The sequence below is a fragment of the Megascapheus bottae genome, chromosome 10 (genome assembly GCF_031878675.1).
Source record: "Megascapheus bottae isolate mThoBot1 chromosome 10, mThoBot2.hap1, whole genome shotgun sequence".
NCBI classification, from domain to species: Eukaryota; Metazoa; Chordata; class Mammalia; order Rodentia; family Geomyidae; genus Megascapheus; species Megascapheus bottae.
In genome coordinates, this window is record NC_143518.1 from 49186833 (window position 1) to 49258921 (window position 72089).

Sequence of the window (72089 nt, forward strand, 5' to 3'; positions counted from 1 at the left end):
TACTTTAATCAAAAAAAGAAGTAGCATGACTAAATTTTAGACTTAGAAGACATTTTAGAGATTATTTAATCCAGTGTTCTAATGAAGGATAAAACTAGAAGCAAAGCACAGAGAAGATACACTTGCTGAGCTCCCATAATGTTTTGAGATTGAAGACCACGACTTGGGCAACTCTAAGCCACCCTGCTAGAGAAAGAAGGAAGTCTGGAATCCAGCCTTTCAAATTATGAGCCAACATACTCCTCATGTACATGTATCTACTCCCTAGGCACCGCTCCAGTATGTGCATGCTCACTTATGCTCCTCTTCACAGACATTCATGGGAGCCTTTTATGCAGTCTGCTGAAATGGAAGGAAGACATGATTAATGCATACTATTTTCCAAATGTAAGGCACTCACAGGTCTAGGCTAGGACATTTGTAATAGCATTATTTTTCTGTGGTGTGCATGCTGCTTCAAAAATAGCCTTAAAATGTTTGGCATGGTGGTCAACAAGTTCCAAGAGGAATATTCTTTTCACTGCTCTGGAAAAGAGCAAGTTGCAGTGATTGACTGCAGAATAACCCATTGTTCCTAGCCTAACAGGTGCAGATTTTGGCAGTAGGGGTCAGATCTCATCACTACTCAAGTTGCATGGCTCACTGACCTCGAAAGGGGTCTGCACACACATCAGTGTGGGATCTGTCCTTAGGAACCACGGTCACTAATCGAATGGCTATTTAGAGTGTGAATGGCATTTAACTGGCGTCCCCCCTTTCTTCCATGCCCATTGAAGAATCTCAGTCCTTCTTCTTCTGCTCATTGGAACTGACACTTCCCAGGCCAGTGGAATGACCAGAATGAATCAGAAAGATAAAATCTTCATCCTGAAGGAAAGGATACAGTTTGGGACTGTCTGGGGATGGGCAAGGTACATTGGTAAGTGAGACTTAGAGCTTACCATTGTGTCTCTGTTTCAGTGAGTACATAGCAATGAGAAATATTGCAAAGATACGATGGCTTAGAAGTTGAATGAGTCAATAGTTATTTTGTAGTTAAAACGAATGAATCTTCTAGCTCCTGTGTGTATCCTGTTTTCACTCCTCTTTAGATTTCCCAAATAAAGCACTTCTTGCCTGAACCTAGTTGAATGTCCTCTTTTTATTTTTATCTGTTTTGCAGATAGTTTACTTTTACATGTAAGAGGCCTATTAATAATTTTGCCTAAGTTTTTGACATTAGAATATGAGAAATAGCACTCACATTAAATGTCTCAGGGAGCTAACAGAAATTTGGGAGCACATGGCCATTCCTATATGGCTATTTTATGAAGCAAAGATATTTATTATTTGGGTATACATTAGGGATTTGCAACTATGGAATTCTATGGCTGGAGTAAGTTGCCTAATTGATTTTCTACTGATTGACTGATTACAATAGCATCACATAGAGGCATAGAAATGCCTTCTTGTGAAGAAGCTTGATGGACATGATATTTTTGTGTTTTGGTTTTCTAGTTATTCCATCATTAAAGTAGATGTTATCTATAAAGTGGGTCTGATTATAAGGAAGAGTGCCAGAGGGAAGTATGATCTCTTGTATAATAATTTTATGGAGTTAAGGAGTGATTTTTTTCTAGTTGGCACTGGAGATTTTTCCTTTCCTTTTTTTTTTTTGTCAATCATGGGACTTGAACTCTGGGCTTGGGTACTGTCCCTGAGCTCTTCAGCTCAAGGCTACCACCCTGCCCCTGGAGCCACAGCGCCACTTCTGATTTTCTAGTGGTTAATTGGAGATAAGAGATAAGGTCTTTAGTGCCCAGGCTGGCTTTGAACCTTGATCCTCAGATCTCAGCCTCCTGAGTAGCTAGGATTACAGGCATGAGCCACCGTTCCTGGCTAGCTATGTGGGAGATGAGTGTAAATGATTTTGGCCTTCATAGAGCTCACAGTTTAGTAGAAGAGATAGATAAGGTCCTATCCACTGTAAGATATGCTATGGGATGGCCAGCATACAAATTTACATTTATGTGCACACTTCTTCATACACTCCTGCACCTCTTCCCAGCCATTCACACCAGTTTCATTGGCAGTCCCTCAAAGAACATGGCGTGTCCTGGCAGGGAACTGAGCGAGTGAGAGGAGGAATAATAATTATTCCCCTGGGAAAGTCAGGCCAGGTATCAAGGAGAAAACTTTGGGGGACTTTCTAAGTAGAAGAAACTTATATGCAGGGAGGAGCAGAGGAGTATTAAGGAAGGGTAGATCATAAAGTGCAAGTGAACCTGGCGAGTGATTCTGGGATTCATAACTGTACAAAGGTAATGCTGAGGGTGCAAATCTCTGTCCATGGTTTTGAAGGGAATGGAGCATGCGACTTCATTCATTCATAATGAACCTATACGCCATGTGAAAAACCCTGAATCTCCCTCCATGAAGAATCTCCTTGAACTTCCTGAAATTGTCCCTAAGACTTAGAGCCTGACACAGGCATGGATGTGAGGGAAGATGGATGTGGCGGGCCTTCAGTGGTTGAGTACTGTTGCATAGCCTGAGCTTAAGTATCTCTTCTCTACTGTGACTCCTAGGGCATTCTAGTTTCTTACTCGACTAGTTTTGCCCAAATCTTTACACTACTTGATGTCATCTCTCCATTTTCTCCCTCTAGTTTCTGGTAACTACCATCTTCCTCTCTATTTCTGGGAGCTCCACTGTTTTACTTTCCACATAAATGAGGACAAATAGCATTTGTCTCTTGTGCTTGGCTTATTTCACTTAACATAATGTTCTCCAATTCCATCCACATTATTGGCAAGCAACAGAACTTCTTTTTAAAGGCTGAATAGGATTCCATTGTGTATAAATACCACATTTTTCTTATTGGCTCATTGATCAGCTACTAGGATTGATCCCATAAATTGGCTGATGTGATTAGTGTTACAAGAAGCATGGGAGTGAAAAGTCTCTTTGACATGCTGATTTCAAGCTATTGTCAGATTAAGTGGTAATTTTTTGAACAGCTTTATTAATTCATTTATTTTTTCATGCTTTTTTATTGCTATTAAAAGATGATGTACAGAGGGCTTACAGTTATATAATTCAGAAAAAGAGTTCATTCTTTTTGAACAATGTCACCTCATTCTCTTTCTCTCCCAGTTTTTCCCTCCCATCACCACACACAAGTTGTGTAGTTCATTTGCAACATAGCATCTAGTGAGCATCAGTGCTGCATTTGTTCACTCTTTGTCTCTCCATTTCAGCGCCCCTCCCTTACCTTCCCAAGACAGATAAATAAACAAACAAGACAAAAAGAAAAGAAAACAAAAATAGCAACAAAGAAGGAACCTCTTGTTTCTGTTTCCTGGAGTTCATTTTGATAAAGACTATTTTATATGATCGATGTATGTAGGCATTTTGCCTTTTTAAATTACATATTTAATTCTTTTATGAATTTCTATACAGTTTCCACAATGTTAATTTATATTAGCATCAACAATGTACAATGTTCTCTTTTCTTTCATCTTTTAGATCATAGCTGTAGTAATAGTTTTAAGGTGACACCTCATCTCAGTTTTCTTTGCATTTCCCTAATGGTTAATGATATGAAACATTGTTTACAGACCCGTGGGCCCATTTGTATGTCTTCTAAGAAATGTCTACTTGTGTCTTTCACCCACTGGTATGATTTATGTTTTAGGTACCTAGTCTGTGATGTATCATGAACAGTAGATCTAATTATTGTCAGTTTTTTTTTTAGGGAGCGGATTGGAATAAAGTTTTCCTAATCTCAAATCATTGGACAACAAAATGACAGAGGTTTGAATAAAATCAGTTTAGTTGCTTCAAAACTCAGACTAGTCTGAAATATACTCATTGAATAGATTAGTGAATCATTCTGGTAATAAAAATATTGAAGATTAAAACATCAGCCCCAAGGAATAAACAACTTGACTGTGGTTGCTTCCTTTCTTGAGCAGTGTCATCAACCATTTGAATGACTGCTGTTGCTTACATCTTAATCTTTCTCTCAGAAGAGATAATTAAGGGAATAAGAATTTAACATAATCTAATATACTTACTTCTATTTATTTTACAAAAATGTAACCTTGACTAGGTAGTCAGGTTTTTTTTTTTTTTGCCAGTCCTGGGCTTGAGCTCAGGGCCTGAGCACTGTCCTTGGACTTTCTCAAGGCTAGAGCTCTACCACTTGAGCCTCAGCACCACTTCTGGCTTTTTTCTATGTATGTGGTACCGAGGAATCGAACCTGGGTCTTCATGCATGCTAGGCAAGCACTTTAACCACTAGGCCAAACTCCCGGCCCCGGTAGTCACATTTAAAAAAAAAAATAATTAATACCAGAATTTTTTTTCAGTTACATAGCAAGACAGAAAATCAAACTTCTAAGTATATGATACCCTTGCAAATAGCAAATTTTAACCTTTCTTTTCTTTATATTCTTTGGAGGAATCACCTCCTTCTCTTCTTCCTCCTTCTCTTCCATTTCCTCCCCCTTCTTTCCCTTCTTCCTCCTCTCCTCCTCCTCCTCTCCTCCTCCTCCTCCTCCTCCTTCTCCTCTGCCTGTGCTCTTCTCCTTTCTTCTCAAACTCAAGACCTCATGTCCTCACTTAGCTTTTTTCTGTTTTAAGTAGTTGAGCCATACCTCTGCTTCCAGATTTTTGCTGGCTAATTGGTTAAGCCAGAAACTGGATGATGTGGCTCATACCTATAAATCCTAGCTACTGAGGAGATTGAGATCTGAGGATTGAGGTTCAAAGCCAGCCCTGGGAACTAAAGATTGTGAGACTCTTATCTCCAATTATTCACTAGAAAAGGGGAAGTGGGCTGGGTATGGTGGCTCACGCCTGTAATCCTAGCTACTCAGAAGGCTGAGATCTGAGGATCAAGGTTCAAAGCCAACCCAGGCACAAAAGGACCTGAGACTCTTGTCTCCAATTAACCTCTAGAAAATAGGAAGTGGAGGATGGCTCAGGATAGGGCAGTAGCCTTGTGCTGAAGAGCTCAGGGATAGCGCCCAGGCCCAGAATTCAAGCCTAGGACCCTCCCTCCCCCCAAAAATATCTTAAGCTGGGTGGCTCAGGCCTGTAATCCTAGCTACTCAGGAGGCTGAGATCTGAGGATTGTGGTTCAAATCCAGTCTGGGCATGGAAGTCTATGAGACTATTATCTCCAATTAACCACCAGAAAACTGGAAGTGGAGCTGTGGCTCAAGGGATGAAGAGCTGAGGGACAGAGAAGAAGAGATGAAGAGCTTAGGGACAGTGTACAGGCTCAGAGTACAAATCCCACCATCCTCAAAAAAAAAAAGAAAAAAGAAAAAGAAAGAAAGAAAAAAGAATATCTCAGATTTCTCTGCCTGGGCTGGCTTCAAACAGGGGACCTCAGATTTCAGCCTCCCAAGTAGCTAGAATTATAGGCATGAGCCACCATCAGGGGGAAAAATGTTTTTGGGTTTGCTTGTTTATGTCAGTTTTGGGTGCTAAAGATCAAACCCAGGGTCTCCTGTTTTCATGTCAAGCAAGTACCACTGAGTTATACTCAGATGTGGGAAAAGATCTCTATCTGATCTAGATCTATAGGTCACTTCAATCCATTTTCATAAAAGTTATTAGCATTCTCAATAAAAGTTGAGTAACAGTGACAACTAGTTTTTCTAGTTTTTGCTTATCATTATGGGGGTACATGAATAGCTAGTTTTTATTTTTTCTTCTAAGATAAAGATGGGCAAAGCCTCTTTTTAAAAAATGGAGCTGAATGATTTCTTATTCAGGTATTGTCTTTGGTTTGGTTAAGTGGTTTCCTAAAAGATATACCAGAGAAACAGAATGCATTATAAACATGGTTTTGACTCTACTGAGTATCTAACTTTTCCCAGTGATGTAGGCCCTAGAAGAACACCTGACACAGATTGATACAGGTTAGCTATCATGTGATATTCAAGCATTAAAACAGTAAATGAGTCAGGTACATTTAGTCATCTATTCTGGCAACAGCAATGCCCGTAGGATGCATCAGGTATGCAGGGGTGTAAGATTCTGGTCTGAGAGGAATGCATAACGAATCCCCTTTCTTCTGATGTTGAAGTCGTCAGTGCACAACTCTTCTACCCTGGACATGATAGGGAGCTTTCCTTTGATGTCCCACAATCTCCATATTTGTTTCATTTCCTCTTCTAGACTTACACTCTTATTTATTTTCCCTGTGTATGTTTCAGGGATGTATCTACTTAGTGAAAGAACATTTTCAATAACCTCTCCAGCTTTTATTATGTTTCTACTAGACTGATTCTTTTATTACACAAGATCACCTGGGCCCCATCAAAGCAGGAAGGGGCCTTTCACTTACAGGACCCAGGTAAGACTGAGCTCTGGCAGAGCAGGGAAGGAAAAATTTAGTACTGAAAGTCAGAGAAGTTGGAAAAGTGGAGGAGAAATCCCAATCACAACTAGGTGAAGAAATAATGAGGGCAGAGGTGGGGGAAGGAGAGTACAGAGGTGTGTATACAAAGGGATATGTGGTTCTAAATTCAAAGGAGAGACAAAACAATTGTCCAATTTAAGGAATCAAAGATGCAAGTAATGCAAACCTTCTTTTCATGTGTCAGTTGAGTTCATCTACTTTATTTATATTTGGCTTTTGTTAAAAAAATCCTGTTCATATTTTCTTATTGTGTTATAAATCTATTAAGAAGACTTCTCTTATCCTATATTAGAGTAGGCTTGGAGAGCAGGGGAGATAGTTTAAAAAATATATAACCCCACGGGAGATTGTTTTGAAAGTTTCACTGCTAGGGAGAGGCGAGGGGAAGCTTGGTAATGCTCTCACGTTAGGAAAGAACATTTGGAAGACACAAATTTTCAGAGACTACTCAAATAAAGGGATGTTTTAACCAGTCAAAGGGGCAGAATGGGAGGAGCCTGGGTAGGGGGTGGAGGCATGGAGAGAAGCAGCTAGACAATGATGTCAACTAGTTATAAACTTGATGCTTGCCTTGTGCAAATTTCTGCCCTGAATTTATCTGAATCTGACATCCTTGGAGTTCTCCAAGCTGATGCAGCATCAGTTTGGGATGAATGTTCTTTCTCTTCTTTTCCTGACTACTTTTTCTATTTTTCTGAGTGAGGTCTTGGTCACTTATAGTAAGCATTAGAATTGGTATATAGAGGGACCAAAAAAAAGAAAAGAAAAGAAAAATGAGGGCTGGGAGTTTTGCCTAGTGGTAGAGTGCTTGCCTAGCACGCACAAAGACCTGGGTTTGATTCCTTGGTACCACATACATAGAAAAAAGCCAGAAGTGATGCTGAGGCTCAAATGGTAGAGATCTAACCTTGAGAAAGTCCAAGGACAGTGCTCAGGCCCTGAGCTCAAGCCCAGGACTGGCAAAAAAGAAAAAAAAGAAAAAAGAAAAAAAAGAGAAAATTATGACATGAAAACAGCTTCCTTCAGAGTGTACGTAAATTACAGAGATTATGAATAATGCTACCCTACTGTCTTTGGCCTCCTCTGTGGAATTCTATTCCAGTTCAACTAATGCTCCTCCTGTGAACATTTTCCATGTCTGCAGGCATGTGTGATAATCTTCCCTTCATCACACAGACGTTTGCAGCTCTGTTACTTTCCTTGCAGAGAAAGTCTGTGTTTTAACTCTTTAACTTGCCTCTAACAAAGGTCTAGTAAGTATTTTTGAGTCAAATGTATGTCACAGCACAAGGATATAGTAAAGTAAATGATTTGCTGTCATTTGGAGAGCTACATGAGGTTTCCAAAGCTGCCCTTATTCACAGAGATGCGGGATAACTTGATAGGTGCACATCCTTGAAGGGAGGCAATGGGTAGTTAGTTTGGCATTCAGACTCTGGAGCTTTTCATCTTGGCTTTGGATTGTGGCTATATCACTACTTACCTAGGCAAATTTGGTATATTCTCTTGTTGGAGGGGAAGCTCTTAAGACCAATGTCTTTTACTAGTGAATCGTGTGATAAATATTAGCTAATATTTGACTTTCTTCTTATTCTTCCTGTGCTCTTGCTCACAAATTCTTCTATCTGTGCAAGTCTTATGAGCAGGTTCAACTTATAAACTTACTTTGGGATAGGGCTGTTGCTCTTTTTTTCTAATTTCTTTGCTCAATCACAAACATAGAATAAAATCTTTTAATGATTGTGTATACCTTAATTGTTGGGATTAGAAGGATTTGTGGGAGCCAAGAGAACTCATGGTCCTCACAACTTTCCCTTGAAGCATTCCAGGCAGTAAAAGTGTAAAGGTAAATGATGGGTCTGAACCCAGAAGAATCCCATATTTGGTCAGAAAGGCCAGTGGCCCCTGGAACTTTCTGAACTAGTCATAAGAAATATTTATAGCCACAGGCAATCTTTTTTCAACAAATAGCATTGAAAAGAAAGCATATATATATATATATATACATAATATGGTAATGAATTTGAAATTTTTTAAATCTTGCAGTCTTCTTGTTGTACCTTAGCTACATGATTGGAACTTAAGCTTTGTTTCATTTCCAGTTGGAACAAAATTAGCCTGAGACTGTGTAATACAACTCTTTAGACTCTATTTAAGGAGGAAGACAGAGACCAGAGGGCACAGCAAAGCTATGGCATTGGAAGAATATATCCTCCTCCTTGTAGACATTTTGGGAATGAGTGAGACCCCACATTCATATTATTAATACAAGCCTCTGTCACCACAAAACCATCAAATATTTCAAGAGAAACTAAATCCTTTGGACTCTGATTCTTTTACACTTGACTCATCAGAATTGTCTTTTGTAAGAGCAACTTGATAGCTAAGAAGCCCTCAGAGTCTTTATTCTCAAACTAAGAGATCACATTTTTGCCAGTACTCATTGCAACTCGAACCGAGAGAAACTCAACTTCAAAGTTTGAGCCCACAACCTTGAAGTTTTTAGTTTGCTATATTCAATGTTCAAGTAAACCTTTTAAGACACTTCGTGGAAAGATTATTCATGAAATACTTCAGATGTTCCTAACAGGACTGGCAAAGAGGCAAATGTCCTTTTCCATGATGAAATAGCTGACTAGAGAAAATTATGGAACAATGACCTCTGGATTGAGATGTAGTTATAAATAGTTTCACCCGGTTTGGACATATTTGCCTTACTATGATCCAAGTATCAGTCGGCTAAGCGGCCTGAATAGTGTACCTCCCACTTGGCACGCCAGATGAGTTATGATGACTGTGTGTAAGATGTGTATCATATCCAGAATGTCTGAACTACTTCAAATCAAGGATTCACAGACGTTTGCTCAGTATACAAACATATCTTTCGCTCCCTACTTCAATTTTGGCAAGGTGATTTGACCATTTTCACAACCAATCACAGCCCCAAATTTGGAAACACTGTCTTAACTCAATCCATCTTTCAGTATTACCTTCCATTCCTTTCATCGCTGTGCATAATAAAATGTGTGTAGAACATCTGATTTCATCCACTCACACTTTTTTGTCTACCATTTTCTGCTCTCAACTCAGCAGGAGGCAATGAGCTGTGCCCAGATGGGAGAATACTGTGAGGGTCAAAACATGCTATACAATATTAGTTTCTATTAAAAATGTGTGTGGGGGGGGCTTGAACTCAGGGTGTGGTCTCTGTCCCTGAACTCTTTTGCTCAAAGCTACTGCTCTACCACTTGGAGCTACAGCTCTACTTCTGGTTTCCTGCTGGTTAACTGGAGATCTGACTCTCCTGGACTTTTCTGTCCAGGTTGGCTTTGAGCCTCCTGAGATGCTAGGATTACAGGCATGAGCCACCAACACCCAGCCCAGTTTCTATTAGTTTTGGAAAACATACATTGTGGGTTGGGCACATGGCTTTGGATTTAGATACTGTGGAATTGTCCTTTCCTCCTACTGTTTTTAGGTGAAGTAGCAGCTGAGAAATGGAGCCTGCAGTGAGGGCAAAGCCAGGGAGCACAGGTGCTTCCCTGCATTCCTTTCCTCTATGAAAACCACTGGACATCTCTCTGGAAGATGTATTTGTAGTTAAGGAAGGGCATCAAAAAATTCTCACAGAAGCAAAAAAAAAAAAAAAAAAAAGCCAGAAATTCCAGATTGGGGTTTCCTTTGGCTTAAAATACATGAAGTTGTAGAGGCAAGTGACCTTCCATTAGCGATGAAATACCTTGAAAATTTCTTTCACAGTAGGTTGCCCACATGCTTGAGTGAGCAAATACTGCTTACTTCCTCTCTCCCCTTGAGGAACACTTCAGGGCTACATTGGGTGGGTGGGGGAAACTATGATTGATTAATGATGAAACTGGCCAACTTGCCAGTAAAAATAGTGATTAGTGGCTTTGTTCAACTCACAGCAAGGAAGTCATGTTAGTGTACGTAGTGGACGTAGAGACAAAGGATGGGAATCTTGGTAAAAAATTAGCATAGCTGTGTTTGCCAGGCTATAATGAATGCAGTGACAACAGTACATGTGATTTACCTGTTTCTCTTGTTTTTGACCAGTGTAAAAGGATTTACAGTGTTAGAATCAGGTATTTCCATTTGCAGAAGGAATGTAAGGGCTAATGGTACTGTTTTTGAATTTGCTTCTCTCCTTTATTTGGATGGGGGGTGTCCTAGATGGATATGCAGATTTTTCTGTGAATAAAATTCTCCGAAGCCAACAAAACAACTATATGACCCAGTAGGAATCCACAATCCCCTTGAGGAAATACAATCTGCACATGAAACAGCATGAAAATAAACACAAAAAAAACATGTCAACAAGGACAAATTGATCTACACAGTTTTTTTTTTTTTTTTTTCCTGCTGGGCCTGAGGCTTGAACTCAGGGCCTAGGTACTGTCCTTTAATGCTTTTGCACAAGTCTGATAGTGGATCATTTGACCCATACCTCCACTTGCTTCAGTCACTATTTTTTAAATGTTTTAAAAACCAGAGAATGATTTAAAAAATTTAAAAATTACTTAAGAGTAATTATCTTACACACAAAATTTACATAAAATAATAAAGGTGAGAATAAACCTGCAGTCTACCACTTAGGAGGAAAAAAAACCACTATTGGTTGTCTTTTTTAATGTAGTTATTTTATGTATCAAGAAAGTCTTATATACTTCATTCATAGATGGGTACTGTTGTCCATCCCATATTTATTCTCTTAAAAATAGTTTGTGGCAAGATATATACAATAAAATTTTTTTTGTCTGTACCAGATTTTGGCTAGTGCTCTGCCACTCAAGCTACACCCTCAGCCCAGCTTCTGTTTGTTATTCTGGAGATAGAGTGTCTTGGACATTTCTGCCTGGGCTAACTTCAACTATAATCAGAGCACAGCCTCTTGAGCAGCTAGAATTACTGATATGAGTCACCAATACCTGGCCCACATTAAACACTTTTAAGCATTCATTTCAGTACTGTTGAATATAATACATGCATTTAATCAATTCTGGTCTTTAAAAAAAGACAGATGCACATAAATACAGTAGATATTTTATGATATATATCATAAAATCAATAAATATATTATATTATATATAATTATATAGCTATATATTACATATAGTTATATATTCAGTCATGGGGCTTAAACTCAGGGCCCTAAGCACTGTTCCTGAGCTCTTTTGCTCAAGTCTAGCACTCTACCACTTTGATCTGCAGTACTATTCCAGATGTTGAGTAGTTAATTGAAGATAGGAGTCTGAAAGGGACTTTTTGGCTGACTTTGAACCATGATCCTCAGATTTCAGTTTCTTGAGTGGCTAGGATTACAGGAATGAGCTACCAGAACCCAGTTGTACACCATATTTTCTTAAATTGTGCCTCAGAATTTTAATATAGAAAACATTAATCTAATGGTTATGAAATAAATAGTGGTAAATGTTACAGGTTATTTCTCCAGTATCTTCCCACATTATATGTATATATATGTATATGTAGTTTTGTCTATATGCATCATCAATCAATATTTATATTTATTGAGACAATATATCATAGAATCCAGTGTCATTTTGTAAATTTTCTTGAATATTATATGTCTGCATATTTAATTTTGTTGCTTGCTTTTTTCCCTTCCTTTTTACATTGCATTTTGTAATTACTGTCCAGTAAAAGATTGGACTGATTTAAAGAAGTAAAGGAGGAAATATAATTTATCAGGGGAAAGCTTATCTAGAGCAGGTCCTCTGAGTATTATTCTTCACAGCTCAGGTCCCTGAGGCACTTTGAGACCACAGTTTGGGTCCACTTTTTACCAAAGACACGACAAGAACAGGTTTTGTGGACTGTAGTGCACAAAATCAGGCTCCCTACCTCTTGCCTGCCAGCTAGGAACAAGCCCTTGTCAGGCTATAACAGTGCTTTTGCACAATACCATTTGAGCACTGAAAGTGAGAGGGGATACTGAATGGCAATATGTCTCTGGTTGCTGCTTCACAGTGCACGAGAGAACTTAAAGGAATTCAAAAGAATTCTTTAAGGACTGATAATATGGCTTAAGTAGTAGAATGGGTGCCTCCCAAATGTGAGACCCTGAGTTCAAGCCCCAGTACTGCCTCTTCCCCCAAAATAACATACCTTAAAATTTGAAAAGATTTCAGAGCCCTTGTAACAAGCAGCAAATTGGTCAGATTAGAGTCTGGATTGTATCCTGGACTTGACAAAATGATAGTCTGTGTTTCTAGCGGTCCTTTGAAATCAGTGATTTGTACACAATCACTTTTTTTTTTCCACTTTGTAAATTTGTAATCCGAGGCTGAGGTTAGTGAGAAGAATGAAGACTCCAAGAATAGCAAATGCCAGAACAAGAATATTCAGCATTGAGCTTTGCTCCTAATATTGGTCCCTGTATTCTACAATATATTTAAATGAAAGTGTTATTTTAAAAAAAAAGGATAGCGACTGCAGGAGCAGTCACAGAGAGGCAGAATGGCCGTAAGGATTTTCTATACGGATTCTGTGGTAGCCACCAGGCACAGAGTGGGTGTGTGGGCAAAGGAAACCACCAGCTGGTGGGGCCAGCTCAGAGCTGGTGGCGAAGCGCTCCCCTGTCTGCATCTCGGTGACTCGGGTGACACGATGAAGAAACGGAGAGACCTGGTGACAGCGTCTGAGATGGAAAACCGTAAGCCTCAAACTGCAAAGGAACTTTTCTGCTTGATCCTACACAAATCACATTACACTTGCGTCCAGAACTCGCCTGTCTCACTGCACAAATGACACACAAATATCTAAATGTGGCTACCTGTGTGTGCAGACCCTCGTGGGAGTAGAATTTAATGTCTCTTGTATGTGAAACGTTTCTTCACCGATTGCCTTTTGGGGGCTTAATTGTCCTTCAAACGGTTTGCAAGCATCCGGTATTTTAGCTGCATTCGATCTGTTTCTAATTGCATTTCTCGCGAAAGGATTTGGGTGTGTTTCTAAAGCAAGGGCGAAGGAGATGTTTGTGCTTGGTGGTGGGGTGGGGGCGGAGGGTGCTGGCCCCGAGCTCCTGGACGGCCCTGGGCCGAGTTCTCTCTGGCCTCTGCGGGTCCTGCTTCTCCATCTCGGCTCCACCTCTCCTGCAGCAAAGCACACGGTACAGCACGCTGCCTTGCATGTGGCCCAGAGCAGAGCAAAGCAGCTTCCCCCTGGTGTTTATGACCCGCCAGAGAGCGGGCAAGGGGTTCCTTCGTTCCTGGTAAGCCATTAGTTGACTGCAGAGAGCTAGCCATGGGGAGAGCGCAGCGCGAGCCTTCTCGCTGTCTGCCCACCTCCCCAGCAAACGCAGCCGCGTTCTCCGACGTTGATAGCTCCCTGGATTCCTGTGAAAAACAACCACCGCTTTTCCAGAGCGTGTTTCTCAAATACCAGCATCAGGGGATCGCAGAATTACAGCCACACATGTTACGAGGTAATATTTTCAAAATAGACATGCTGAAAAAAATCCAAATAGGACCATTAAATAATAATCTTCATTAAGCCCAAACCAAACCAATCCTTCTTAAAAGTATATCAAAGGAGGGGCACACACACACACACACACACACGCACGCACTTTTTAAGAGAAGATTAATAATTTTCTTATTAATCTGATTGGATAATTACACATCACTGGTCTTTCTTAGCAGAGTGCATTAAAATTATTATTAAAAATGCCTTTTAGGTTTCTACCATGTAACGTGCTCATCAGGTGTGCACAGAGAGCTTTTTAGCTTGGAGAAAATGAATCACAACATTCGACAATGTGGTAGGCTTTTTTTTTTGTAACCCCCTCTCTATAAGGAGGGAGCCTTTCCTGAAACATTAATCTGCCATAGAAAGATGCTCCTAATTTAGATGAAATTAGACCAGGAGTCTACTCAGCAAACACCTCTGTGAATGCTTCATTAGTATGTATTTTCACATAATTCAATTAGCCAAAACACATATGAATGCGAGCTGTGTGGTTTGCTGCTCTGGGAGCACTGGCTACGCATTAAGCAGATCTGAAACAAAATTGCATAAATGGCATGTAAAGCTCTGTGCATACAAAGATACCTTCAGGGTTCTAATAAATTCATGAAACTTTTTAAAGTATGATTTCCTAGCAGGCAATCACTTTTAATTAACAGGATCACCTACAGCAACACATGTCCTTCAAAAACTTACATTATTTTTTCTTTTTGAATTTCAAAGTTTCTGTAGTAAAAGTTGAATAGCTGAGTAGCTTAACCTCAAAAGGATTCCAGGCTTTTATGACAGTTATAAATCACTGTGGTGCCTTCTTTATAAGAAGAAAAGATTCTTAACACAACAGAGAAAGAAGGAAATCTCTTTTTAGTCATAGCTAGAAGCAAGCATTTTCTCCAAAGGTCAAAAAACTTTTCCTCAGTTAAAGAATAATTTTAAGGACATTGTAGCTACTTGTACTAGTAATCTCTTGTAATTTACTCTATGAATTAAACATTCAATTTCCAGGATTGTGATTTGACACCAGATGGACTCCCCTCTTTTTGGAGTTTGCTTTGTAGAGTTTTTCCTCTTTTCACTTGTCGTAAACACCGGCCATGGCTGAATCTAGGGGTTTAGACTTAATGAGTCCTTCTCCTTGACGAAAGTCAGAATCTGTACATCTGCCCAAAGATACATGAGTGGTTTTTGCTATTTCTATTTCTAGCTTTTGTTTGAAAGCTATGGATGTGCTCAAAGGCTGTCTAGGGCTAATGATTAGGTAGCAGAAGCCTGAAGAAGAGATCCCGAGAAATTCTATAATGAGGGATGAGTGAGGACCACCAAAACAGAAACCCTGTGGCCTTCCCTGCCGTGGGACACAAGCAGCCTGGATGGTCATCTTGGGATAAATGCAGCTCAAACTGCACACTTGGTATAGATTTTTTTCTAAGCACACTTCCTGCCTCCTGCCCTCTCCCCCCACGCCGAGTCTTTTTCTTTGTAGGCTCCTTTTGCTTTGTGATTTTTCTTTTCTTTCCAAATATTAGAAAGTAAAAATCATCAGTAGGAGACTTGAGGATGGTGACTTCTGCATGTTTGAAAGACTGAAGGTATGTGTGGAAGGAGACTGTTCTATGCTGACCACAAGGGAGAAGAATGCAAATGGAAATGACAATACATCCAAGGACTTCTCTCTGGGAAAGGGCATTTCTGGAAGCCCACAAGTATCACCTGTCAGGTGACAAGTATTCCTTTCAGACTCCTCCACCACATAAATTCTGTTCATTAAAGTTTGGGGAAATTAAGTCTGGTTATAGAGGATGGTGATGGCCAGAGCTTTTTCACAACTCCAACCTGACCATTTCTCTCTGTTTAATTTTTTTAATGATTTCCCACTGTCCTTAAGATAAACATCAAAATGTGTGAATTTGTTATAACTTTTCCTGATCCTACTCTCTACTTATATTTCCTTCATTCATTTTTGCTCTACCTTTATATCCCAATTTATGGTCCTGACTTATTGGCAGATTGGGCCTTCTGCCTTCTGGAGAGTTGTTTTCTTTCTTACATTGAAAAAAAGCCAACAACTCCTCCCCACCAAAGTATGGATGGGGGAGAATGTTGAAAGGGGCAACATTGGTCAAGATATATTGTATTCATAAGCTGCTTTGTTAAATGGCAACTCTTTTTGTACAAATACTTAAAGATAATAAAAACGTGAGAAAAATATATGTGCATGACATTTTAGTCACACTTCTCTGAAAGATCCTTTTCTTTGACATCCACTTAATCCTTCTTCAATGCCTACTTACTCAGTTTTTGAGTTCTCATTACTCTCACTTTGGGGAAGCTTATTCTGACACCCCTGGCCCTAGACTCTTTCCTGTTCTGGGGCTTGAATTCTGTACCTGGGTGCTGTGTGTGAGCTAGCTCTTTTTATTTATTTATTTATATTTTTTTTATTGTGATTAATAGAAGGGTTACATTATATTCACCAGCTAGAAGGTGCATTACTTCACAAACATTTATACCCTTTCTCATGACATGGTCCCCATTTCCCTCCCACCCTTCCCCTACTCATTTGATTCCCCCCCCCCTTCCCTATCCAATTTCAAATAACCAATTAAGCACATATAAAATATATCAAATAACAAGGTGAAATATTGTAACAATATGAGATAACCAAGGGATGGCAAAAGAGATGAGAGATAACATAGTACAATAAGGACAACAATCTAATTATAGGGCTTTTGTTTCCTTCTCCTGGAGGTCCTTTCATTTAGTGTCATACTATTTGGCCTTATGTCTCTAGATTTTGTTCTATTGTAAATCTCTGCTAGGAGAGCCCAAGGTTTCTACTGATTATGACAAATGAGGGAGACTATTGGGCCTATGTTCCTTTGACTCTGGCTTACTTCACTTACTATGATTTTTTCTAATTTTTTCCATTTCCTTACAAATGGGGTGATGTGGTTTCTTCTGACAGCAGCATAGAATTCCATTGTGTATAAATACCACATCTTGTTGAGCCTTTCATCAACTGAGGGACATCTGGGTTGGTTCCATATCTTTGCTATGGTAAATAGTGAGCTAGCTCCTTTTGCTCAAGGCTAGAACTATATTATTTGAGCCATAGCACCACTTACAGATTTTTCTATGATTAATTCATGATAAGTGATCCATGGACTTTTCCTGCCTGACTTGGCTTTGAATCATGATCCTCACATCTCAGCCTCTTGAGTAGCTAGGATTACAGATGTGAGTCACCAGTGCACAGAAGAATTTTTCTTTAATTTGAAATAGAAAATATATCCTTGAAGAAAGAGCTTTATCTTGTGTGATTGTTGTTTTTTCATTTTATTTTTTATTATCAAGGTAATGTATAGAGGGGTTACAGTTACATTCGCCAGATAGTAGGTGAATTACTTCTCACACAATGATATCCTTTCTTATGTTTTTGTCCCCATTTCCCCCCCCACCCCTCCCAATCATCTTGTTTTCCCCCCTTCTCTTTCCTATTTCAACTATATGCAATATACCAAGTAACAAAGTCAGACACAGTAACAATATGAGGGCAACAATCAAAGGGCAACAAAGGAGAAGAGAAATAACATAGTATATAAAGAACAACAACCACACAAAATAAAGCTCTTGTTTCCATATCTTGGAGATCCTATATGGCCTTATGTATCTAGGTTTTGCACTATTATAATCTTCTGCTAGAAGAGTCCTAGATGTGTACTAATTATTACAAATGAGGGATACCATTGAGTCTCTGTTCCTTTGGGTCTGGCTTACTTCACTTAATATGATTTTTTTCTAAGTCTTTCCATTTCCTTCCAAATGAGGCGATGTCATTCTTTCTGATGGCAGCATAGAATTCCATTGTGTATAAGTACCACATCTTGATATAATCATCTACTGAGGGGCATCTGGGTTGGTGTGATTTTTATTCTTAATGTATCTTTCCTCACACCACAGCCAAGAAAATATTTGTAGGCAGAAATCCAGAATTTGAAATAATCCAAGATCATGCATTTGGTTTGTGGTAGAACCACAAACCACAAATCCAATCCAAGGCTGTGAGTCTCAAAAACACGCATCCTCTTTCTCAACGAAATCTGAGTTGCATGCCACATGAGCAAAATGCCTTTAAATCTGAGTTAAAAAAAAAAAACTGGGCAAATTATCAAGGAATCGCTGACCATAGCAGATGGAAGAACTGAGCTTATGAACAACCACTAAGGGAAAAGGTAATAGAAAGGAATAGGAACATATGTAGTAAGTGAGTTATCAGATTGCCTCTCACTTTGGTCTTTTTAGGGCTTTATTCCTTGACTGATAGGCAACAAGAGTACGTTCAGGTGGCAACGTGACAAAAGTAATGCTGTGGATGTTGGCTCACAGATAAAACATTTGCATCCTGAACTCTATCTTCATAGAGCACTTAACACAATGATACCTTTTTATAGTTCCTGACAATATGTGCATAGCAGGAATCATTAATATTATTTCAATAAAGTTCCCTTTGCCGTTTAGATAGCCATAATAATAAAAACTGCATTAAGTCAGGCAACTTAGTTGAAAAATTCTCACAATAGTAAAAAATACAACAAAAAACAAACCCGTCTGCATTTAGGGTTGCTTTTGTTCTGCTTCTGAAGCATTTGTCAAGTAGGTAGAGCTGTCAGGTATCTTAATTCCATGTGGCAATTTCAAATGATATTAATATACTTATTAAAGCCATTTCTGAGATGACTTCTAATTGAAAATTTCCTTTAGAAAAATAACAAAGAGATGTAATTTCTAAAGGTTACTGTAGACTCAGTGTTTGATGTGTTATTTCTGCAAATGTGGTGTGTAGATTCTGGGAGGTTCCTACTGCCAGACTAGATAGAGGAGCATCCAGTTCAGAAGATTTCCTTACCCTCCAGGGGCATGTCTTCTGCCCTCATTTCTGCCGTGTCCAGTCTTTTATTCAATGTCATCATCATCTTGCAGGGCTTACCTGCTGTTGTTATGAAATAGCAAACTTGCCATTAGGAATTTTAAAGAACTTTGGAGTGACATAAATGTATCTGACTTTTCAAAGTACTTAATAAAAAGTATTAAGAATGTGGACTGGGAATGTGGCCTAGTGGTAGAGTGTTTGTCTAGCATGTGCAAAGCCCTGGGTTCAATTCTTTGGTACCACATACACAGAAAAAGCTGGAAATGATGCTGTGGCTCAGGTGGTAGAATGCTAGCCTTGAGAAAGCCCTAGACAGTGCCCAGGCCCTGAGTTCAAGCCCCAGGACAGGTAAAAAATAATAATACGTGAAAGAAGGTGCAATAGATTCTTTAAGTTCTAAGGTTAGTCTAGTCACTGGAAACATTTTGTTAAAAGATTGCAAAAGAAATAAAAAAGAAATAGAAATAGAAGTTAGTTTAAATATTAACTTGTGGGTTTCTTCTTTAAAAGAAAACTCAAGAAATTCCTCAAAGAACACTTTCTAAATACAGGTACTTAGATTCAAGATTGTGTCTAATGTATCAAGCAGTTGCAATTGTTTAAAAAAAAGAATCACTGATTCTTTTTTTCCTTTTTAAGGACTGCTAAATTGTGATAAAATTGAATACAGCACCTTTCTGGGAAAGTAGTAGCATAAGCAATATTGTATATGGTAAACTATCAGGAGGGTGAGCCATTATTTTTTGTTGTAACAAACTTTTCAAAAGGTGACATTGGAAGACAGCAGTTTACTAATTGTCTGGATTCCCTCATTCAGCTGGGAAGTTCTGTTCACATATCTTACTTAGAGATTTTTTTTCTTGTCCTTGCATTCTTCAGAGGTTAGATTTCTCCATAGCAAAGAAGACAGCAAAAAGAATAGCATCTACAAAGCTTACGCTAGGTCTGCAAAGGCTAAGCAACTACTTCCTCTACCTTCTATTGGCTGGAACATCACATAGCCAGGTTCGGATTCAAGGGGAGGGAAAGTAGAGTCTATCTTTTGGAACCCATATGTCTTTTGTTTTTTTTTTTAACGAACTATTTATTTATTTTTTATTGTAATGTATAGAGGGGTTACAGTTATATTCGCCAGGTAGTAGGGGCATTACTTCTCACACATTGACACCCCTTCTCATGTTTTTGTGCCCATTTCCCCACTCCACTCCCTCCCAATCAACTTGTTTTCTCCCTTCCCTTTCCTATTTCAAATAAAAGTATATAGGATATCCCAGGTAACAAAGTCAGATACTGTAACAATATGAGATTAACCAAAGGGCAACAAAAGAGAAGAGAAATAACATAGTACATTAAGAACACCAATCACACAATATAAAGCTCTTGGTTTGGAAAGCAAATCTCTTAAGAATCATCCTAGTTTCTTCTCCTCTGTCCCTGGAATAATGTACCTTTACTCTCAAAATTTTCCCGATTTGGATGATAAACTGTATGGTTATTTAATCTGTAACACTTTCTAAAATGCTACCCATAAATACCTTCCAAAATGCAAAATACCTTCTAAACGGTAAATTCTCACTAGTAAGACCATTTGACTGCAGAGGGACTTGTGAGAGCCAGACTCGTTCTTGGCTCAATATTGAGCAAAGGAGTTTTCTTAAATAAGGCCGATGAAAGTCAGCTTTTGTGTTTCAGCTGCTTGATCTATGGCATTTCTGAAGAGAACTTCCTTTGTGTCTGTGTAGGCTAGCCAGAATACAGTGAGCACCGTTTCTCTAGCTCATGAAGCACAGTTAAGTTATTTATCTAAAATATCCAAGCAGAGTAAGCCAAAATGTCTTCTAGGCCATTTGACCATCCCATTGCCATGGTGCTCACACATCATCTCTCACTCAACGTGAACTCCAGTGCAGCGCACATCCAGTGCAACCCTCCTCCCATGTATGCTAGCTCCTCATCCTCTCACAGTAAGTGGCAACATCACTCATCAGGTCCACATTCCTTCCTTCCCTCTCTCCCCCTTCCTCTCTCTCCCCTTTTCTTTCTTTCTTTCTTTTCTTTCTTTCTTTCTTTCTTTCCTTCCTTCTTTCTTTCTTTTTCTTTCTCTCTCCTTCCTTCCTTCCCTCCTTCCTTCCTTCCCTCCCTCCCCTCTCCGCCTCTTTCTTTCTTTCTTTCTTTCTTTCTTTCTTTCTTTCTTTCTTTCTTTCTTTCTTTCTCTCCTTCTTTCTCTCTTTCTTTCTTTCTCTCTTTCTTTCTTTCTTTCTTTCTTTCTTTCTTTCTTTCTTTCTCTCTCTCTCCTTCCTTCTTTCCATCCTTCCTTCCTACCATCCTTTCCCTCCCTCCCTCCCCCTCTCTTTCTTTTCTCTTTCTTTCTTTCTTTTCCAATCTTGGGGGCTTGAACTCTGGGTGCTGTGCTATCCCTAAGCTTCTTTTGCTCAAGGGTAGCGCTCTACCACTTCCAGCTTTTATTGGCAATAAGAGTCTCATGGACTTTCTTATCCAGGATTGCTTCAAACTGTGATCCTCAGATCTCAGCCTCCTGAGTAGCTAGGATTACCGTATGAGCCATACCACTACCTGACTTGTCTATCTTTTTTGTTGTTGTTGTTTTTGACCTCCATCATTCTTGATTTGGTAATTGGTGAACACTTTACTATTAAGATGGGAATGCCTATAAGCATGGCTTATCTCCTAGGTACTTGATTCATATTTGACAATCCTCGTTATACTGTAAATCAAAGTATAATTTCTCAGGATTGTATCAATACATTTTTATCCCATCTTTTTAAGACTCTGTAAATACCCAAGATCTCTTCACATCACTGTGTGTTCTCTGTGTGTCCATATGTTTTAGAGTCTCTATCTTTTTTTCACTCTTCTTTATCTTAGGCATCCATACACACTGAAAACCTATAGTAGGAGATAATATCTATACCTATGGATAGAGTCTAGGCTTTACTCTTGTTGCTGCATTTCAGGTAGTCATGGAATCCCAATGTTTCGCTATACATACATAAACGCACATACCCAAACACACATTATATATATAGCTATATAGTATATGGGTATATAGTGTCTATATAGTATGTCTAGTGTGTATGTATATATAGTATATATATTAGCTGTATACACACACACACACACACACATATATATATATATATACACAACATACATGTATGTATAGAACGATATGATGGAGAATGTGGTGATTGCCTTGGTGGATGATGTGATTGACCATATAATTTGTTCTCAGTTACTTGTGTCCTCCCCTGTCCTTGTCAATTTCCTTGATATATTTGACACCCCACTGACTTTGAATTTGGCCATTTGACTTAGGCATGGCCACACTGGATTGTGGATAAATTGCAAATAGGCCCAAGCTGAAGCTATAAATGTGCTGGTAGGCTCATGCTTTAGTTTTGTCTACCTTTTGGTCTCTTGTCTTCCATCCAGAGCAAAGCAATGGGTGGTCACTCTTCCTGGACTCCAGATCAATGAGACACAACAAGCCAACCAGTTCCCACTGAGACCCAGAAGAAACCAGCGAGCCCAGAAGAACTCATTAGAACTCATTAGAACTCATAACCTATGGCCTTCATACAATTTGAGAAAGAAATCAACATTAGCAGCTGTTAAAAGCTGCTGATATTTCTGTGGTTGTTATAACATAAGCTGATGAATATAAAAATTGGTGTGAGGAGTAGGTTTGCTATAAGAATGCCTTTAAACATGTGGCATTGCTTTGGGTATGGAAGAAGTCGGAAAAGCTGATAAGCTATGTTATTCACCAGTGAAATTCTTGATAAAATACTGATAGGTGGAAAATATACCCATTGATTCTTTGGTTTTGTATATCTGGGCTTTGAGACAAGCTGGTGAAGGCATGGATTGGTTGCTATAAGCTGCATTCCATAAGACATTCCACGAAAAAGCTGAGCTGAGAAAACCATTTGCCTGTTTGTAATATGGACTGGAAGGACTTGTTGATTGAATTTATACTCCTGTATCTCATTTCCACCCAAAAAATATTTTCTATTTTAACATGCGAACTGAGAGGAAGAAGGGGGTCGCCTGGGAACGGGACCAGATCAAGCACATGGCTCTCACACCTTTTGTTCAGATGTGTGATTGGATTAATAGAATAGTTCCCCGAAAATCACTTCAATTGGACAAAATAACTCAGAGCAAAGAAAGGGCAGGGCCATACTGAAGCCTCACAAATTAGAAATACCATCAAGTAAGGGAGAAAAAAAATACGTAGAAAGTGAGATACACAAATTAAAAAGAATTGTGTGCATGGCGATTGACATGTAAACTAGAATCAACTAGAGAAAAGATAAATACACAAAAAACCTCTCAGCATTTAAAATACCCCTGTGTTATTTCTAGAGGTGCTGTGGTATGAACTGACAAACATGTCCTGAGATGTAAAGCCACCTGACGTTATAGGGATGTGACACAGGTTCAGGAAGCTTCTGGACCATCAGGAAAGCCTGTTTCCTGATACCCATTTCTGATCTGGCCAAGGATAATAACAATAAAAAGTGATGGAGCTCCTGTAGAGCAGGGGAAGATATAGTAAGAATAATAAACAGGCGAGTATACCCTGAGAGTGGAATTCAGTGGGCCTTTATCAAGACACATTTTCTACCTGCACTGTTTGCTCGGTGAGATTTTAGAATGGCTGTGGACTGGGGTTTGCTATTCCGCCCTTTTTCAATGAAGCATTCAGTTCATTGTAGTTACCTTGCTCTTGATTTGTCAGTATAGGCTGGGTGGATAGGTAAGGATTAGAAGGAGGAAAGAAAAATATGTCCTTTAAGTCCACAGGTTTCTGGATCATGAAATCTCAGGCCTTAAGTGTCAGGATGTGTTTGGATAACACTTTAGTTCTCAGAAAGAAAACAAGGTAGATAAATCTGTTCATTCACTCTCTAATTTTTTTAAAATATTTTTTATTCACTCTCTACTTTTGCTTCACTTTCTTTAGTTGGGATGTATTTTTCCTACCCTATTTATCTCTACCTTGGCCATGTGAGTTTTCCTTCTGAGGAGAAATGCGTCCACAGGATACATGTTCATCCAAGAAGAAGCTTTGAATGTGCTTCTGTGGATTGACTGATTTCTCCCAACTTTTGATGTTCTACCTCTTTTAGGAGAACCACGTGCCCTGGATCATTAGTGCTTTGTCCTGAATGCTAGAATGTGAAGACACATCAATTGGTTTGGGCCAGAGAAGTCCAGAACATCCTAGAAAGGCCTATTTGACATTTCTCTGCCTTTGAGTTCTATAAGCCAAAGTAAGCATTTATTCTTATCAACCCTTGAGATATTGGAATTGTTACTACAGCAAAAGTGGACCATTGCAAAGTATTATAAAATGAAAGAAGGAATCATATATGAAACAGAGAACAGAAACATTATAAAGGTCAAGTAGATTGTGTAACAGGCCAGAATTAGGTTGATCTCAAACATTGATTATTGGTGATTTGGGGACTACCTAAGGGAAAAGATAAGGAAACCAAAAGACTTGAGTATTCCAAAGATTTATAGCTAAGATACAGGCTTAATTGAAAATTCAAAGAAATGTGATTTGAACATAGGCATTCTGGTTTGTATTTTGCTAGCCAGAATGTATATAATAAGCCTTGTTATTATTATCTGAATATGTATTAAATTAGTTTTTAGTAGCTTATGAAATTTCTGCATTATTTTGATAGTAAAATTCTTGCCTTCCAACTTCTTATGTGAGAGCTAGGGAGTTGTGAATTTAGACTCTTCAATTTTTCTTGCTGGAATTCAAGGCATATATCAATACTGAAAACATAATTGCTATGTAAAAACTATTAAACTATTTTGATTGGAGACTGATGGAAGGTATGTATTAGAATAAACATCAGATCATTTGTCTAATGTCAAAGCCCCTTTTGAAATATCTAATACTTCAAGTTATCTCATGCCTACTAATTTAATTTGGCTTATAGAAGAAACAGATAAAAGGACTAGCAATCCTTAAAAAATTCGACTTCACCAAAGCAAATATACCATAGAGTTATTCTAAGAAATTTAGGGAATAGATTGCTGAAACATTTATGATCCTCTCAGGGCTGTGATGATTTTAGAGATAGACAAGTATAACTTGAAAAAGTTATAAATACCTTTTTATTGTCCATCGTAGGGCTTGAACTCTAGGCCTAGGTGCTGTCCCTGAGGTCTTCAGCTCAAGGCTACCGCTCTACCCCTTGAACCACAGTGTCATTTCCAGTCTTGTAGTGGTTAATTGGAGACGAAGTCTCATGGTCTTTAGTGCCAGGCTGGCTTTGAACTTCGACCCTCAGATCTCAGCCTCCTGAGTAGCTAGGATTATAGGCATGAGTCTCCATGCCTGGCTTAAATACTTTATACGGTTATTTTCTAAAGTCCATTCTTAAAGTCCTGTTGTCACATTATATTGTTACAACGGTGAGTCCAAATATGAATTCATCACTAAGAAGTTTTGCATTTTGCATAGAATGTCCACCTGCAGACAGGAGACAGCAAAGCTACTTAAGCTCTTTTGAAGTCCCTTCCTATGAGATGCACACCTTTCTTCTTAGTGTCTTTTAGCACATTGGAAAAGGAAAGGCAGCAGACTTCAGGAGTCCCTTGTGAATATTAAATCTGAAGAAGATGAGGGACTTGCTATACCATGTCTACATGTTCACTGTAGGAAGGATAGTGAAAAAATAATGACATTTAAGAAAATGAGATTGAATGTCAGTACTTAAATAATTGTCTTATGATACCATTTTAGCTTTCTATCACTATAAAGAAATGACAAAGGTGAAGAAATTACCAAAAGAAAATGTTTATTTGGCCTATTGCTATAGGTCTCTGGTAGGCCAGTGAGATAGCAGTACAGTCTATTCCTTCATAGAGAAGAAGAAGAAGAAGAAGAAGAAGAAGAAGAAGAAGAAGAAGAAGAAGAAGAAGAAGAAGGAGGAGGAGGAGGAGGAGGAGGAGGAGGAGGAGGAGGAGGAGGAGGAGGAGGGGGAGGGGGAGGACGAGGGGGAAGAGGAGGGGGAGGAGAAGGGGGAGGAGAAGGGGGAGGAGGAAGGGGAGGAGAAGGGGGAAGAGGAAGGGGAGGAGAAGGGGGAAGAGGAAGGGGAGGATGAGAAAGAGGAGATGATGATGATGAGGAGGACTTGGTTGTTTTTGTGCTCGCAGCCACAAACTGAGTAGTCACATTTGGGGTATTTTTAACTTCCACAATTGAAAATACTCCCTGCAGTATCTGATCTTCTATTGGGTTAGTTTTCTAATCTTTTGCAATGCAGTATGTTCTGCTAATGCTTGGTTTAAATTGCTTCTCTAAAGATATGTTTCTTATCTGCTGAAACTTTTTAAGAAAAATCTATTTACCAACTTGTATCTTATACTCTTTCACAGGTGTACAGCAGAATAAAAGTTGTTGTTTTGAGGAAAATTATTCTAGGATTTCCCTGTTATGTATATGAGCTTGTTTGAAATGTTCAGGCAAACTGCTAGTCTTGCTAGTGAATGCTCAGTTTCCCAAGCTTGAAGAGGTCATTGGGCTATATCAGGGCCATTTTGTCCTGTCCTGCAGTGGACTTGAGACTGTAACTTCAAAGCAGCACTCCTGGCCTGGCTTTGAAAGCAAGCCAAAAGGTTAATGCTCTTTACAGAAGATACTTATTCAAAAAAGTTTGGGAAGCTGTTGAAAGAAATCAGATGTGTACACTTTTTCTTGAAGAAAGATCTCTTAGAATCTTTAGTTCTAGGCACCATGATTATGCCAGGCCTATTCAAAGCACTTAGGCGGTGAAGGTTTGGTCAGGACCCACCTTAAGGAATAATAACAATGCTGTGTAGCAGTGCATCATATTTCCTAGGTGGTACCTCTGTCCAAAAGGAACAGGCTCTTTGAAAAGTTTGGGAGTGTAACTTTAGAGTAGCATTTGAATGCAAAAGAGATGGGGTAGACTTTGGCAGCCAGCACCTGCCGGTCCCTCCTTTCTCCTCAAATTCAGGAACATGAATGCCCCCCCCATTCCTTTCTTTTCTTCTCCCAAGAACAAGAAGCAGCATACTTGGAACAAACAAACCTGCTTGTGCAAAGAATCAGGCACAGTGGTTCTGAGTTGCTCTAAGGCTTATGCCTGAATTAAAGGCGAGGCCACATAAGAGGAAATAAAAGGGTCTGCTCAGAGATCAAATGAAGCATTTGTATAGAACCTTATTCAAAATGGATACAAATGCATCAATTCTTCAGAATTATAGGTGAATCAAAGGAAAATTACATCCAAGGAGATAAAGCAGCAGCCAGCAGTCTAACCACGCATGGAGCAGAGATGCAACTTTGAAGCTTCCGGCCTGGCGTGCCAAAGTGCCAGATGTGACAGGTGGAATTATAGCAGCTCCAGCTCAGCATCTGGAGTGTATAAATCTGTCCTGCAGAAAATTAAGAGGTGCACAGGAAGGTGGTGAGACTGACCAGTTGATAAATATGTTTGCCAAAGAAACATTGCTTTGAAGAGCATAGAACATTCTTTAAAAAAATAAAAATATAGGCTTAGGCTCAATATTGCAGTATTTATTGGTGGTGGTGTGAAAGGATCTTACATGAAGATTCTTCAAGTTTCAACACTGCAACATTCCTGAGATGTCCTTCCTGAACTGTGGGAGAGAGAGAAAGAGAGGAAGGAAGGGAAAAAAAGATATAGAAGAGGGAAAGGAAATGGAGGGAAGGAAGACCTGGAAAGAAAACAGAGGAGTCAGGAGAGAGTGATTTGAGGCTATACTGTGTTACTGTGTGTATGTGTGTGAGTGAGATATTCTATCCTAAGCAGTCATTTATAACAAGGACCCTGATTCACTCACCAAACCTGAAGGATTATAGTTTGGACATTTCTTGAACTTCCTCCTATTGAACAGAGAATTATGATTATCTATATTGCTAAAACACTGATGCTACATGTATGACATTTCACGGATGTGAATACTATCCTAATGCCAATATGTGTCAGTGCAGGTACATCACTAACAAGCATTTGTCTGGTTAACGGAGTCTTCTGACTCCAAGGGACCTTAGAGCTGATCAAGGTAGCCTTCCCTCTCATATTCTGAGGAAAAGTAAAAGCAAGAGGATTGTAGGAAGAAGGTCAAGTTAGGGGTAGAGTTGGTGTGGGCATCTTTCTCTTTAATGGGCTGGATAATGGACTAGTCTGATGCATATATGAAGGGCTCTCTCTCTCTCTCTCTCTCTCTCTCTCTCTCTCTCTCTGTCTCCCCTCTATTCTTTCCTCCTTTCTCTCCCTCTCTCACATTTCCTGTAAGTTTCATAATGCTTTTCTGATGTGGAACTCTTCACCCCTACCAGCACCCAAAGGAAAGTGATGTGTAGTGTAGATAGTTACACAGAGTCTTCCTTCCAAGACCAGGCTCTCAGTGACTGTCCCTGTTTCCCTGCAGATAAGAAGAGTAAATGAGAAAGAGACTTGGCCTCAAACGCTGGAAAGAGTTAGTCAACAGGAGCAGAAACAAAGGGAAGTTCCTCTGGTCAAGTGACAGCATCCCTTTCTGAGCATTCTCAGGGAGATTGGGTGAGCGGAGTCTGATAATAAACTTATTTGAGAACACATGTAATTCTGTCATCTTCCTTCTAGTGAGTGAACATTATAATCTTTCCAGTGTGTGAGTTATAATCTCAGATTATAACGTCACTGTTCTATGCTCGGCCAGGCCCTCCACAGTCACTCCTGGGACCCTTCAAGCTCTTCCAGTTGTCATCTCACATGACAGGTGCTACCAGGCTCACCTGTAGTCTGGGAGAAAGAGCTTTGAAGAATTGAAATCACTTGCCTGGGGGCAGTGTGAGCCCAGGTAATCTGCTGTCCAGATTGTGCATCACTTGTGTGAGCTGCCATGGCTGTGTCTGTGTGAATCCTTAGGTGGAGCCCACCCCACCCCCAGGCTGAGCCTTAAGTCACATGAGCTGGGTCAAAACCTGACCCTGCTTTTGGAGAGGATGAATCAGATGAAAGAGACATGAGGTGGGTGGTGGTGAGGTAGCAATTGGTAGAAGGTGCTTCCAAGCAGGCTGTGGGATTTACAAGAGATGTTCCAGATAGGAGAGACTGCTGTAGGATGCCATCAAGTGGTAGTATCTCAGATGAGGTGGCACTCACGGGAGACAATTCTCTCTGATGATGACAGCAACAGCATGCATACTAATATTACCATTCTTCCTAAGCCTTGATCTCTGGGGTTTCCAAACACTGCCTGACACTATGAGAAAGACTAAATACACACACACACACACACACACACACACACACACACACACACACACATTGGCCAACCCATCTTTGTTGGAATGTGGCCAGCTAATCTCGGAACTCCAGGAGAAGCAGCAGCCCAGATGTGTCTCAGCAAAGGAACACTTTGTGTTTGGACAAAGGCTCATTCAGGTATAAAATATAGCTGTAGGATAGGTGACAATTCCTACCACATGTGTTGTTAGAGACCACAAGCTGGCGAGCCCTGCTGCTGCCTTCTCCTCCTGTAGGAACAATATGTCCTGCAGATTTGCACATCTCAGGAAGCCCGGAGTGTGCTCGTTTTTCAAGCACCCAGGCATTAGCACATTTCCCCCACTTGGGATCAGCTTCCATTTGTTCACTTCTGGTTACATCTCACTAAGGTTCATCAAAGCTTCCTTGGTGCTATTGTATTAGGCACATGGTAAGAGAGAGAAAGCATTGAGTTTAGTTAGAACCATGCATTCCCAACTCTTCCAGGGTGGACTCTTAAGATCCCCTGTTTGGGGCCGGATGTTTGGCCTAGTGGTTAAAGTGCTTGCCTCGCATGCATGAAGACCCGGGTTCGATTCCTCGGTACCACATACATAGAAAAAAGCCAGAAGTGGTGCTGAGGCTCAAGTGGTAGAGCTCTAGCCTTGAGAAAGTCCAAGGACAGTGCTCAGGCCCTGAGCTCAAGCCCAGGACTGGCAAAAAAAAAAATCCCCTGTTTGTAAGATTATCAAAGTAAAATGTGAAATAGTGGAAGTCCAGTGTGTTCTTGTTCTTGTTTAAAAAGGTGCATAAGAATTCATTTGGAACAGTGCACACTCACTGACACACCTGTAATTCTATCTATGTGACACACCTGTAATTCTATCTACGTAAAGATTGAAATCAGGAGAATCAGAGTTTCAGAGCAACCGGGGCAAAAAAGCAACACCTCATCTCAAGCAATAAAAACTTAGGTGTGTGTGTGTGTGTGTGTGTGTGTGTGTGTGTGTGTGTGCGTGTGTGTGTGATTCCATCTACACTGAAGCAAGAGCAGGAGGATCACTGTCCAGGTTTGTCAGAACAAAAATAGTGCTACTGTATTTGAAAAATAAAAGTAAGATGTGGCCTGTAGTTCTACCTAGCTATTGCTAAGAGGAAAATACCTTGGCGATTTTTGAAGGGGCTCAAGTTCTGAGATTTACTGTCACTTTACAAGTGTCTGGATAGACAGATGTTTGGACTGAGCTTGATCATCTGTATTTGGAAGATAAGTTGGGTAATATTAACTCTGGATAAGAACTCTGCAAAAATATTATTGATGCTGCTTTATATTGCTTATGAAGGACTGAGCAAACAGACTAGTGCCTTAGGAGTCTGCATGCTAATAATTATCGTGTGACATCACCATAGTTATTCACCAAAGCAGATTCTCTATTTAGAAATAATTTTATCATCTTATACCATTTGATGCTAATTGAAAAAATATCCCATTCCACCTAAGGATTTGGGTGCTATTATCCTAAGAGTATTTTATTTGAGATTTACCCTATTTCAGATTGGCCTTCATATCTAATTAGTTTGAATTAAGGAAGTTTTTCAGTTTTTGGGAATTATTGCTTCCCTATAAGTTCATTTTTCTAAACCTGCTCTCCATCTTCTTTGGATTTCTCTCTAAGGACCGATATGGTGGGTTGTAATAGGTCTTGAGATTGCCTTAAAAGGAAAATAGAACCCTCCAGATTGTGGAGGTTGTGTCAGATTCCATCAAAAGGCTTTAGCTAAGCAGTCCAAGAGAAGTCAGTAGAGGAGCCGCAAACGGGAATACAAATGAGCTCATTACTGCATCAATTTCCCATCATATGTGATTGCTTGATTTTTACAGGTGCTGGAGGTCTACCAAATGTTCACTCCCTCCCGCCCCCACCCTGGTAGTAGAAGAGGTTGCCAGGTAAATCCATTGCCTTGAATCTCATCTACCTTCCCCTCCCGCTCGATATACTACTTTTTTTTTTTTTTTTTTTTTTGCCAGTCCTGGGCTTGAGCTCAGGGCCTGAGCACTATCCTTGGACTTTCTCAAGGCTAGAGCTCTACCATTTGAACCTCAGCACCATTTCCTGCTTTTTTCTATGTATGTGGTACCGAGGAATCGAACCCCAGTCTTCGTGCATGCTAGGCAAGCACTCTACCACTAGGCCAAACTCCTGGCCCCTCGAAATACTACTTTTAAAGGGAAAGAATGACCATTAATTGAGTCTCAAGTCTTTTAGGCATTATTTTAGTTTGAAACATTGTAAGAAAGTTAAAGAACTATTGAAGAAAAGGTAACGAAATAGACCAAGTTAAGACTAAAAAAGAAAAAAGCAACTTAAATATGAGAAGTCCTCTAGAAACATAAAGCTGCAAATAACATTCAGTAGAATGTGACTCTGCTCTTTTTCTCAGCTTTCCCAACACATGGATGAAAGCATTTGCCTTAGTTTGGTTTTGTCTGTGGCCAAATTGGGCAATACAGGCTACTTTCTGAAAAGCAGTTGATAAAAATTAATTGCAAAGGGTGCATAGGTCTGTTTAGAAGTGCTTGAAGTTCAGTGCTCACAGCTGGTAGGCATCCCAAGGCTCTTTTCTGTATAACTATGGAGTTAGGTGCACACTCAAAAAATGAGCTATTATTATTATTATTATTATTGTTGTTGTTGTTGTTGTTGTTGGTCATGGGCCTTCTGGGCCTGTGTGCTGTACCTGAGCTCTTCAGCTCAAGGCTAGCACTCTACCACTTGAGCCACAGCACCACTCCCAGTTTTCCTGTGGTTATTCGGAGATAAGAATCTCATGGACTTCTGTGCCTGGGCTGGCTTTGAATCACAATCCTCAGATCTCAGCCTCCTGAGAAGCAAGGATTACAGGCATGAGCCACCAGTACTCCGCCTATTAGATTGTGCAAATAGTACTTACATATATTGTTTTTCCCTAAACATCAACTTACTAAAATTGCAATACTTTCAGCATTTTAATCTGTGTGTTGCTTGGCAGCCAAAATTCTACCAGAATCCCTAACTCCCTAATTGATTATTCTTTATTTTTTTAACATATGAACTATGAAATAGGTATTTGAGAATGCCTCGAAAGATTTATCCTGTCTTTTCCCTTTCAGATCCTAGATGCCTCATTAGGTGGAATATTTAATTTTCCCATTTTTCTTTTCTTTTTTCTCTCCTGTGATTAACTGGTGGTAAGAGTCTCCCGGGACCCAGGCACCGGTGGTTCATGCCTGTGATCCCAGCTACTTAGGAGGCTGAGATCTGAAGACCAGGGTACAAAGTGAGCCCAGGCAGGAAAGGCTGTGATACTCTGGTTTTTTTTTTTTTTCCAATCTTGGGCCTTGAACTCAGGGCTTTTCCTCAAGGCTAGTGCTCTACCACTTAAGCCACAGCATTACTTCTAGCTTTTCTATGTATGTGATACCAAGGAATTGAAGCTGGGTCTTCGTGCATGCTAGGAAAACACTCTACCAATAGGCTAAACTCCTGGCCCCAATTTTCCCATTTTTCATGATCAAAGAAGAGTTGTTGACCGAGTGGTGGCCGGAGCGAGCGGGGCCGGAGCGAGCGGGGCCAGGAGCGAGCGGGAGCGAGCCTGACCGGAGCGAGCGGGGCCGGAGCGAGCGGGGCCGGAGCGAGCGGGGCCAGAAAGAGAGAAGGGGGCCAAAAAAAAAAAAAAGAAGAGTTGTTGAGGTAGAGTTTTGCTAGACTCTTTAGTTATAGTCTGTGTTCTTAGTGCGTACTCTTTCACTGTATCATTGCACACGGAGTCTGTTTCTGCTTCTCCTTCCCCTTCCTCTTTTCCTCCTTCTCCTTTTGCCAGACCTGAGCTTGAACTCAGGGCCTGAGCACTGTACTTTTGCTCAAGTCTAGTGTTCTGCCACGTGGGCCATGGCACCATCTCCGGCTTTTTCCATGTATATGGTACTGAGGAATCAAATCCAGATCTTTGTGCATGCTAGGCAAGCACTCCACCACTAGGCCAAACTCCCAGCGTATTGAACTTTCTATGCAATATTTCCTTTGTAGCCACTGCTTAAGAAGTGAGAATCATTGTCCATCCACACATCCACCATCCTCTCTCCCTTCCTCCCTCCCCACCCCACCAGATCGCTCTTGCCTCAGAGTCAAAAGTATAGAATTTCAGGGGTTGACAATTTGGCCATTCAACTCCTCTTTTCTTCCAAAGGTGTTCCTGATAAGGAGTCATTTCTTCTGTTCTTAAGACTTCAATAGTGACAAACCAACAATTACCTATAATCTCCTGCTCCAGTCAATCATATCAACAATAAAAAGAAATTTAGCATAATTGGATGGGTATAGGGATTTTATCTGTCTTCTTTCCATGTCTTCTTTTCTATTCAATGTGGTGTTATATGATGAGGATTTACTTTTAGGTTGCCCTCAAAACAACAAACAGTACTGGCTCCTCCTCCTGGCCTGTGGATGCCAAATGAATAACAACAAGTATAACAACTTTGCTTTCATTTTGTGTCTATCTCTTTTACCTCCTTAAATTTGGTCAGATCCCTGCTCAGTGCTACAAGTAGATGTGTTAATTATTTCAAAAGTTTGTCTAAAGCTGCTAATGGGAAGGGGGAGGAACCAACATTCCATTTCAGGACCGGAGGCTCTTTCACTAAGCAGATTCAGTGCTCTCAGGTTGGAAACTGAATTGTTCACTCTGACAGAAATGGAACCAATAGAACCTCATAGCCCCAGGCCTGAAATGACAATCAACAGACATGGTTGACTGAGACTAAGTAACTATACCTACCTATTAAGCTTAGCCCCAATGCTTCCCAGACACAAAGACAGAATTGAGAATATCTGGTCCCTCTTTATGTTCTTAGTATGGCTATACTGAATAAATTCCTTCCTGATTTTCCCTATTTTTTTCCTGTTTGATACTGGATAAATTCTTTCCTATTTTTCTCTATAACCTTTTCAGTTTGATTTTTGGAGCAAGGCATTAGATCTCATCTGTTGACTTGAATTCAGATCTGCCTCTGCCCTAAGACGCCAAGAAGAGTTGGAATATATGTTAACGGTGCTGAATTCAATCAAGTGGACCCAAAACTTTGAAAAGTAAATAGAACAGAATGGAATAGACTACAAATTGCAAAATTGACATGGAACTTTTTCTCAGATGTGGTGTGTATGTGTGTGTGTGTGTGTGTATACACATATACCCATGTATGTAGGAAATATGGTCCCATGGATTATGCTGAAAAACATTCAAAAACCAGTGAACTAAGCTACTTGCTTTCAACTTGTATGCCTCAAACTCTTGGGTTCCTGAAAAGATACTTGGGAGTTCTGGCAAATGGAGTAGTCCCAATATGAATTCAACCACTTCAACTTTTCTTGTTGTTCTTGTTTTTATTTTATTTTTTAATTTGGAGGGAAAACATAAAATTTCACCTGGAGAAACTATTTTGCTTCCAAATTTAAAAAAGTTCAGAGTATGTGTACATGTGTGTATAAGCTAACAATGCAGTTTTCTTAAATATTCTGCCAGTTATTATTTGAATATCTGCCTTTTTACTCCAAATTGGATTTTGTCAGTCCTTCTCATTATAATTGTCCCTGTGGCTTTATGTCCCAAAGCACAAACAAACAAACCTCATTTCTGTTTTATTGTCAGGATAATGTATAGAGGGATTACAGTTACATTCAGCAGGTAGTGGGTGCATTACTTATTGAACATTGATACCACTTCTCATGTTTTTGTCCTCCTTTTCCTCCCCCCAATCATCTTGTTTTTGCCCCTTTCCTTCCCTATTTCAAATAAACAAATAAATGTATATATAATACACCAGGTAACAAAGTCAGATACAGTAACTGCATGAGATTAACCATAAGGGAAAAAAAGAGAAAAGAAATAACTGCACATAGTACATTGAGAACAACAATTACAAAGATAAACTTTTTGTTTCTATATCCTAGAGTTTGTTTGTTTGTTTTTTTTTTAGTCTCATCCTATATGACCAAATGTACATAGCTTTTGAGCTATTGTAATTCTCTGCTAGGAGAGTTGTGGATGTGTACTAATTATTACAAATGAGGGAAACCCTGGAGCCTCTGTTCCTTTAGGTCTGGCTTGCTTCACTTAATGTGATTTTTTCCAAGTCTTTCCATATCTTTATGAATGGGGCAATGTCATTCTTTCTGATGGCCACATAGAATTCCATTGTGCATAAGTACCACATCTTCTTGATCCATTCATCTACTGAAGGGCATCTGGGTTGGTTCCATATCTTGGCTATGGTAAATAATGCTGCAGAGAACATCCTTGTGCTAGTAAGTCTAGTATGCCCTTGTTTCTGGACATTTGGGTAAATGCCCAGGAGTAGGATTGCTAGGTCATAGGGGAACTCTATGTTTAGTCTTCTGAGGAATCCCATACTGCTTCCCAGAGTGGTTGATCAAGTTTACACTTCCACTAACAGTGTAGTAGTGATCTCTTCTAACCCCATTCCCGCCAGCATCTGCTGTTATTAGATTTCTTGATAATGACCATTCTAACTGGAATGAGTTAGAGTCTCAAAGTTGATTTGATTTGCATTTCTTTTTTGGCCAGAGAGGTGGAACATTCCTTCAAGTCTCTATAGACCATTCTTATTTCCTCTTCAGAGAAGTTTCTCTTTAAGTCTTTAGCCTACCTTTTAATTGGATGGCTGTTTCTTTGAGGGGTTGTTTTTGAGAGATTCAATTTTTTGAGTTGTAGGTATTTTTTAGATATGAGGCCTTTGTCTGTTGTATGGATAGTGAAGATCTTCTTCCATTTTGTGTGCTTTCTATTTAACTTGCTAGCTATGTCCTTTGTCATACAGAAGGTCTGGAGCTTAATACAGTTCCATTTGTTCAAACTCTTTAATTTGTTGTTTCTGGGTCTTCATTAAGAAAGTCTGACTTATGCCAAGGAGTCCTAGTGTATCTCCTATTCCTTCTTGTGCAGTGTTTCATTTTTTAAAGTAGAAATAATTTGAATTTCAGTAACCAAATGTTTGTCTAATAGAGAGGAGGAGAAAGAAAAATAATGAGAACTGGGTCATCCAACTTAATTCTCTCCAATTCTCAAGAAGTGATTGTATTAGCATTGTAGAAGATTAGTAAGGAAAGAGTAGATCTGAACCACGGCATTTGTGTGGACTGTGTGATTTCTTTACTGACATCCTGAAATGTTTAGGAACAAAGCTTGAGAATTCTGCTGTTGAAGGTGTCTGACCTTGGTTTCTGACCATGAAAGTTATGGAGGTTACCAGTTTCGCTTGGAGTTGTGACAGAAATCATGGCCAGGGATGTGTGGGTTTCCTCTGTAGATAGAACTGGGAGACTTTGGGCTGTGACAGTAATAATGAAGACTGTCGAAGTATCCTAAGGGAAATCGAGGTACCCCCCCATGACCCCATGATATCTCCACAATCATTCTTCTCAGCCAAAGGTAGCTACAGGGGACAAGGTGGTTCTGAAAGGTTTGTGAAACTCAGCATTCTGTAACCTCACAAACCATCACCAACTGTCAGCCTCCATCACTTGATGACCATGTGAGTTTGTGCCAGCTATTGTAAGAGTCCATCCTTCACCTACAAATTAAAGATGGTACAGTTTTCTTTGATGGATTAGAAACAATATTCGTTCTTTTATGAATATAGGTACCTATGGAGAGGTGGTTGTGATCTCACTATGAAAGTTACCAAACACGTATATACAAAGTTATCAAACAAGTATATACAAAGGAGCAGGAAGGTCAAGGATTTAGGGGTGGAAAAAAAAAGCCAGAGAACAAAGCACACAATGCATAAATGAAAGAGAGCAAGCAAGCCCTCAGCCGGAAGTCATCTTATCTCCTTCTTTTCGGACAAACAGCTCCATGGGAACTGTCCCAGAGTAGGGAAGTAAGGAGGCTGTGAGGGAGGGCATGTGATTTGGGCTACAGCCCATTAAGATGGATCAAATCTCCTCTGCTTCACAGAGGGCTCACATCTCTGGCTCTATTTAAACACTGTGTTGAGCCCCAACACATGCAAAGCATCATGTCACTGCCAGCAAAGAATCCTTTTTCCCCCCTCAAGTCTCCAGAAATTAACATGGAGGTAATTTTTGCACAGAGGTAACAAACTGATCTGGGTGCCAGAAGGAGAATGGCAGATGCTCTCACCCAGATAGGAGATGACTCAACTGCACTAAGGAATCCCAAGTATCTCTATGGCACTGGGGGTATTACCTGTAAACTGGGTGTGCTAAACACCTGTGGGTGCATTCCACCTATCTCCTGCGACTTTCAACAGGGTCATCGAGGTAGGGACTGGGGAGGAACCTATATCTTTGGGGCAGGAGAATCCAGTGAGAAAGGAGAGCACTTTAGAGATCTACCTAAGTCTGGGCCAGTGATATCCATCCTTTGCCTTTCCCCGCCACTATTCTGGACTTCTATTGCTTTACATCCAGAAAAACTAGGCTTTCCCACACTGTTTCCAACCATGAAAAAGTAACAAGATTGCCTTGATCTTTTGTTCCAGAAAGCCTTGAAAATGAATCCATTTGTGAAGCTGAAAACCAGGAATTTGAAAAAAGAAAGAAAGAAAAAAATTCCAACAAAAGCTCTTGATGCTTTACTTGACTAAAGCAAAGTGTTAACTCCTATTTCTCTTCTTTCTAATTGTCATAAAACAAAGTCAAGTCCATTGACTCTAAAGTGATGGGTTTTTCCCCTCACTTTTAACAAGAGACAGCTGTCTTATAAAGAAAAGCAGCAGCACTCCTAAATAGCTTCACTTTTATTTGTTTCTAATTTTATTGACCATCACAAACAGGTTGCTTTATTTTACAGCTCACTGTTGAAGCTTTTGGGTGGTTCTGACAGTTCTGTAGAAGGTGTTGGTCCTCGAAGTGACTTTTAGAGCTGGGATGCATTGGGAGACTTCAAGTACAAGCATCAAATGTGGTCATTTGATTTGAGGTCAGACTTAATGTTCTCTTTAAAAGCTGAAACACTTACTAGAATAAGTGAGATCCACGTCTGATAAATGGGAGCACATCTGGCTCTCTCCCTGACACAAACCTCACAGTATTAATTATTCTGATAGTTACAGCTGAGAAGGGAGCAGAATATTATTTATAGTGATCTTTGCTAAGTAAATCAGTTCAAAAATGGCTCTCTAAATGTAATATTTCCCTTTTAAGAAGCCTTCCAGAATTAAAGGGGCTTTACAATGGAACATTAAACATATTGAGGGAGAGAGACAGAAGCGGTCTTGATTAATGCCCGTGATTATCAGCGATGTAATCACTTTCGCTTATTAAGTCTCGTTTAATATCCTAATGAAGGCTTCCAGAGCAGATTTGGTAATTCCAGAGAAAGTGACTACAACGAACTAATGCCCTTTCAGCGGGTGGAGAATGAGCAGTAGTATAAAGAAAACCTCATTTACCATAATTCCTCCCCTGCCCAGGACCCTTTTCTCAGCTTCTCCTTCTCAGCAGGAGACAATTAACCTTTTCAGTGCCAGAAGTGGTTCTCAACACATTCCAGCTGCGAAGGCCAGCCAGGTCAGAGGAAGATGGAAGTTCTCTTTAGTTTATACTGCCATCTAAGAAACTGGACTGCAGAGGAAGGGTTGAAAACCGAGCTGCTGGTTAGGTTATTTCACTTGGGCCTATGTGGTATCTCGCACCCTACCAAAGTCTTTTCAAATCCCCACCCCAGCCAGTCTGGCACTGCTTATATTCAGCTCAAATCAAAGACAGCCAGAAATGAAAGCAGGTAGACTGAAGAAAAGCCTGTTCCACCCCTAAATGCTAGGCTGCCTTTGTGATCTGTCAGGAAGTAGGTTTTATTGAGGTTGAAAGTCTGGGAGGTCGAGCTGGGGGTAGTGATTTAGGGCTTTGCCTTTCGGCTTGCTTTATATGGCTGTGCTTCCATTTTGTGGTTCTGCTGGGGCCTGGGGCTATTGAGGTGGCCTTGGGCTGTGAGGAGTGAGCCCTTCTGTTGCCAGTGACCATGCTCACCTGGGGACAGGTGGTGACTCCTTACTTCCAGGAGTGCTATGTAGACTTGAGGGGCAGAAGGGCCCTGCTGAGGCAGAGGAAGTGGGTAGGGCCCCAGAGGTGAGGGAGGAGGTCTATGGAGGGCCCTGTGGGGTGAGTTCCTCAACTGGTCATTCTCTGCTGACTTAGGATTGCCCTTTCACGGGCTTCCCTACCTCTGCCTGGATGTGTCCACTCAAGTCCTGATGTAATAGAAGATGGCTTTGACTTGGGGTAGAGGTAACAGAAAGAACCTACCAACATGCTACTCTGTCTTGGAATATTATAAAGCTTTCAGCTCAAATGGATACCCTCTACTTGGGAACAAAAATGACCTTCTGTTTGTCCTAAGTAGCTCAAACCAAAAAGCTGAACAACATACAATACAGGAATTCCAAGGGGCCAAACAAAAGACCTTCTCCTTTCATTGTGAGCTCATGAAGACTTGGTTATTGCTAATGGGAAGGAAACCCACCATTGATTTTTTGCTTAAAAAATATTTTCAGAGCAGAGCAAGCTCCATTGGTGTGTGTGTGTGTGTGTGTGTGTGTGTGTGTGTGTGTGTGTGCGCGTGTGTGTGTTCATGCATGTGTGTGTGTGTGTGTGTGTGTGTGTGAGAGAGAGAGAGAGAGAGACAGAGACAGAGACAGAGACAGAGACAGACAGACAGAGACAGACAGACAGACAGGTTCAGAGGAGAGAGAAACAAGTTGAAGAATTTGAAGGTGAGTTGCTGATCCTCTCCCTTGCAATTAGACAAGGAATTGGGATGGAATTGGGGGCCACATTCCACCATACAACCCCAAAGTAGAAAGATACTGCCTACTCAGGCAATATCTCTTTGAAGAGAGCCAGATGCAGCACATGCTGCTGGACTGTGGAGCTTGTTTGTTTATAATCCCCACTTCTCATGCTGGCATCTCCCTTTATGCTTCTCATTTTTTCCCTTTGTTTTCCCTCACCTTGTCCTTTCATCTTTTTAGCCACTTGGAACTTCACACATGTGCATTGTTTTCTGCGTCTAGTTCTGTTTTTGCCTGGCTACTACCCAAGTGGGTTTTTGTCACCCATGGGCTTAGATCAGTACTCCTGACTGGTGTTCCATAAAGGGTACCTGAACAAATGAAGGAGTTGGGGGTTAAAAGGCTTACCTTTCTCTTTGGCACAACAGAAAGATTTTAGACTAGAGGTTGACAGAGTTTATTCTGTGGTGACTCTATTGTTTCAACCACTGCATGTTTTTAAGACCTTAAACACTGAGCCAACAGATTCAGGAGCCAACAGATTCAGGAATGGAAACCTCTGAGTGGAGATTTCCATGGCCTCTGGGCTCTGAAGCTCAGGAAATCATAATGATACTTTGAAAGCCCCAGGTGTTACATGAACTTGGAATGCGGCTATCAGTGGTCACAAACCTATTGCTATGTCACTTTCTGTGTTCTCCTTTGCTATGTCTTAAAGTCCACACATCTTCTCTGTAAAATGCATCTCTCAATCCAAAGCAATAATAGCTCAGTTAACATTCATGAAGATCCATTCCAGGCCAGGCACTATTCTAAGCGAAACATTCATTAGTCTCCACCAACCCCAAGCAGCCCGCTTTAGAGCTGAGCCATCTGAGGCACAGAGGATCAAGCCAACAGGTCCAAGGGCATGCCAAATTTGAAACCAGGCAATCAGGCTATAGCTATGTCCCCAACATCGGAGGCTGAATGATCTTCTGCTTTGCTCAAGGAAGTAAAGCAGTAAAGCTGGACAAGTGCATGAGTGCCTGCTCTGCAAGGGGTTGTTCTGAGTCGCAAATGAAAATGGATGTGGGGCTGGTTTGTAAATGAAAAGAGCGCTAAGCACTTAAAGGTTATTGTTATAATTAAATATTTTTAATGACAATGAAAATAGAAATGTCTAGAATATAGCTAAAGAAGCATCTAGGAAAATAGTCACCATCTGTTCTTGGGCAGTTTTGTAAATGCTTTCTGAAATGGCTCACAGATTTCTAGACTTCTTTTTTGACCCCCTGCCAAAACTTTCAGGTTAATGGTATTTGAGTAACTTTGCTTCCATTTCGTTGTTTTTTTTTTTTTTTAATAATTTGGTTGTTTATCCTGGATTTGTTTTTAAATTTTAGTTTTAAAAGTTGTGGTAAAATGTATATACGTATGGTATGACAGATCATTTTAGGATCATTCATCTTGAACTTTTTAATTTTAGTTTTAAAAATCATAGAATATACATCTCATAATATAGATGGTATACACGAAATATAAAGTGGAAATAAGAGCATCCATAGCATTGGATCCACAGCCATCACTCCACTACCGCCACAGCTTTTCATCTTATGACATGGAAATGCCAGACTAGATAAGCAATAACTGACTCCTTCTTCCCTGCCCCCTGCAGCTCTGAAAAACACCACACTACTTTCTGCCTACGAGTTTGGTTGCTCTAGGTATCACATATAAGTGAAACTGTGTAGTATTTATTCTTTTGTTATTAGATAATTTCATTACGTCCAGGGTTGTCTATGCTATGTCATAGCACCTGTCAGAATTTGCTTCCAGCCCCTCCCCCTCCACTTTTTGGAGACAGGGTCTTGTCATATCATCCAGGCTGGGTTCAATCTCACTATGTAGTTGTGAGTTGACCTCAAACTCACAATCCTCCTGCCTCAGCCTGCCAAGTGCTGGGATCATGGCAGGAACCACCATGTCTAGCAGAATACCTTCCCCACCACTCAGTTGAAATTGTTTTTAGTGTATATTAATTGTACAAAAGAATTTAATTGTGTTACTTCTATACATGCTTATTGGATCACATCATCCATGCATCATTCTTTGTCATCTGTACCCCTTTTTGTTTAGAATTTAAAATGGGTATAATTGTTAAAGCTGAAAAATATTATATTTTTACTACATTTCCCTTATCCATCCATCCATTAGTGATCATTTGATTTATTTCCACTTTGGGATAATACCCTATGAACACGCTTTGCAAATATTTGTTGGATTTTCTGTTTTGATTCTTTGGGACATTTATCAGTGGACTTGCTGGATCGTATGGTAATTTGTTGAGGAACTACCCAAACACTATCTGTAATAGCTATACTGTTCTGCACTCCAACAAGTAGTAAGAAGCCACTTATTTTTTTACATCTTCATGCACACTTGTTACTTCTTATTTTATTTGAATTTGTTTTTAAGTAACAGCTTTTCTAACAGTATGAAGTGATTGAATCTGAATCTTTGAGTAGTTCAGTGGTAACCTGTTTGGCATCTATATCTCTGAATTATTTTTCATCATAAACAACCCAGGCATGACCAAGCATCCAGGTGTTTGGAGACATCTGGTGTTTGGGGTGAAACATTCCCTCCTTCTACCCCACCATCTGAAAAAGCTCAAGGTAGCAGTGGGGGACCATTTTTTTCCAACAGAGATTCTGCATTGGAATAGGGCTTGCCTATAGGTGGTATGCAGGTAAAGAATATTCAGTTCTGGACATTATGAAGTAGGTTCTTAATTGTGGACTCCACAGCAGATTGCTTATTTTTTAAACTTAAATCTTCATGTTTGATATTTGCACTTCTTTTTGTACTGTCATATATAATTTATTCATGCAGCATGGACTGTCATGTCAATCCTTGATATCTTTGAGTTTATAATTTTGATTTTTCTTGGATTATGAATTTCTGATACTATATCTTGGAAGACAGCAGATGCTACAACTCAGTCATACTGGTGAGCACTACAAAATGTTTTGGGTAAAAATATAATAAAAAGATGTATCTATAAGTAAATGAATTCTTGAATTCTAAAAAAGAAACAAATGACTCAGCAAGGGGATGATACTGATCAAGATACATTGTGTTCATAAATAGGTATGTTAAATTGAAATCCTTTTGCAAAACTACTTAAAGTTACTAAAAATAAATTAAAGAAGACCAATCTTTGCCATGTTAAACAGACTTAGATCTGCCATCTTGAATTTATTCATTCCTTTATTTATCTAGCCTTCAACTAGATGGTTCAGTTACCTGCCAGCAATTGCCCCAGGATATGGGAAACTCTAATGAGCAGAGCACTTACTACTGTCTGACCAGTATAACCAATAACTATGGTGGGTTTTGGGTTTTTTTTTGCCCAAAGGTATACTTTATCCTATTTCTGGTTAAAAATATTGTGTGTTAGCCAACTTTGCATTACTGTGATGAAGTCCTTGAGGTATGCAATATAGAGAGAGGAAATGTTTGTTTGGACTCATGGTTTTGGAGGTCTCAATCCATGGTGGCTTAGCACTGTTGCCTTGGATTTGCAATGAGGCAATTATCATGCAGGGAGCACAAGGCAGAGAAAACTATTTACTTCATGGCACCAGGAAATCTAGACAGAGGAAGGTCTCAATTATCCCCTTTAAGGAAGTGCCCCAGTGACTTAATTTGCTTCTACTAAAGCACTCCTCTTAAAGTCACCACCTCCCACTAGTGTCACAGACTGACTTTGACAGTAGTAAGTAGGCCTTTAGAGAACAGTTAAGATCCTAACCACAGACATTATCATTTAAATTCAATGCATCGTAAGTTTAATGAGATTGTTAATTTGGGTTTTGCCTATCTACAATGTGACTTTGTCATTTTTTTCTTTCATTTTTATTTATTTACTTAGTTATCCATGTATTTATTTATTACTTATTTTTGGGTCAGTACATACTTTCTCAAGCCATGCCTCCAGTTTCCATCTTTTATATTTTTAATGAACTTTTGAAGAAATTTTTAGACATACTATGGAGTTAGTATATAGAGCTCTCATAAGTGTTAAATGCTATTTTTTAACCTCTTACAATAGTATCGTACATTTGTTAGAATGAATCAGTACAGAAGCCTTACTCTTAACTAAAGTCAATGGCTTGTTAGATTTTTCTAATTGTTAACTTAAAAAAATTAATTGTTGGTTTTGTACTTAGTTGTCATATCTCTTTAGTCTCTTCTTGACTTCTTGATGGTGGAAGTTTCTTATACTATTCTTCCCCCCCCGGTCCCCCCCCCCCAGTCTTGGGGCATGAACTCAGGGCCTAGGCAGGCACTGTCTTTAGACTTTCCTCAAGGCTAGCACTCTACCACTTGAGCCACAGCAACACTTCCGGCTTTTTCTGTGTATGTGGTACCAAGGAATCAAACTTGGGTCTTTGTGCATGCTAGACAAGCACTCCTAGGCCAAACTCCTGGCCCCTCTCAGACTGTTCTTGTTTTTGGTGGCCTCAATAATTTGGATATGGACCAGTGAGGTGTACTGCAGACTTTCTCTTCTGTGATTGGTCTGATAATCCTTCTCATGATTAGACTGAGGTTTTAGGTTTCCAGGAGAGAGATCACAGAAGTGTATATACTATTCAGATGACTTCCTACTGTCCACGGTTCTTTTAATCAGCTGGCTAAGATAGTGCTTCCTTGGTTTCTCTCTCCACTTTGAAATACTTCCTGTGCACTTTGAAAAGCGAAATATCATGCTGAAGGAGACAGGAGTTGCACCTTTATCTTCGGGGTGGTATATCTACATAAATTATTTGTGATTCTTCTGAATGGGAGATTGGTCCCTTCTACATTCACCATTTAGTCATTTAATTATTTATAACAGTCAGAGTAGTGAATATTCATTTTATGCACTGAGTTGTTTATTTTATGGCTCAACTTGTTCCGGTGTCGGCTATTGGGAACACTTTTTTGTTGGCTCCTATGTCTCACTGGTGTACTTTCACATCATTGTGTGTGGTTGTTCTTGTTTTTGTTTTCTTTTTTTTTTTTTTAACTTCCTGGCACTAGAAATTGCTCCAGGCTCATCTTATGTATGTCCTGCTTGAGTCCTCGAGTTGATCAGTCTTTCAAGGATCCTTGGTTTCATTTACTGGAGGATGGGATTAGAAAACATGAATTTGGTACAAGACATACTGTTGCTATGCAAGTATCATTACATCTAGGCCCCATCAGCTGGCTCCCAATTTTGATGACAATTTTAGGCATTTTGGCTTAAAATATGTTACACACTTCCCTGAATTCAGAGCAGAATATAATTAACATAATTGAATCTATTCTTGGGAACTCAAGTGTTACCTTGAATGGAGGTGATTTGGCTTTGATTCCAAGTTCATCTCTGTCTCCACTGAGCTTAGATAGGTTATTTCTTCATATCCCGTGGTAATAGGTTGTAACACTCTCTGAATTTCATTCCTTCTGTTTGCAGTCTAATTCTTTCTCCTTTTAGTGTCTTCATCCTCTCTCCTGCTTTCTAACCTAATGTTTTAAATCTAGGATGTGATGGTTTAGATTCTAGCTCTTGGATTGTATTTAGAGAGAACTAAAGTTTGGTAAAAGAAGCAGGAATCTTGTAGTCATTTGGTCTTGGTAACTCTGGAAAGCCACTCAACCTCTTCGATCTCTAGTTAGTGACTATCAAATGAACCTCCCAGTTCCTTACAGTTCAGTATCCTATGACTTCAGAGTGAAGGTCACTAGGCTGAGGGAAACAATGTAATTGATTAGACTGAAGAGCACGTAATCTCTGCTGGACTGCATTTAGACTGAGTGATGTTGGAAGCATCACAAAGAAAAACTTATCTCAGAGACACATAGATGAAACATAAGCACATATTGTACAGTAGAGGTTGTGTTTCAAATCAGAGGGAGAATCCTTGACTGTAAATAGACAATAGCCTCACAGTGGCAAAGGAATCTGGTTGCATCTGAGGTTGCTGCATGGATTCCATTCCCATAGGAGAAAGACTGAACTACAAAGGGGTACAAGAAAATCCGGGAGAATTGCTGGATCATAGGGGAGCTCTATGTTTAGTCTTTTGAGGAACCGCCATACCGCTTTCCATAGTGGTTGAATGAGTTTACACTCCCACCAACAGTGTAGTAGTGATCCCTCCTGGCCACATCCCCACCAGCATATGTTGTTTTTAGATTTCTTGATTATGGCCAATCTAACTGGAGTGAGGTGATTTGCATTTTTTTTATGGCCAGGAGATATGGAGCATTTTTTTTTTTTGCCAGTCCTGGGCTTGAGCTCAGGGCCTGAGCACTGTCCTTGGACTTTCTCAAGGCTAGAGCTCTAACGCTTGAGCCTCAGCCCCACTTCTGGCTTTTTTCTATGTATGTGGTACCGAGGAATCGAACCTGGGTCATCGTGCATGCTAGGCAAGCACTCTACCACTAGGCCAAACTCCCGGCCCCGATGTGGAGCATTTTTTCATGTGTCTATATGCCATTCTTATTTCTTCTTCAGAGAAGACTCTCTTTAAGTCTTTGGCCCATCTTTTAATGGGATGGTTGTTTCTTTGGAGATTAGTTTTTGGAGTGATTCAATTTTTTTTTTAGCTGTTGATATATTTTAGATATGAGGCCTTTGTTGTATGGTTAGTGAATATCTGCTCCCACTCTGTGAGCTTTCTATTTAGCTTGCTAGCTATGTCCTTTGCCATACAGAAGCTTCGCAGTTTAATGTAGTCCCACTTATTCAAACTGTCTTTGATTCCACTACTTGGCATTTACCCAATCATCCAGAAACAAGGACATACTAAAGCAACTAGCACAACGATGTTCATTGCTGCACTATTTACCATAGCAAAGATATGGAATCAACCCAGATGTCCCTCAGTTGATAAGTGGATCAACAAGATGTGGTATTTATACACAATGGAATTCTATGCTGCTATCAGAAAGAACAACATGGCCCCATTTGTAAGGAAATGGAAAGACTTAGAAAAAATCATATTAAGTGAAGTAAACCAGACTCAAAGGAACATAGGCTCAATGATTTCCTCATTTGTCATACTTAGTATTAACCTTGGACTCTCCTAGCACAGGTTTACAATAGGGCAAAACCCAGATACATAAGACCATATAGGATAAGGCTAAATGAAAGGACCTCCAGGATATAGAAACAAGAGCTATATAATGTGTGATTGTTGTTCTTAATGTACTATGTTATTTCTCATTTCTTTTGTTGTCCCTTGGTTATCTCATATTGTTACAGTATCTTACCTTGTTATCTGGTATATTGTATATCTGTTTATTTGTTTATTTGAAATAGGATAGGGAAGGGGGAAAACAAGATGAAGGGAGGGGGTGGGGAGAAGGAAATGGGGACAAAAACATGAAAAGGGATAGCAATGATTGTTAAGTAATGCACCTTCTATCTGGTGAATATAATGTAACCCTTCTACTAGTTACAATAAAAAAGAAAGTAATCCCCCCCACCACTCAAAAAAAGAAAATCCAGGAGAATAACTCTGGGGTTAGAGATGGGAAAAACATCCTAATAAAATTTCAAAAACACAAATATGAAGGCAAAAAAGAAAAACAAAGAAGACGAAAACAATCCATCAAAATTAGATAGGTGGAAGAAACATGGATAAAGGTCAAGTGAAAAGCAAGATACAATATACAGCCATACATACCATATTTGCAAAATTTATAACATATTTATTCAAAGTACGAATATATTTTCTGCAAGCACACGTTCAAATAAAAGAATAGACTTTGAAAATGCTGCCTATGGAGAGACAAGGGAATTAGAGTGGAATAAAGGGAATATAACTTCTGTGAACAAGTACAGAGAAGAGCCTTGAATGGTTGTCTTGTTTGTGTGAGGTATAATACATTCACACATACTGAAACACATGTAGTTTTTAGGATTGGCTTGTATAAGTGTCCCTCTTCCTGGAATGTGAGCTCCCTGAGGGCAGCAATTTGCATAAATACTTAGTCTAAATTAACATAAATACTAAAAAATGATGTTTAGGAATGATTCTTAGAATCCATTTGGCTTGATGGCTATGAGACCTTGGAAGATCATAGATGGGTTTGGAAAAAGTAGGCAGTCTTAAAAAGTAAAAAAAAAATTGCATGCTCAATATCAACTCACACACATTTTCAAAACCCTACCATTATCCTTTCACAAAAGAAAGATATTGCTTTTATAGCAAGTAGAATGAATAACCACTATGGCAATTAAAAGAACTTTTGGGAAGGGTTGAGAATATCAGAACAGGCTTCTGAGAAAAGCTAATGGTCGAACTTGTCCTTGAATGATGCTATTTTTCAAAAAGATCAGAAAAGTACAAATGTAGATCAGAAAAGTACAAATGTGAAGTCTAATACATTTGATTAAATTGTTTAGTCTAATGAAAAATTCCCTACATTATTCCTCACTTCTCCATGAAATCAATGGAACCTGGATAGGATCATAAGTCACGGAGTTTGGTCTATTTCGGAATGTTAGTGGTTCTTATTAGAATCTTCGCTCATTTGGTGGATAGAGAGTTTCTATTCAAGCCTCTGGTTTGCATAGAGGCCTTATTGTCCCACTCAGAACATTAAGTTCTTCAGAAAGAGCTTGTAAATCTGAGTGAAAATTCTCTGTTCTTGAGGCCAGCTCTGGATTAACTGGCAGATATTTTAAAAAGAGAAAATTTCTTCTAATCCATCAAAGGGCAGGAGAAACTTTAACTCAAGTTTGAGAGGAACTTGAGGTTATTGTGTCTGAGTCCCAGGATTGTTGCTATAGCACCAGAAATAAATGCGTCACAGGAAATATGGCAGGAACAGTGAAAGTCATCTATGTAAATCTTTAGTTGGTTTCCCAGCCAGCCAACAATGAGAAGCTTCTCTTTAGCTATAAACCTGACCCAGCTATCTACAAATTCAACGCAATATCCATCAATATCCCAATGGCATTCTTTAAAGAAATAGAAGAGGCAATTCAAAATTTCATATGGAATAATAAAAGACCCTGTATAGCAAAAACACTTCTTAGCAGAAAGAACAGCACTGGAGGAATTTCAATTCCAAACTTTAGACTCTATTACAGAGCTATAATTCTCAAAACAGCTTGGTACTGGCACAAGAACAGGCCTGAAGACCAATGGAATAGAACTGAGGACCCAGATACTAAACCACAGACCTATGGCCACCTAATCTTTGACAGGGAGCCAAAAAAATAGAATGGAAGAAAGACAGCCTCTTCAACAAGTTGTGCTGGCAGAACTGGTTAAGCACCTGCAGAAAACTAAAGTTGGATCCTTCTTTGTCACCTTGCACTAGAATTAACTCCAAATGGATCAAAGACCTGGAGGTAAAATCTGACACACTGAAACTTTCTTAATAAGAACCAAGAATCACAACAAATCAGAGAAAGGCTGGATAAGTGGGACTGCATTAAACTGCGGAGCTTTTGTATGGCAAAGGACATAGCTAGTAAATTAATTAGGAAGCCTACAGAGTGGGAGAAGATCTTCACCAACCAAACAACGGACAAAGGCCTCATATCTAAAATATATCAACAACTCAAAAAATTGACTCACTCCAAAACTAATCTCCAAAGTAACAACCATCCCATTAAAAAATGGGCCAAAGACTTAAAGAGAGTCTTCTCTGAAGAAGAAACAAAAATGGCCTATAGACACATGAAGAAATGCTCAACATCTCTGGTCATAAAAGAAATGCAAATCAAAACAACTCTAAGATTCCACCTCACTCCAGTTAGAATGGCCAGGATCAGGAAAATGAATAATAACAGATGCTGGAGGGGATGTGGCCAGGAGGGATCACTACTACACTGTTGGTGGGAGTGCAAACTCGTTCAACCACTATGGAAAGCAGTGTGGCAGTGCCTCAAAAGGCTAAACATAGAACTCCCCTATGACCCAGCAATTCCACTACTTGGCATTTACCCAACCATCCAGAAACAAGGACATACTAAACCCACTAGCACAACAATGTTCATTGCAGCACTATTCACCATAGCAAAGATATGGAACCAACCTAGATGTCCCTCAGTTGATGAGTGGATCAACAAATTGTGGTATTTGTACACAATGGAATTCTATGCTGCTGTCAGAAAGAATGACATCGTCCCATTTGTTAGGAAATGGAAAGACTTAGAAAAAATCATATTAAGTGAAGTAAGCCAGACTCAAAGGAACTTAGGCTCAATGGTTTCCCTCATTCGTCATAATCAGTAGAAACCTTGGGCTCTACTAGCAGAGATCTGCAATAGAGCAAAATCTTGATACATAAGGCCATATAGTATGAAGCTAATTGAAAGGACCTCCAGGATATTGAAACAAAACCCATATAATGAATGATTGTTGTCCTTAATGTACTATGTTATCTCTCATCTCCTTTGTTGTCCCTTGGTTATCTCATATTGTTATAGTATCTCACTTTGTTATCTGATATATTGACTTTATTTGTATTTGGTTATTTGAAATTTGATAGGGAAGGGGGGAAAACCAAGACGGGTGTGGGGTGTAGGGGGGAGGGTAATGGGTACCAAGACATGTGAAAGGGTATCAATGTACGTGAATTAATACACCTTCTATCTGGCAAATATCATGTAAGCCTTTTACTAATTACAATAAAAAAAAAACCTGACCCAGGTGTGGTGTGTGAGAAAATAGTTGCCAAAAGAAGCAGGAAGTTTATTTCCCACTGTTTTTGAGTTTATTTGTTCTTGACCCTCCTCCAACTATTCCTGATAAATAAAAAGTATTAACAACAGATTAAGAACCAAGAGGACTGGTGATAGATGATGAAGGGGAGGAGAATGCAGTCAACAATTCCTTGTATATATCATAAAATTAAGAATATAAGAGAAGGGGTGTAATATAAGAGAAATGGGTAACACACATCAAGACACATTGTATTCATATATTGCTTTGTAAAAAGGACACCTCCCTTGTACAACTGCTTAAAGATAACTTCTTTTTAAAGCCACTCAAAGCCAGACCTCAGAATCAGACATGGATTAGGTATTCACTTGAATGAAAGACCATCAAGAAAAACAAACGTGGATGGAGCTTGAGATCATCACGATGAGTAAGATAAACCATGTCGTAAGTCCTATGTGGAATCTAGATGCTGCGGCCTCTGCTGCTGACACCAATAATGGACCGAGGGGACTCTCTATAGGTAAGACAGGGGAAGGGAAAGGAAAGAGTACTGAAGGTGAAGACGAAAGAAGTATGTTACATAGATAAATAACAGTAACATGATGAGGTTCACCAGACACTTTAAAGGGGGCAGAAGGCCTGAAGGGTAAGGTAATCTAATAGGGTGAGTAAACAAGCTTTGAGCACACTGTATCCATCTATGAAGTCATCACAATAAACCCCTATACTATGAATGTATGCAACTAAGATAGTTTGAAAAATTCATATAATTTAAAACCATGCTAATTCTAGATTCACTGAAAGCACTTTATCTGGGTTAACAAATAATGAAGGTAATTTCTTGAGCTTTTTGATTTATTTTTGAGTGTTGCAATTCATTCATAATTTTACAAAGCTGCCACACCAAATAGACATTTGTGTGTGTGTGTGTGTGTGTGTGTGTGTGTGTGTGTGTGTGTGTGTGTGTGTATGTGTGCCAGGCCTGGGGCTTGAATTCAAGACCTGAGTACTGTCCTTGAGCTATTATGCTTAGGGCTAGCACTCTTCCATTTAATGTATAGCTCCACTGCTGGATTTTTGGAGATTCATTGGAGATAATAGTCTCAGAGTTTCCGTTTGGGCTGGCTGTGAACCATAATCAGATCTCAGCCTCCTGAGTAGCTAGAATTACACTCATGAGTCAGTGTTGGCCAGCTCAAATACACTTTTAAGCGTCCATATTTCTGACATATCTTGACATGTCCTGAGAAAGAGAGAGCTACAGCCCCCAATCTGGTGACATTGAAAGAAGTGGTAACTTTGTTCAAAAAGAAATGTACTCATTACCTGACTTATGAAATGGTAATTCCTCTGTATATCATTTGTATACTAACAATAAAATAAATATGTTATTATATTATATATTTTTGTTACATAGAATATGTTTTTAATTTATATTATAATATATAATTTTATATTATATCATATATTTTATACGTATACTTTTATAATAACAATAAAAATAAATGATTACCAAGACAACAGCAAAGAAGCAAACCCTGGGTCAGGAAGTGACACATTAGTCATACTTCAGTTCTTATCGTTTGTCCTGAAGTGTCACATCTTCCCTTCTTCCCTCTTTACTCCATTCATCTTCCTCTTTCTTAGCAGTTGCCATGGAGATCTGGGATGAGTGAGTGGTCAGGAAATGCTTAAGGAGAAATGAATGGAAGATGAGGTAGTTACAGCAATGAGAATGTGGACCAGGTTCATTATCTGCATTGGAAAAGGACCTAGACTTCAGTTCATGAACGAATGGTGGGGCAGAAGCTGCAAGATACATTCTATACATTCAGAGCATTTCTTAGCACCTGTGGGGCAAAAGGCACTTAATGTAGTGGACTGAAATTCTGAGTGAGGAAGGACCTGGATATACTAAGCTGCATTTGGAGCCATCATGAACTCAGAGAAATAGAATGGCATTTGACAATAGCTGCTCAGGTACCTGGGTTTTGGGAAATAGCACTAGGAAGAAGTTCTGGCTGTGGCTGAGCTAGTAAAGTCAGGATCCGAAGGGTGCATCTAATTTCTAGGATTTCTGCTTTTCAGAAGTCCCAGAGCCATGGAGATCTTGAATGATCCAAGGAAAAGAGAACAAGGGATGACAAGAGAGCATTTCATGCCATTTTGTTGATGTGACCACCCACCTTTTCAATATTTATGCTTTGTTTTTATCTCTGCATAAGAGAGGCATTATTTGGGTGCAGGCTGTTAAAAGCAGTTCTGAGGGAAACACTTCCACCTGCTTCTTCCTAGTTTCCATCTGCTGCCTTTATGTGTCTTTGTTTGCATTGTACTGTTGCTTGTCAGTGTAATTTTCCTGTCCTCAGGAAAAAAAAAATATCCCCTAAGGGCAGGTTGTGAGTTCCATTGATCTGAAAGTGATTATCTTGGCTAGCCACTAATAAACATTAAATTTGGAAATGGAGCAAGAAAATAAGCACCAAGTAACTTCAAACTTTAAGAGCTAACTTGCTTTAGTGGTATCTTTGTATTTCTTGTATGTCTACAATTATGCACCCAAACCATTTCTCCCATTTAATCTTACATATGTAAATCCACAATTTATCTGGAATTAGTGAAAGACTGATGTGTGAGTGTAGCAGATTATAACATTCTATCACCACCCTGATCCTCTTTACCTCCCATTCTTTTTATAGCAAATCAAAAAGCCATGTGCAGGCCACAAGAATGTATTATTTTAAGAGACTTGGACTTAGAAATTGATTTCTTTGATGAGAAGAAAAGTCTCCTTCTAACCGGAGGGTCATATCATAATCCTGTCACTTGATATCTAGAAAGCCTCCCCTCCCCACCTTTTTTTTCCTAAAAGGGAGAAGATGAGAATATTTTTGAAAAGGAATTAATCTTGCAGCTAAGTAAAAACAATGACTTGTAGACTTAGCTGTACAAAGAGAAGTCCTATTCAGAATACATTTCTTGTGATTAGAACATGCTCCTGATGTATTATAGGACAAGGCAATTTTAGATGGAGACTGAGATGAAACTGAGACTGTATCTTACTGATGATTTTTAAGACTGAAGTGAGGCTCTTTTTCTCTTTTCTAAGAGCATTTCATGGCTTTCAAATATATAATGGTAGCTGATGTGAGCAGGCTTCCCTGTGTGTGGATTTAAATTAATAAGTGTTAGCACATGACTTTTTAAAATCACTTGCTCTGTGTTTCTCTGTGTGATGGTCTGGACTGGCTTACTGTCCTCCTAAAACAGAGTCCTCCTCTTTTATTACAGTTTTTGCCTGGGCTGGCCTCGCATCATGATCCTTCTATCTCTGCCTCCCAAATAGCTGAGATTAGAGGTTCATGCCATCATGCATGGTCATAAAGGTGCTATTGTTGGAAGATTTCTGATGTACTCATCTGAAGCCTCAGCACAACTGAAATTAGTATTGTACTGCTTACTTTTCTGGTGGTTAGGAAAAAAATCTCCTTTTAGAAAATAAGTACATCTATACTTATGCATACCAAAATGTGTGAAGTCTTAAGGAAATAGTGGAACTTAAAGGGTCTCACAAGTCGTTTTAAGTAAGACCCATTAAAATAATCTCTGTCTCTGAGGCCAGAAATTTCATTAGTAGTGATTCATTTCTTTAACCACTTTAGTTGGTTGTATTAAAAATATATATGATTCCTCAGTAGGTAAAACATTAAGTGTCAAGTATACTAGAGAGGAATATAATGTCAGGGCCTATGCAGAACAAGGTTGTGGAGAAAGTTGTTAACTAGGGTCTCGTTCCAAAGTCAAGTGACCTGTGCAGTAGCTCAGGGTATCACAATTACAGGGGCCCTGAGTTGCTTTGTGACTCTGTCCTCTTGAAGGTCTACTTTTGGTGTGGATTTTTGTTGTTATTGTTGGGAATTAAACCCAAGTTTTCCCACATGATTAGTTTATACTCTAATAGGGAGCTATACACCTACACCATTGCAATTTCTTGTAACGTGTATGTGTGTGTGTGTGTGTGTGTGTGTGTGTGTGTGTGGCTTGAACTCAGGGCTTGACCCTATATCTGAGCTTTTTTGCTCAAGACTAAAGCCACAGCTCTACTTCTGGCATTTTTTTTGTTAGTTAATTGGAGATGAGTCTCGCACACTTTCTTACATGAGCCAGCTTTGAACTGCAATCCTCAGATCTCAGTGTTCTGAACAGTTAGGATTATAGGTGTAAGCCACCAGTGCTTGGTTAATACTTAAAAATTTTAAACAAACGTAACCTCTGTTCCTGTAAGTAATCTCCAAAGATAAATTTTCCATTGCTTTGCTGCAGTCAGTCAATGGCTGCCAGGGACTAAGTGGAGTCAGAATGAGGTGTTACAGAGCTGTGAGGCTCTTGAAAGGCTTAGTGTCTCTGAACTATAAATAACTAGAGATGAAATGCTTGGGTAAACACCCATTATTTCCTTGGGCTCTTAGAAGAGCGATATTATGTTCTATCATGTATATTCCTCAGTGAGGTTGTGGGCTACCACTCCTTTATAAATATTTAAGTGTATTTAAGTGCCATGTGCAGACATGGGATTAACACTGCGATATCATAGTAATCCTTCAGAAAGATACATGTGAATACATGTAGAAAACTGAAGTTAGATCCATACATATATATGTATATGTATATATATAAATCATCCTGCATTAGAATCAACTCCAAATGGGTCAAAGACATTAAGATAAGAGCAAATACCCTGGAAATATTACAGGAAGTGATAGGGGCGAGGGCTCTTTGGCATAGGTCAAAACTCCTTAAATAAAACTCTATAAAAACAAATCAAAGAAAGGTTGGATAAGTAGGATAGCATTAAACTGTAGAGCTTCTGCATGGCAAAGGACATAGCAAGATAAACAAATTCCACAGACTGGGAGAAGATCTTCACTAGCCATGCAACAGACAAGGGCCTTATAGGAAAGATATACTTAGAGCTCAAAAAAATTAACCACCTCCCAATAAAGAAAAATCCTCAAAGAAACAACCAACCCATTAATAAGTGGGCTAAACAGTTAAAAAGAGATTTCTCTGAAGAGGAAATAAGAATAGGCAGTAGATACATGAAGATATGTTCAACACCTCTGGCTATAAAAGAAATGCAAATCAGGGGCTTGGATGTAGCTCAGTGATAAATCCTGAGTTCAATCCCCAGTATCAAAAAAAAAAAAAAAAAAGAAAAGAAAAGAAAAAGAAAAAAAGAAATAAAGAAATGCACATCAAAACTGCACTGCGATTTCAATCTCACCTCAATTAGAATGGCCATTATCAAGAAAACTAATAATAGTAGATGCTGGTAGGGATATGGCCAAAAGGGAATACTGCTACAGTGATGGTGGGAGTATAAACTTGTTCAACCACTCTGGAAAGCAGTGTGGAGGTTCCTCAGAAGACTAAACATAGAAGTACCAGCAATCCCATTCCTGGGCATTTACTTAAACAAACACAAATAAGCCTACACGAAAGCTACCAGCACAACTATGTTCATTACAGCATTATTTATCATAGCCAAAATAAGGATCTGATCCAGATGCCTCTCAGTAGATGAATGGATCGAGAAAATGTGGTATATGTACCCAATGAAATTATATAGTTCCATCAGAAGGAATGAAATCACCTCATTCATAAGGAATTGGAAAAAATCACTAAGTGAAGTAAGCCAGACCCAAAAAACACAGGCTCCATGGTTTCCCTCATTTTGTAATAATTAGTAGATATGTAGGATAGTCTTAGCTCACGCCATGTACATAGAGCCATATAAAACGAGGCTAATAGAAATGAACTCCAAGATATGGAAATAAGAGGTGTTTTTTGGTTGAGGTGTGTGAAGTTATTTCTTTTTGTTTTCTTTTTCTTTTCCTTTAGTTTATTGCCTGGTGTCACTTCTTTTGATTTCGGTACCCTGTGACTTGTATATAGGTTTATCTGATATGGGAAAGGGAAGAGGAATAACAAAATGGTGAGAAAAAGGACGAAGGGGGAACCAATGCAACAGCGATACTCACAGGACCTATGTTGGAAACGAACTCTTCAACTTGGGAGGTGGGGCTGTGTGGGGAGAGTGAGGGACGGGGAGGAGAGAAAGTGGGAAGACTCAGTGCCTTATTTACGTAACTGTAAAACACGTCTACAATATTTCCCCCCAAAAGATACCTACGAACAGGGAAATAGTCACTACATAGCAGTGTCACGCCAACCTGTCACAGGATGTAGGTGATGTTTAGTGAAGTTTCCCTTTAAATATAGGAACTCTTCTCCACTTAGAATCCTTGACTTCGATTGCAGAATATCTGGATAAGTCACAATGGTAAGAAATCTTAAGTAAACAAGCAGGCAATCAGATAGACAACCAGAAGGGAAGGCGCACACTCTAGCACAGTTAAGGTGCTCTCACAGGGAGAGGTGGGGCGCTGTCCTTGGCTGTTGGTGTGCTTATGAGGTAAAGGCAGAGGGTATGGCTTAAAAATTATGTAAAGATGGATGGGCTGGGAGTTTGGCCTAGTGGTTAAAGTGCTTGCCTAGCATGCATGAAGACCCAGGTTCGATTCCTCAGTACCACATACATAGAAAAAAGCCGGAAGTGGTGCTGAGGCTCAAGTGGTAGAGCTCTAGCCTTGAGAAAGTCCAAGGACAGTGCTCAGGCCCTGAGCTCAAGCCCAGGACTGGCAAAAAAAAAAAGTTATGTAAAGATGGGCTCTTTGTCTTTGCTTTAATCACACCTGGTGTTACTTTCTGAAGTGAGAATGCTTCCTGACACAAAGCAGCTCCTTATCCTTGAGATAAGGCTATCTGCATTTTGGGGCAGGTGAGCTAAAAATTGGGGGAAGCATTTTTTCTCAGGAAGGCTTACATCCCGTTAGACGAGTGTCATTTCTTGGGGGTGAGGAACAGAGTCCCTCAGGATGAATGCATCCTGTTGTTTCTCTTTGAAGCAAAGACAACACTTCCATGTTTCTAAATACTGTATTTCTGAGTTGCCTTCAGTAGCTCTCCATTTCCTTAAGTTATCCTGATTCATTTCCCTAAAATGACATTGGTCCCTTAATTTAAAGGAAGTATATGAAACAATAGCCCCTGTATATGCTGTAATCTGGCCATTTCTTATTTTTCTCTTTTCTATCTGGCTTCAAACCCCTACTAGGACACCTAGGTCAATATCAATGTGCCAAGACCAGTGGAGGTGGAATATTCAAACTAAACTTGAAGGATAACAAGTAATTAGCCATGTCAAGAGGAGGAATTAGAATATTTTAGAGTAGCATGTGCAAAGGCACAGAGGCACAGAAAGAAGTGCTTTTTAGAGGAAATGAAATGCAATCCAGTGGGGGTGGAAGTCCTGAGAGTGGGCAGAATGTTAAGAAATTGCACTGGCAGGTAAATAGTGGCACATTCATCTATGGGGTTCTTATAAAGAATAAGCATAATGATCATTTTATTGAACTAAGGGCATTGTGTGTGTTAAATAATTTTGTTTAGGTAGGCAGAGACAGAATGTAGTAGGCGAACTATGTGGCCAATAGCATATATCCCATCTGGGTGTTCCTTTTTTCTATAGTGCCTTGGGCTTCTGCTCACATGCTTTCTCTTTCTGCTCGAATGCTTTTTTTTTTTTTCATGCCACAATGCCATGAGTGCATTGAAAACTGCCTGGGTGGTGCTGCACAAAACAGGAAGCAATCAACACGGGGTGGGGGGTGAAGGAGATGTGGGAGGAGCCCTGTACTATAAATCTACTCTCCCAGGGGACACCATTGGATTTTTGGGGTCCTCCTCTGGGGGGGAGTGACTTGGTTTCCTAGCTTTCCTTTCAGCTTTAAAGAAACTTATTCTGTTGGCCTTAAATACTTTTCTGCCTTTATTTATTGAATGGACAGAGAATATGATTTAGTTCTCCTAGATATGAACTTCATCTTCAAAATGGTGTTACCCAATAATCCAGTTGTTCAATCCATTTTACGAAGAAGAAAATTAAGACTTAGGGTGTGTGAGCTGCCAAGGGCACACACAGCTAGTGAACTGGGGCATTGGCTCCAGATGGAAATGTGTTATTTTGCCAGGCCCGTGTACATTTACTGAGTCTCACTAAAGAAATTTCATAAGGGATGCTTAAAACTTGCTCTTTTTTCCTCCTGAGAAAAATTAACTCCTTATTTGGGCCCATGAATTAACTGGGAACAGGATAAAGGGTGGGTATCTAGAATCCTCTATTTTGTATCTACCTTGCTTGTCCTGAGCCATGCTTTCCTGAAGCTATACACTCTTGGAATTCAAAAAGGACAGGACCAAAGGCACCAATGGCTCTTGATATAACAAGGCCCTGCCTAAGTAATTCTCAGACAACCTCTGCGCATTTTAAACATACCTATGACTTGGGACTGCTTTAACTATGCATACCTTCTTCCTGATTTAACCTATGGCAAATATCTGTAGCCCTGAAGACAGCTGACAATGGCTGAAAATGTACTGAAGTACTAGCTTCTCATAGCTCCAATGTAATAAATTTCTTTTTTTTTCTGCCCTTCACCGTGTCTCTTTACTTGACATATGGGGCTGCAGCTGGCATGTAAGATTCCTAGAGTTAGGGATCCTAATCTCTAATTTTAATGCGAACTCATTTTAATGTGACACGAAGAGCTACATACTCTAGGAGAATAACTTTGGCTACAACACTTGGTTATATTCAATCACTCTGGGCCCAGTTCATCAGTTAAGGACTGTTGTTTTACCCTGCTTCCCCCAATAGTTAGGTAAGGCAGATCACACAAATGAAATTCCCAATACGTGTTGGTAACAATTTGTCTTCATTATAAAGACTTCATTTGTGTATCGTGGGTGAATATACATAAGAAATAAAATTATTCTGAATGGCCATTTACTATATAAAACTGAAGAAATTAAATCCTTTGAATGCTTTCACTGAAACACACACACACACACACACACACACACACACACACACACACACACACCAGCTAAAAACTTCCCTCCAGTGTCATCCACCTTCTTTGTCTTCTGCTTCTTGCCCCAGTATTTACCACCTGCTATTTCCTTTCCAAACCTGCCTGAGGGATTCTCCATCACCTGCCCAATCTACTTTCCTAGAGATGTCCCAGAGGCCATAGTCTTGTCATCTGTGAGAACTTATGTACCTGTGGGTCTCACCTTTCACACTTCCCAGAAAGCAACATGATCCAGGGGAATGGAATGTGCTTTGAGCTTTGCCATAACCGAGGGCAAGTTTCAGGAATCATCCAGCCCAAGGCTAACCTATAAAAATGATGTTCAACCTAGAAGGTGCGCTGGGAACTCACATTGCAAGACTTTTTTTGGCTTCTGAAACCATGGATATCAAACTCTATATGTACTTGGTTTGTGCTATACTTACATGCTGGTATAATGTTTAATTTATAAATGAGCACAGTGAGAGATTAACAACAAATATAATAAAGCAGAACAATTTTATGGTTCTTACTCTTTTTCTTGTCATGACGCAGTGACAGGATGCCTATGTGGATGCCATGAAGTGAGGTGAATCTATTGGTACTGCGGCAATGCTATGTTTTATGTAAGGATTACTTGAGCATAAACACTTTTAGGTAGTTGTTTATTCTAGAGTTATATGCTACCACATTGCTATAGTTGATATGATACCTAACACAGTTATTAAGTGATTAATGAGGAGGTAGCAAATACAATAGAGATGCTGGATAAATGGATGATTCATGTCCTGAGTGGGAGGTTTCATCACAGAATAACAGGTGCTATTTTAAAAGTAAGATGGTTAAGTTCTAGAAATTTTGATCAAATATTTCTGACTCATAGACACCTTTAGATAACTGAAACCATACAAAGCAAAATGGTGCACTGGTAGAAAGTGAAGTGGCAGGAGAGGGGGTGTACCCTTAGTATCTGGCAGGCTACCTGGCTTTTCCTTTTTTTCTTCCCACTGATATTTCAGTCCCAGTGATAGAGCCATTTCACATTTGTCTGAAATCTAACTCTGCCTCCTCACGAGCTTCCCTGACGCAGAGTCTTTTGCGTTCTTTCATTCTAGCAAGCAGAGCCCATGTAGAAATGTCTGTCTTTTCCAACAATTGCTCCGTCTGATGGCTATGTTTAGGAGAAATCCCCAGTCAGGTTCCTTAGGAACAGAAGTCAAGTGGGGTCATTTTTTAGGGGGGGAGGAGTAGGGTTTGGGGGTGAGGGTATTCTTAACGTATCCACTGCAGGGAAGAAAAGTTGTAGGTGTAACATTCATAGTCCCAAGGAGAAACAACACATACACTATGGATGAGACAGGATGCTATTCCACCAGGAATGTTAGTAGAAGTCTTCAAGTATTTTACTTTATGCTTAATCAAGAATAGTGACTATGTGTGTCAGTTAATGTAATATCATTATCAAGGTCACCCCAAACTTCTTGATATACAGTTTATTGTACACCGCTCTAGAAAAGATGAGTGTGGCTATACTCAGTTATTAGAAAAGAGTGAATCTCTCAGGATGTGAGACTTTCTTTGACCACTCCAAAGATACAGAATAATAATTCTGTATCTCTAATAATTCTATTAGAGAAAGGAAATTGGAGAAGGGAAAGAAGAGTGTGAGTGTCCAGATAAGTGTCTGAACTAGTGTCAGTCTAAGTCTATAGTGATAAGGACCACAACTGCATCACTACTGATCTCCTTCCATGATACTTATTAGGAGCCAGCCCCTGTTTTAGTGACATATGCATTGCCATTCTTTTAATCTTCTGGTCAATCCAATAAGTAGGTTCTCATTTTCTCAGTGCACAGATGAAAAAAATGTGACACAGTAGGCATTGGTGGCTCATACCTGATATTCCAGCTACTTAGGAGGCTCAGTTCTGAGAATCACGGTTCAAAGGCAGCCTGGGTAAGAAAGTCCCTGAGATTCTTATCTCTAATTAACTACCAAAAAGCTGGAAGTGGAGCTGTGGCTCAAATAGTAGAGCATTGCCCTTGAGCAAAAAGTTCAGAGGCAGTACCCCAGCACCCAGGCCCTGAATTCAAGTCCTAGGGTGCACACACACACACACACACACACACACACACACACACTCATGTGTATATGTGCACGTGCACACATGTGACGTAAATAAACTAAATAATTTGCCTACTTTTACTCATCTACAAATGGTGGTAGAGCTGGTTAGTTGCAGAAGCTGAGTTTATGACCTCTGTGTTCTGCTGTACAGGCAGCACAGGGACTGATGGTGATGATGTTGACTTTTATATTGCAAGTATTTGCAGGTGATCATGTTAACTAAGCCTGAGTTTTCTTTACCACTCTCTACACAACAAAGCCCAAATTCCTGGAGAAAGACCAGAGTTGTCGAGTTGTCACAATCACTTCTATAATGGTGCCTGGTTGAGGATCCCATGAGAATGTTAGAAAGCCTTTGTCATAATGGTTCACACTCCTGGATAGTTGGCAAATAACCCAAGGTAGACACCCCTCTTTTTAGTATGCCCACCCTCCCATCATGAGTATACTCTGGCTTCAAGTTGCTCAGGAAGCACTGGCAGAGATGACAATGGAACTATATGCTGTGCTTGTCCTAGCCCAAGGGTAGAGATCATGTCACATTTTGATTAAAAATCTAGTTCCATCCTGAGCATACTGTTGATTTTCAATGAATGAATAGCTGCATGAATGAATGCTTATGGAACTCAAGCCCATTTGCATCTACCATATGGATTCTACTACGACTCCAATTAAAACCAATGGTTTTAATCAAGGCAGAATATCTACTTTAAACACAAGGATTAGCCTCTATGAAAAGAGAAATGTAAACAGGATTCTAATTAGAGAATTTACTAATTATTCTTCCCTGCTGAGGACATTAGCTGGGGTTTAGTTTTAGCTGAGACAGCCTTACGACTTTCTCTTTATCTCCAGAAAGGGAAAAATGGACTGGAAAGATTCATTTCAATCCCTCCCCACCCCGACTCCTTTCCTGCTCTCTTTCACCCTCAAAGAAAAGATATTCCAGCGTGAAAGATCACAGACTTTAGCCCCAAACAGTGGACCCAGGTTGACAAGCATTCAGGAAACTGCTCAGTCCTCGAGCCCCGACTGTGGAGGCAAAGATAAACCGGCAGGAAGATTTCTTTGGAATGATGTGAATTTAATGAATCATGAAAAATATCCCCAGCTGTTCTTAAATTTAAGGGAGATTGAGTGATAACAAAAGATAGTTTCCCTTTCTCTTAGATGTAGGTTGGAGCAGAAAGAGCCGAGGTTAAAAAAAAGAAAAAGAAAGAAAGAAAAGAAGAAAAGAAAAACCCTAAGGCCAAAAGCTTGCCTTTTCTTTGCTATTTCTCCTATTGTTAAGCGTTGGGGGAAGCTGTCTGTAGTTTGCAGCCACTGGGCACAGTGAAGAGTGTTTGTCATTACCAGACTTAAGAGAATTCTCTCCTCTGGTTCCAAAAATCATACTCTAACATTTAGGAAGTGATAGTTTTTCTTTCCCCTCTTCCTATTCCCATCCACTATCATCTACATGGTCCTTTCAACACCTGATCAACACATGATTTAACTGAAATTAAAAATAATGATTCACAGCCAGGCACAGGTGGGCTTTTGCTTATAATCCTAGCTATTTAAGAGGCAGAGAGATCTGAGGATCACAGTTTGAAGCCAGCCTGGATAGACACGTTGGAGTTCAGAGACTCTTTACCTCCAACGAACTAGGGGAAAAATTGGAAAATAGGGGCATTGTTCAAGTGGTAGAGTGCTCATTGAGTTAAAAATGTTATGAGCATGAAGTCTTGAGTTCAAATCTCAGTAACAACAACACCCACACCGCACACAAACACACACACACACCCCACACATACTGATTCACCCTCTCCTCAGCTCATTATTGTAACTCTCACTATCCCAGCCCTTGAAATCCTTATTCACCCATTGAGTGGCCCTTTGTACTTGTCTTTACCTTGGGCCTCTAAATCAGAGGCCATAGATCCCAGAAGTCTGTGCTGGAGGGATCCAGGGAAGGGTCAAATGATGTAAGTAACTACTTTTGTTCCTCCTCCAACATCTGCTTGTGCTGGCCTGGGTCCTCTAATGCATGCTGGGAATTACCCCAGGGAGCCAAGCCTAGGCCTGGCATTCAGTTACTGCGTTTGTTTGACCTACTAGGAAAAGCACAGGGCAGATGGGTAGCTGTGAGGGTCCTGAGGAGACCTTGCTCACACTGCTACCCGGGAGTCTATCACCTTCCTTTGGATGAATGTCTCTTTCCTCAAGGAGGGTAGGGAAAGCCTAATGACTGCTAAGATACATTTTATTTTCTTTAAAGCAACTTTTAACTTTGGAGTATAGGTAGAAGACACATTTGATAGACAAATGGCTCCTTTGTGCAAACAATAGTAGAGCACCTGGGGAGAGCAGGAATGAGGAAGATGGTGATAATGTTAAATAGCAATGATAAACGGAGTATCAAATCATACCAGGTACAGTGTTAAATGTTCTTTCTCATGATGATGCCTGATAATCACATCCACAAAAATCCAAGATGCACGAACACTCCTAAGAAGTTGACTCATAATTATCTGTTGAATGAACTGGACCTGTTGAGATTATTGATAAGGAGGAAAAGCACGTTAGTCTATCACGTTCAAAAACCTATTGATCACATGACCATAGGGTAGAAGATGGATTTTAAGAGCTGAGATACAACTGCACAGGTAAAGAGATGAAATCTACCTGCCTCTCACTTCAGTGACTCAAGGTGTTGACAGAGGGACTGAGAGGATTGGTTCAGTGTGGTGCTAGCTGGGGATCAGAAAGGCAATAAGAAATTCTCTTTGTAATTTCTGTGAGTTTGCCACTCTCTCATTCTTACCCTGCATTTCCTCGCATCTCTTCACACCACTAACCCAGAAACACCCATGTAAAGCGGGCCACATCCAACTTCATAACAACACTCAAACACTCAAAATGGTTACGCTTACAGTGAGGTGAAAACATTAGAGTTTAAATAACTGTAAGTAGGAACTTCATTCTGAAAAACAATGTGAAGAGGGAATAGCTTAGAAGACATGTATAGAACAAAAGTGCCAATGAGTTGTGTGTCAATATGGAACAGGAATTCAGAGTGTAGGGACAGGAGAAGAGAAGAGGTGAAAGGAAAGAAGTAGAGAACAGGAAGGGTGGGGCAGCAGGGGAGGGGGACTGGGGACACCAAGAAGAACCAAAATCTTCAAGAGCAATTTGATGTCTGAAGTGTTAACCAGCTTTATCTCCTCCAAGTTTTAGTCAAGTCTTCTAACCATTCATTGCTGGGGAAGACAGTGCAGCTGCTCTAAACTAATTGGGAAGAATGCAAAGTGAAGAAGCCTGGTTTAGAAAAAAAAGAGTGAGCCAGACCAAATGCCTGTTGAACATCATCTCAGAGCCGGCAGTGACCCCAGGAATGAGCTGACCAGGACGTCACTGGGCCAGTGTGAACTAATCCATTCTAAATTTTATGTGACAGGGCAACTGCAGCTGATGTCTGGATTCAGCTCCTCTAATCAGAAGTCCTTTTAAAAAATCTGCTTCATAGCTCCTTTCTCACTAAGCTTTGACCCCAACTTTCTGAAAACAATAGTCTTGAAATGACTTCTCCTTGATTTTCCATGGCTAGCCTTTCTGCAGAAGTTCTAGAGAAGAACAAAGCCAATGCAAGACAGAGTCAGAGTGACTCTGGCATGAGTAATAGGATAAATTGGTGATCAGCTCACAATAATTAAGTTTGATCGGTGAATTAGCATAAAGCTTGCTCTGTGAGTTCGTGTGTGCAGGCTGCCTTTGAAAGCAGTGCTTCCCAAATTGGAAAACACATGAGAGTCTCAAGAAGATTTTTTTGGCAGAGTGATGATGGTTAGTAGATTCTACCTTACTGGAAGGTTTTTGATGATGCCCTTACTGCTGTGTAGAGGGATATATATATATATATTTTTTTTTTTGAAGTTAAACAGAGTTTTATTCCGCGCCCAGCATCGAGAATCATACTGACTGGTCAGTGTCGTCTCTAAGATGTGAGAGAGAGCAACCCCACCTAATCTTACAGGCTACTTTTATAAGCCACCAGCCATGTAGCTGGGCTTGGCCATACACACAGGTGTCCAATGGAATCTCAACACACCTGAGTGATGGCTGAGGCGACCACTGACATGTTTACTGTCTGAGCAAATCTATCATCTCGGCAGTCTTCTAGCACACTGTAGAGGGCCATATTTTGAGGAAGAAAATGTTAAGAGCCTGGAGCAGTAAGTACATTCCAGAAGGCCATCAATGATGGAAAAGGGAAAAGAGGGGAGATTAAAAAATGGAGAACCTTTGGCTGGAACCGCCATCTTCCAGTAATTTGCCAAAATGATGAACACAAAGGAAAAGAAGAGAGGTACCTGGTACCTGTTCTCTAGGCCCTTCAGGAAGCCTGGAGTTGTTCCTTTGGCCACATACATGAGAATCTACAAGAAGGGTGATATTGTAGACATCAAGGGAATGGGTACAGTTCAAAAAGGAATGCCCCATAAATGTCTTCATGGCACAACTGGAAGGGTCTACAATGTTACCCAGCATGCTGTTGGCATTGTTGTGAACAAACAAGTTAGGGCAAGATACTTGCCAAGAGGATTAATGTGCATATTGAGCATATTAAGCACTCTAAGAGCCAAGATAGCTTCCTGAAACGAGTGAAGGAAAATGACCAGAAAAAGAAGGAAGCCAAAGAGAAAGGAACCTGGGTTCAGCTGAAGCACCAGCCCGCTCCACCCAGAGAAGCACACTTTGTGAGAACCAACGGGAAGGAGTGTGAGCTATTGGAACCTATCCCCTATGAATTCATGGCCTAAGAGATGTAAAAAATAAAGACTTCTTTGGGGCCGGGAGTTTGGCCTAGTGGTAGAGTGCTTGCCTAGCATGCATGAAGACCTGGGTTTGATTCCTCGGTACCACATACATTGAAGAAAGCTGGAAGTGGTGCTGAGGCTCAAGTGATAGTGTGCTAAGCCTTGAGAAAGTCCAAGGATAGTGCTCAGGCCCTGAGCCCAAGCCCAGGACTGGCAAAAAAAAATCAAAATAAAGACCTCTGGACTATAAAAATTAAAAAAAAATACATAGAGGAGTGGGCTGGGAATGTGGCCTAGTGGTAGAGTGCTTGTCTAGCATGCATGAAGACATGGGTTCAATTTCTCAATATCACACATACAGAAAAAGCCAGAAGTGGAGCAGAGGCTCAAGTGGTAGAGTGCTAGTGTGGAGCAAAAGAAGCTCAGGGACAGTGCCCAGGCTCCCAGTTCAAGCCCCAGGATGGTAAAAAAAAAAATGGGGGAGATAAAAAAGGGATTCGTAACCAGCAATATTAACCTAAACCCGGAATCTCCAAGAATGGCTGAGATCACTGGTTATGGTTCCAGAACTCCGATGTTCATTTCAGTGACATAGACATGTTGCTTTGCTATCTATTAAGTGGAACAAGTTCTTGGTACCTTCACAGTTCTTAAGTTTCAAAGTTGAGACAGCAAATATCTGTTTAGTCAATTATTCCTATGTACTTATTTAAATTATACATTATATACCGGTGTTAGTGGCTTCTAAAACTCATGGAATCCCAGCATATCTTATAGGTACCTATCTTCAAAGAAAATGCATGCCTATATGTATATATTTTAGACATCATTTTGTTATTTGGACAACAATTTTAAGAATCAATTTCACCCACTTATAACTTCCCATAGTTTAACCCTAAATAGTTAAGCAGTCTGACAGACAGCTTTAATAATGTACTGCAGCCAGATTTCTGCCTCCATGTCCACCGATGCCTTTCTGAGTTTGTAAATGCACGTTCATTCATCAACAACTGGAATTTGTTTTAGGAGATGGTCTGTTGGTCTGTCACTGGGTGAGTAGTGACAAGAAGTGTGACAGTGGGGCCGGGAGTTTGGCCTAGTGGTTAAAGTGCTTGCCTAGCATGTACGAAGACCTGGGTTCGATTCCTCGGTACCACATACATAGAAAAAAGCCGGAACTGGTGCTGAGGCTCAAGTGGTAGAGCTCTAGCCTTGAGAAAGTCCAAGGACAGTGCTCAGGCCCTGAGCTCAAGCCCAGGACTGGCAAAAAAAAAAAAAGAAGTGTGACAGTGAGGTTTCATATTCTTAGGTATTATTGGGTTGTCTCAGTAACACAGTGGACGAGGGTCATCATTCATCTGTGGCCTCTTGACTTCATGAGCAGTGAATATTGAGAGCTTCTGCAAGGCAGTCATCTTACAGGCTGGAAATCTTCTTCTGTAGCCTTAGTCCTCCAAATGTATAGCTTACCCAAGTACATTTCCATTTCCCCCTTAACAATCGTTTTCTCTATGTTACCAATCTCTTGTCTTTCAATTATCCTAATGTCTTCACATTTTAGATGTGTGTGTGTGTGTGTGTGTGTGTGTGTGTGTGTGTGTGTAAACAGTTATAAGAGCCCTCATTGGTTTTACTTTTGTTTCTGTTTCTTGCCCAATGTGACAATTCCTGGCAAGAACATCCAGTTTGCTTGTCTCTGGGAACTGTACCTCACAACCACTGCCTTGAGAACTCCATGGGGAAAGGCTAGTAAGCTGGCTATGATTTCATGGCTGGGCTTGAAATAACCTGAAGAGGCTCTCACTTGTCTGGAGCTCATGTTGGCTGTTGGTGAGATCTCCATGGGAGATTCTGACCATTGGCTTACAAGAAGAGGCTTTCTCTTTGTACATAGAGCTTCCTCACAGCTTTGTGTCTATGTTTAAGATTGCTCATTCTCAAGGAGAATCAGGCAAGAGATGTCATGCATTCTATATCTTAGACTTGGAAGTCACATGGCACTACCTGCCATAGATCTAGATTCAAGTAGAAGAAATGTGAAGTGTTTGTTTTCTTTATGGAAGAAAGATCAGAAACACATGGTATGAAAGGGCCTGCAGGATGGAGTTGTGGCCTACTTTTGAAAATATAGCCTCTGATAGCACCTTTTGCTTAAGAGAACACAGTTGATAGGGATTTGGGAAGAAGTCTGGCCCAGGGTTTCCATGTGGCTATTGTGAGTTAATTTAAATTTGTCTATCATCAATGACACCAGAGAAGACTTAGTTGGTGATTTTTTCAAGCATTCTTTAAAAACGAAAACACAGAAAGCATGACTGCAAATCTGTTCAAAGATGCTTACTAAATTAAATAATTTAGGTTAGAAAAATTAAACTTGTATCATTTTAATTTAGAAAGAGTATCTTCTAAGGTAATTAGAAAAACAAGTATACAGGAAGTGAGGTTTATGAGAATAACAAAGCATCATCTATTTAATAGTATGCAGTATGTGAAATGGAAAAATTGTAAGATTTTGTTACCTATTCATTAAATTCTATCTCCAGAATCTCATTTAGCAATACAGTATTCCTCCTTTATCTATGGTTTTGCTTTCCACAGCTCCACTTACCTGTATTAAATGGAAAATTCTAGAAATAAATAATTCATAACTTTTAAATTGAGCACTGAGTCAAAAGATGAAATCTCCCTTTAAAACTGGGGCTTTAACTCAGTCTTGGCTATTTTACGTGAAGCTGACATTCTACCATTTGAGCCACACTTCCCGCTGAGATTTTTGTGAGTTAATTGGAGATGGAATCTCATGGACTCTTCTGCCATAGATAACTTCAAATCATGATCCCCCACATCCCAGCCTCTTGAGTAGCTAGAACTGTAAGCATGAGCTGCAGGTGCCTGGCTAAGAGATGATAGCTTTTGTTGTTACTGGTTGAGGGACTTGAACTCTGGGCCTGTGCAGTGTCCCTGAACACTTCAGCTCAAGGGTACCACGCCACCCCTTGAGCTACAGTGCCATAGATGAAATCTTATGTCATCTTATTATGTTCTTTCTGAACACTGATCATTCTTTTGCTCAGGGAATCCTTACTATATGCACTACCTGCCCATTAATAGCTTAGTAGCTATCTTACTAATTAGATCAGCTATCATAGTATTGCAGAGCTGTATATAAACAACACTCATTATACTTGGTAATGGCCCTAAATCAAAAGAACAGCAATACTGGTCATTCCCATATGCCAGAGAGAAGTGAAAAGTGAAGGTTCTTGGGGGAAAATTAATCATATGTTGAGTTTGCTAAAAATGAATATTCTGAAAAAATTATGAAGGAGAAGCAAAGTTATGCACATTTTGTTGTAAAACAGTGCAGTGAAAAGCCCAGAATTTTTACAGTGTTCAAGGAGTGTTTGTATTACGATGGAAAAGTACTCAGCTGCAGACTTTTGTACTGTGATATAGGCATCCACTGGGACATTTCCCCTGTGACAAAAGAGGAATTACTACACTCCTTTATGGTGTTTAGTTTTTTTTTTAAACCAAGAATTTCCTTTAAAGGATTCTCCCATCATTCTAAAATGAGCTTCTTGCCATGAAAACTGAAATTTTAAGCTTTCATCTAGCCTATTTATTTTGTGCGGTTTCATTTCAAGTTAGTTTTCAAAGAACTAGTCTTGAACAAGCTTGTCCCTTGAGTACATGTGGGTGAAAGAACCAAATTAATCAATACCCACTGATGCTGGGCCAAGGTGAGCTAATGACTGGAACCTTGATATGCACAATTGGTGTTAGTTTGTATTTCTGCCCTGGTGAGCCTCAGTGTATGTTCTGGGGCTCTAGAAGTACTTAGGGTGTCAAGAATGTGGATGAATACCACTTTATATAATAGCTCTCCCCTTTCTTGTTTACGATTGAGAGGGCAGGTCAAAGGTCATTGCTCATAAGGGTCACTTATCCAACTGCCTTTTCAAGAAGGCAGAGTCCAGTTGACGTTGGATGTTCCCTGGCTGATGTGTCAATAGACAAGGGAACAGTGATGAAATGTGCCACTAGGGTTTTCAAGATTGAAATGACAGCTGTGTTGCCAGAACCACAACTAGACCTGCCATTCAGAGGAAATCTTCCAGAGCAAGAGATGGCTTTTACTAATTATGTGTTTATGTTCCTCAGGATCTTCAAGTGTAAAATGATGATAAGAATAATACTTTCTATACAAGATACTGAGGTTGAAATATGCAATATAAACAAAATATTTAGACCGTAGCACTATCTTGCCCATAGCTAGCCCTCAGAAAATGCAATCATGTCTCTATTCCAATACAAATTGTGGCCATTTATTGAGAATTGGCTGTGTGATGAGCATAGGATTAGGCCTGATGTTGCTTCATAAGAACTCTAAAAGGTAACTATTTTTAGTTTCATTCATAGATGAGAAAAGTGAGGCACAGAATAGTTTCGCCCTTTACTCAAGGTAGCACATGAATTGGTAAACGATGTCAAAGTTGAACCCAGTTTTGTCTGGCCCAAAAGCTTGAGTCCTTCATCCCCACACAGCACTATGATCAACATGAAATAAAATGAGGCAATAAATAGCTGTGTCATCATTATGCTTGCTGTTTCCAGAGAAGGCTAATAGGTTGTTTTATACTCAATTCCATTGTAGCAGAGGGATGGCTGTATTGTACATATTTTCCAAAGCAATTTCTTCTAAGTATTCTTCTGTCATTTTAGCCAGTCGATTACAAGTTTCTTTTCCCAAAAGTTTGAAAATACAAGCTTTTGTCTAGCCTATCTGTGTTGTTTTGTTTTGTGTTAGTGTTTAAACAGCCAATCTTCCCTTGAGGGCATTCATGTACCAAACTAATCAATACCTATTGATCTACCCTGATGCTATGTGCAGAAGACACTTAATAAAGGCTTTCTGTTCCAGCTGTGACTGTCACTGCTGCCAGTAGTACTCGAAGCTGGAATCTCTAACATGGCCTGTAGGCCTGTGGGCCAGTACAGAGCACACAGGGATGAGCCTGTGTATTATAAGAAGCTGGACAAAGTTATGAGTACATTTGGTGATATGGGTCATAGGGGAGCTTTAGAGAGTACCTGCATATGTCCTCAGACTCCTAATTTCCTGGAAAAGTTAGAGCAACTAACTTAAAGTCTGCTACAGTATAGTTGAGTTACCTTTCTAATTACATCTCTGTCCTCTGCTACTTCTCTTTTTCCCTCAAACCACAAGGGAAGATTGATGGCTAGAATGGAAAAACCCATGGTGTGGTCTCACAGAGAGCCTTCTTCCTCTGTTTGTTTAAAGATAAAGAGGTCCTTTCAGTCCACATGGGGTCCAACAACTTAACCATAAACTATATTAACAGATGACAGAAAGTACCTTCTCTCTGGAGGGACATTGACCCCTTTTTCTCAAACCTCTCCATTTAAGAATGTTACATTTTAATGGTTTGTTCTACAGTCTCACGTCCCATGGATTTTTCTTTCTTCACTTTTCAAAAGCCTCTTGTATCTCTAGTATGAAGCCTGGA

General features: G+C 39.8%; 1 long non-coding RNA gene and 1 pseudogene across 1 annotated transcript; both read left to right on the forward strand.

Annotated features, from left to right (window-relative positions):
- The first annotated feature begins 13787 nt into the window (after positions 1 to 13787).
- On the forward strand, positions 13788 to 28399 carry LOC150058401 (uncharacterized). Its single transcript, XR_016536803.1, has 3 exons — positions 13788 to 13880; positions 15448 to 15510; positions 28323 to 28399. It is a non-coding gene; the product is annotated as an uncharacterized LOC150058401 (long non-coding RNA).
- A 37677-nt stretch (positions 28400 to 66076) lies between these two features.
- On the forward strand, positions 66077 to 66561 carry LOC150058402 (large ribosomal subunit protein eL21 pseudogene; annotated as a pseudogene).
- Positions 66562 to 72089: the final 5528 nt, after the last annotated feature.